Source organism: Notamacropus eugenii, chromosome 2 (assembly GCF_028372415.1).
Source record: "Notamacropus eugenii isolate mMacEug1 chromosome 2, mMacEug1.pri_v2, whole genome shotgun sequence".
Classification (NCBI taxonomy): domain Eukaryota; kingdom Metazoa; phylum Chordata; class Mammalia; order Diprotodontia; family Macropodidae; genus Notamacropus; species Notamacropus eugenii.
In genome coordinates, this window is record NC_092873.1 from 12,602,817 (window position 1) to 12,674,504 (window position 71,688).

Consider the following 71,688-nt stretch of genomic DNA (forward strand, 5'->3'; position numbering starts at 1 on the left):
GGTTGTTCAGAACAAATGAGAAAATATACATAAAATGTTTCGCAGACCTTAAAATGCTAAACCCTTTACATTTTAGATCTTTTTGATACTAACTCAATTCAACCAACAAGTGCTTCTTCCTACAGAGCACTGGGCTGGATTCTGAAGGAAATACAAAGTTTAGATAAGACTGTCCTTATCCCTGAAGAGATAAGTCTTTCATATTAATAATTCACATGTCTATACTGCTTAAAGGTTTAGGAAGCAGTTTACACTTAGGTACCTAGGAGGCAGGTAGTGCAAAGATGATTGTACCCGTCTTGCTGATGAGGAAACTGAGACCTAGACAGGTGTTTTCTGTTACCCAACCCCTGCAGGTAGGAAAAGAGAAGCTGGTCTATTTTTCTTGTTTCAGGCGTTGGGAGTCCCTGACTGGTCATTACATCGCAGCCGCAGCCCCTCGGGTAGACAGAGAACCTGACTCCTTGTCCCTCCTCCCCCTACACCCTTCAGCCTGTGTTTTGACCTTTCGTCCATTAGAGGGCAGCACGTACCAGCATCAGAGATGGGAAGCCAGCTGAGGGCTTGGTGGCTAGGGCCATGTCGGACGAATCAATAAAGCCACAAGAAGAAAGGAATGATCTTCCCGAGCCCTCGGAGCCCTTGGGAGTGGGCTGCTTCTCTATGACCTCCTTTGGTAGCCTTTGGAACGGGAGTGTTCTTGTGTCATCATGGGCGGAGGAGAGGTTGGGGGAAGCGTCTCTGAAATGCTTTGGAGACAGACAGGAGGAGATGGTTCAGAAAGCTGGACTCCCAGGCTTGAGGACCCAGAGCTCAGAGGTCAACCTGGTCCATCACCCTCATGTGAACAGATGTTTAAACCAAGACCCGGGGAGGCTGGTGTCACCCAATGTCCAATCATTGGCTGATGCAGGATTTGAATCCAAACCTTCTAGCTCACTGTGCTAAAGTGATTCACTAGTGCCTTACCTCCCTGGGTCTCAGTTTCCTTATCTGTAAAGCAAAGGGGTTGCACTAGATGACCCCAAGGTCTCTTCTAGCTCCAGATGCAGGATCTCAACAGTTATGATGGCTTGTAAGTTAAGCTGCATTTGTCCTCACTAGAGGATCTTGATGTGGGATCCCCCATCCTCCTTTGGGGCAGAGTCCCTGGGGAATCCTGGCAGGGTACCAGCTTGAGAAACACTCATTCAGAGAATTCCAAAATCCCAGAGGAGGAGGGGACCTTAGAAACGTAGTCCAACCCTCTCACGTAACAGTAGAGGAAACCAGGATGGAGAAGGGACTGGCTCAAGACTGCCCTGGAACTAAGAAACAGAGCTGAGACTTGAACCAGTGTCCCCCAAATAGAAGGTTAGGGCTTTTTAAAAAACTGAGTCCTCCTTCCCACACCCCAACACGTGTTCCCAGGGAGTCTACCCACTGGAGTTCAAGCTCAGGCCATTGCCCCAGTCTTCTGGCTTGTATGAATAAAGGAAGGGAAGACTGCTTCTTCAGGGGAGTCTGCCCAACTGGGGGATTTGACCTCTACTCAAAGCTGTGGAGACAAGTACCCCCTTCTGGTTCCCAACAGCCATTGCAGCCAGATGGACTGAACCCAAACCAAGTCTAACAGCAAGCTCAACCTTTAGTGTTCTTGGATGCTTTGAGGTAAAAGAGGCAGGAACTATGCTGCCTCCACCAAGGGAATTTTGGAATTCCCTGCCTTTCCCAGGGTCCTCTTCAACCTTCAGTCACAATGGATGTCATAGGGAGCTTGGGTCACACTCCAGTGGTCAAAAATGAGACAGAAGGGTAATCAATCTGCATTTGTTAAGCATTTATTATCAAGGCTGTGTGCAAAGACAAAAAGGAAACAATCCCTGCTGCCCTCAAGATGCATATGTTCTACCTGAGGAGACAACTTGTGTATATTTAAGTTTCTATAGAATATGTGTAAAATAAAATCAAGGAAGGTTGGGGAGTGAGGGCATTCTCCAGAAGTTGGGGGGTGGGGTAAGGAAAGGCTTCTTGTAGAAGATGGCATCTGAATTGAAGGAAGCAAGATATTCTAATAAATGGAGGAGGCATTGGGAGCAACCAGTGCAAAGATGGGAGATGGAGTGGTGTGTATGAGAAACAGCAAGAAAACCAGTTTGGCTGGACTGGAGAGTGCAGCAAGAGGAATAATGTAGGACAGAGGTAGAAAGGTAGAATGGAGGTAGTTGTAAAGGACTTTCACTTCCAAATCAAAGAGACTCTCTGGGGAATTTCTTGACTCAAGAAGTGACTGCACTCTAAGAAGATGGCTCAGCAACAGGCTGGAGGATGGATTAGAGAAGAGGGAGGCCAGGAAGGAGGGTCTTGAACTAGGATGGTGCCCCTGGGAGCAGAGAAGAGGGTTCAGATGGGAGTGATGTTGGGATCCTCCTTTGTTTTTCAGAAGTGGAACGTGAGGCCCAAAGTGAAGTCATGACTTGAGTAAAGTCACATTGAGTATACTTGGTGCTTAGTACAGTACATAGCCCATAAGAAGGATTTGACAAATGTCTGTTGACTTTCGAAAGTAAGGAGTTGAGGCAAGATCTGAACCCATCTCTCTCTGTCATCCTCTGCTCAGATATTTCCTTCTCCCCTGGGTCTCTCTTCCCGTGCACACCTCCTGGCCTCCGCCTCTTGGGGCAGCTCAAGTCACTTAGGGCTCTGGGGCAGCTGCGCAGTACTGGCTTGGGGGTTCCCGTATGTCACCAACTCAGCTTCCTGGAGACCAAAACCACAAGCCAGAAAGCGAGAGGCATGAGAAAGAGACTGAGGCAGAGAGAGTGAGAGAGCAACTATAGAAAAAGAGGAAGAGAGAGGCAGAGAGAGTGGAGGTGAGGAAGAAGGGAAAACGAGAGGAAGGAAAGAGCTTGTTGGTCTTCAGGATGGTTCGTCTTTCTGCCCGGTGTGAATGACTGAGCTGGGACTAGACATGACGCTTCTCCTCGCCGTCATTGGTTGCCTGGCAGCTGCTATCTCAGGTACCCAAATCTCCCGGGTTTTCTCTCCCTTTGCTCCCATCACCTTGGTCTCCAAAATTGTGTGCGCCCTTGCTGTACCTCTTGGCCTCTCAGAGGATAAGACCAGTGAAGTTGGTTTGTCTGGCATCCTAGGACAGGAGCCACCTTAGATAGTCACAGCACAGCCCCTGCTCTCTCTGCCTGACTCTGAGGGACCTGGGAAGAAGGGAAAATTTGAGGCTTGTATGTGACTAATTCCTCCCTTTATCCTATTTTGTATCTTCTGGGAAGTGACATTATTCTCCAGGGAGAAGGAAGGTCAGGCAAAATCTCTTTAGCAAAATCCTAACGTGAGCTGAGCAGATGGAGAGGTACCAGATCAGTCATGGGCTGGGAGACACCCTATCACCACTGCTGGTCCTCAGCAACTTGGCACCAAGGGGGTCTGCCTGCTCAGAGAAAGGGCCATGGACCACCCTAGGATGATGTGAGGCCCAAGGTGGACTTTCTTAGGGGGAGAGGAGGAGATAGAAAAAAGTGACTTTCCCTTCCCCTTCCTCTCATATGACTAGCTCTAGTCTGAACTTAACCTGGCCATCTTGGGACCTAAAATAGAATGAAAATGTATTCTTATGGGCTGGAAAGGATCTTCATTTGCCTAACCCAGGAGGGTGGCCATCTCTTGCTTTGACTCTTCTTGGGGGCCAAATGAGCTGTCCTGATAAAGAAACATTTCAGACAACACAGGTTTTCTAGGATGGGATCCACCTCAAACCCATCCAATCTCTCACCTTTGTCCTGCCCCTTCTGCCCTGGAGGAAGCTAGGCCGAGCTATATAGAAAGAGAGGGGAAGGAGATATAAGACACCCGGAAGAAGGAAAAGATTGAAAAAAGCCAAGCAAGAAGGAAACCTGGAAAGGAAATAGCAGGGTACCAAGAACTTCCGTTAGTTGGATTGTCTAGGGAAGGCTGCATGGATGCTGGGGCTCAGAACTCAGAGGGTACCTAAAAATGCTAGTCACGATAATAGTTAATAGTAGTGATAGTAAAAATTATATAATAATAACCCTCTTGAGGGTTTTCAAAATTCTTTACATCTTATTTGAGAATATTTCTATTATCTTTTTTGAATAACATTTGCTTTCTTTGTCTTTATTCTCCATATATATGTTTATGTATGTATGTATTTGTCTCCTATCTTGGAATAAAATCTTCGAGAGCACTGTTTCGGTGTTCATTATATCCTTAGCTCGTAGCTCGAGGCTGGGGCCTGGCCCTGGGTAGGTGCTTAATAATAAATACTTGGTAACTGATTGGTTGAAACTGGTGGTCATCTCTAGCCTAACGGTCCTCACCCTTTCCATGTATGAAGACCTCTTTTTAATTTCAAAAGATATCACGAGCCCCCACTAATATTAGGTGTACTTTTAGTATTTGACAATTGAGAAAATGCGAAAGGACAAAAGGTAAAGTGTCCATCTGATTACAGATAGGCTGTAGACTACAACTAGCCATGGGTTGACCATTGAAAGGTCAGGAACCCTGGTCCACTCTAAATCCATTATTTTCAGGGGCTGTTAAGGAGGTTTGGGAGACCCTGAGCCACACATGGCCTAAATTGCAAGGACGGGACCTAAAATTCTCTGGCTGTAAGATCCAAGATCCAAGAGATGCTGGAGGGCCTGGGGAAAGGGGGCCACTGAGATGGAGAGGCAGTATGGTGTGGAGACCCAGCACAAAGTCAAAAGCCTTGGGTTGGAATCCCAGCGCTGCCCCTTCTTTGGCGTATGACCTTAGGCCAGCTCCTCTATTTCTTTGCTTTAATTTCTTCCTCTATAAAATGGAGTCAGACACGAGCATAGCATGAGAGGGGACTTATTCTGCCCGAGCCCTAGGATCACAAAGTACAGAGAAGTATATTTTCTCAGAGCCAGGAGGCTAAGTGGGTAAGATCTTGGGGATCTCCAGTAACTGAGGGTCCTGCCACACCCTTCCTATTTGTTGCTTTTCCCACAGTACAACACATCAACCTTGGAAAGGTCCCTCTGGGCCCCTGCTTTAAGCGATAACCTGACCCTACTAATGGATTTAGTGACCCTTGAGGGAAGTGGGCAGAGGGAAAGAGTTTGTTCTTAGCAGGAGCCAGCATCCATAGCTGGATCTAGGCAGACATGGCAGACTCCAATTTATAGGCTTGGGGTTTGTTATTGCCAAATATTTGTCTTCACTTTGGGTGGGAATAGGGATGGAGGGCTCTGAGTAAGAAGAGAAAGTAGAAGAGGTGTCCTGTGACAGGAGCCAATTTTGTGTGTGTATGTGTGTGAATGAGTGTGGGTGTGTACGTATGTGTGAATGTATGTGCATGCCTGTGTAACCAGATTGGAGTTGAAATATTCCTAGGAGGTATCCAAAGAGAGTCGGGATGGAGAGGCATCAGCTGGGAAAGAATGGGGTATCCAGGCTTTCTATGGGAGCATGGTCTGAAACCCCTCAAACGTATGCAGGATTACAGAAAACAAAACTAAAAGAAAAACATCCCCACCATTCCATGACACATCAGTAAGAAGCAACTTTAGCCATAAAACACCCTCCAGGCTGTCTGATGCAGGTCGGCCAGTCCCTTTGCTGCATTGGGGGCATGGGCCGGCTGAGCATTTATTAGGGCGCACTGAAGCCCCAGTCCTTGGAGCTGCCATTCACACACTCTGTCTCCCACCTCCAAGCCTTTGCAGTCTGCTCCCTATGCTTGGAGAGCTTTCTCTACTTCCCCATGTCTTTTGGAATCTTTGGTTTCATCCGAGCATCTGCACCGATGCCTTTCAGATGCTCACATTTTCCAGTTGTCCCATCCCCTCTGTACTGAAATGGTTTCTATTTCAATTACACATATTTTGTATTTCTTTATCAGACACCCAACCACCCTATTGACGATAAGCCCCTTGAAGGTGGGGATTCTTCTGCTTTTCTCTTTGTGCTCCCCGGGGGCCTAGCACATAGTAGGCACTCAGTAAACACCTGTTGAATTGAGTTGGGTAGTACCAGTTGTGACCAAGCCCTCGGCTCCCAAGTTGTGACCAAGACCCTTGGTCTTTGCTCTCTTTGGGAGATTGTCTGCCTTCTGTCCCCCATTATTCCACTCTTCCTCAACCATTCCCTCCCCATCTTTTCACTCAGTAGACATTGGCCCCCAGGAGACATTTATCTTTCCTGCCTGGACTCATACAGTCTTCATTTTGAATCTGGATTTTTTACCCCTGCAGATCAAGCTTTCTTATGTATCTCTGTATCCCTAGTACCACCCACCTCTTGGCCTTGTTTAGTAGGTGCTCAAAATGAGTCAGTTGAATTTTAATTTTCAAATGGGGATGAGGCGAAAGGAGGTCATAGCTGAATAATGAGGAAACTAAAGCACACTTTAGGGGAAGAGGAAGAAAAATGACCCTCAGAGCAGGCCCACAGATGAGTCTCTGATTCTGGAACCATCCAGGACTAACTTGTCTCCTCAACTACTTATGTGACCCAAGCTAAATCACTCGTTCTACCTGACCTCAGTTTCCTCATCTGTGAAATGGGAGAGGCAGGGATAATATTTGCCCTCCTTGCCTTATAAGGGTGTTGTAAGGAAAGTGTTTTTGTAAGCCTGAAAGTGAAATAGAAATATGTGTTGTTACCATTATTTTACCTTAGTTTCCCTGACCAATGGGGAGAAAATGTAGCTCCTTTCTGGCCAGAGCCATGCTGGGGTTAACAATGGTAGACAACAGGACTGTGGAGGACTCCACAGATATGTTACTATAATAACAAAGCAACCTCAAATGATAAAAGGCAAAAATAACTATTAATGAGGATAGCGATTGGCACTTGTTCATTAGTAAGGTGTTTGGTGCTGATTTGCGCCATGGAATAAAAGCTTCTGACATTTTCTTTACAGAGTTCCTCCTACCTGCTCCTATGCAAGATTATCATCCTTCCCCCAGTTTTACATATGGAGAAACTGAGGCTCAGAGAGGTTAAGGGACTGGCCTGAGCTCACTTAGCTAGTTTACGGCTGGGTCAGGCAGAATTTGAAGTTGGGGCCTTAGCCTATTGTGTGCCAACCGCCCCAAAGAGATTTCCCCCAGGTTTGTAAGTCTCCTGATTGAATGCTGAGCCCAAAAAACTGCTGGGCCTTTTCCTGGTGGCTTGATACGTGCTCCTCACATCTGGTGGGTTTCTGAGGTGACTAGGGAGAGGGCAGTAGCTTTGTTATCTCTAAAACTCAGCCTTATGACCAGGCACTCTCCCAGCCTAATGGGCCTGAGGACCTTGTGTGAGCCAGTGGTTAAATCTAGCTTCAATTGTGGAGAGAAGGAGAGGTTGTAAGAGCATCCATCTCCATACTTGACACAAAGTTGTGCATCAAGAAATACACTATCAGACCACCATACATAGATAATAGCAATATTGTGCGACGACTGACTTTGTTAGAACTACCTCTTCTGAACAATGCCGTGATCTAAGACAACTCCAAAACACATCCAGACAAAGTACTATGGAGTCTGAATGCAGATCAAAATACACTATTTTCTCTTTCTTTTGCTGTTTTTCTGTTTTTTCTTTCTCGTGGTTTTTCCCTTTTGTTCTGATTCTTCTTTCACAAGACTGATGTGGAAATATGTTTAATGTGATTGTACGTGTATAGCCTATGCCAGATTGCACGCCACCTTGGGCAGGGGGCAGGGGAGGAAGGGGGGAAAATTTAGAACTCAATATCTTATAAAAGTGAATGTTGAAAACTAAAACCAAATAAATTAATTGTTTTTTTTTAACAAAAGAAATATCCCATCAACAAAATTAAAGTCCCACTCTGCGGGACATTTGGGCTTTCTATGAAGACTATATATTATTTATAGGGCAAAGGGACAATGTCAAAATTGTATTTTCTAGCCATCATGATCTGTAAGGATTCAGGTGAATTGCCTGGCAAGGGAGAGTAGAGTTGGCTCTGTTAGATACCTCCCCAACTCTGCGACTGTCATCCATGCTTCCTTAGAGCAAGATAAGAGAATCACTGTTTGAGCTCCAAATATTTCTTTTTGGACTAACTGTGGAATCATATTTCTTTCACTCCCACACCTCTCAGAGACTGGTTTGGGGATGGTGGGACAGTTGAAAGTGATGTCTAGGTTGGGGTCCTAGAATGTTCAAGACCTCAGTATATAGAATATTGATTTGATTTATTTAGTGATGTATACAAATTCATTTTCTTTCCCTCCTACTTCTCTACATTAAAAAAAGAAAAACCTAAAAAAAAAAAAAAAAACCTAACCCTTGTAACAAAAATGCAAGGATGTGTGACACAAGACTCTTGCATTGGTCACGTCCCGAAATGTATGCCTGCCTCATTCTGCAAGTTGAGTCTCTTTGCCTTTTTGTCGGTGGGCAGGTATCATGCTTCATAATCGATCCTTTGGACAGAACATGGAATGTCAAATGTTAGGACAAGGAGAGACCTTAGAATAGGGAGTGCTAGACTTGAGAAAGACCTTAGTACAGAAAATGCTAGAGCTGGGAGGACCTGGATTGAAGAATATCAGAGCTGAAAAGGACCTTCTAACATCCCGTCCAGTGTTTTCATTTTGTTTGGGGAAGTAGCCGCCTCAGAAAAGAGTGACTCACTCAAAGTCAACCCAGTGAGTTAATGGCGGCAAGGGAAAGCCTGTGTTCTTTTCACCACATCAGTCAACTTTATACATGATGCTGGCTGTCAGATAGGATAGGTTTATCTGGACCTTCTTTAATGAATGAGATCAATCCTCTTAAGAACAAACAGCCATTACACATTACTCAGCATACAGAAAAGATGGGGATTGTTTTGCGAGCCCCTCCGCGATGTCTCATTTCTTATTCTTGGGTTGGTTCCCATGAACTTGCCATAAGTCTGGCTTGTACTGGTACAATTGGCTGGCGGTCCCACAGCCCTCAACACATTTGAACTTGAGGCCCCATGAGAGGCCCAGGGCCAAGGACTGAGGGGGAAACCATAGGGGTAATGAAGAGGGACAGAGCTGAAAGAGAGAGAAAAAGGAGGAGAAATTAATTTTTTTTTTGAGTAGCCATGTTTTCCGTCCTCCATTTTGGAGTCTCCTATCTCCTTCTTTTCCTTTGTTTGAAAATGGAGGGCACTGGAACTACAGTCTGAGTGTTTGATAGAAAGGCATGGGTCATTAGGAGAGAAAATTAAATAATAAAGAAAATCTGGATTAAGCCAGAATGGTATTTAATTATTACTTAGAAATGGATGTTTACTTTGGTTTGGGGAGATGGATGTTCTTTAAGGTCGCTTCCAGTTCTAAATCCATGATCCTATAAAGCTAGTTCTTCCCATTTTGCAGATGAGGAAACTGAGGCATAAAGATGCTTAACAAGATGCTGGGTGTTATTGCCAAGCACAGGGAGCTATGGGCAGATGAGAACTCCTAGACTGTAAGTTTCCAGTTGCCCCATTTGGCCATGAAGCCAAGCTGAGCCCTCTCTGGGGACAACTATTGGAGTAGACTGCCAAAGGAGGAGAGAGACAAACTGGGTCACTCTTGATTTGATTGGGTGGCCTAGTCCACAGGGTAGTGTTGGAATTGAGGAAAACACCCAGGATGATGGTTAGGCAATGTAGTCAATTTGCCATCTAAGTGTGGGGTGAGAGGCCCCTGGTAGGTAACTTTTCACTTTTTAAAAAGTGTTAATTAAAGTTTTTTCAATTAGCAAGGCTTTGTTTTTTAGGTAATTGACTTTTCACATATATTTAAGAATTTCTTTGAAGCTCTCAAAGGAAAAAAATGGTAAATTCTCCTGCCTTGGTGAAGGGAGCTAAATAATTGAATTAAATCCAGTTTAGCATACAATAAATTAAAAGCTCTGCCTTTATAAAAGGTGTTGGGCACTGAGCAAAGGGAAAGTTTGGAGATGAGAAGACCCGGGTTCAAGTCATGATTCTGAACCATCCTAACTATGAACCCCTGGTTACAGGGCAGGCTTAACTTTCCAGTGCCCTGGGCATCTTTCAAAGACTAGATTAGAGAAGAATTGCCCATATGCATCAGGGGAGAAAGTTTACAGCCTCCTGGGGTGTTGAAATGGACATCTTCCTTGAAAATGGTGAAGTAGAAACTGGGGGATTACTTGAGTTCAGGCGTTCTGAGCTGTGGTGTGGCTGATGACAACTGCATTTTCTCACTATACCCAGTACCAGTATGGTGAGCCTTGAGGAGCAGAGGGCCACTAGGCTGCCAGGGGAGAAGTGAGCCAACCCACATCAGGAGAAATGGAGCTGGTTAAAGCTCTGTGATAATCAGCATTGAGGTCAGGCCCATGAGTAGTCACTACACTTTCAGTCTGAGCAAGATAGAGAGAGGGAAGGAAGGAAAGAAGGAAGGGAGAAATGAGGAAGGACAAAGAGGGAGAGAGAGATGAGGAAGGAGAAAGAAGGATGGAGGGAGAGGAGAGAAATAAGAAAGAAAGAAAGAAAGAAAGAAAGAAAGAAAGAAAGAAAGAAAGAAAGAAAGAAAGAAAGAAAGAAAGAAAGAGAAGGAAGGAAGGAAGGAAGGAAGGAAGGAAGGAAGGAAAGAAAGAAAGAAAGAAAGAAAGAAAGAAAGAAAGAAAGAAAGAAAGAAAGAAAGAAAGAAAGAAAGAAAGAAAGAAAGAAAGAAAGAAAAAGAAAGGAAGGAAGGAAGGAAGAAAGAAAGAAAGAAAGAAAGAAAGAAAGAAAGAAAGAAAGAAAGAAAGAAAGAAAGAAAAAGAAAGAAAGGAAGGAAGGAAGGAAGAAAGAAAGAAAGAAAGAAAGAAAGAAAGAAAGAAAGAAAGAAAGAAAAAGAAAGAAAGAGTTTCCATAGTGAGACTGCCCTACACTAGATCTGGAGCCCCCAGATTTTTGCAGGGTCTTATGCTCAGTACTAGGAGTATAAAGATGAAACAAGACACCGTTCCAGTAAGACAATCACACAAATAACTCTAGAATAAGCAATGATTTGATACCACCTCTCCAACTGAATTCTCTTCCAAGGAGGTTGCTTGTAGCAGGAAGTATTAGGGAAGCCTTAGGCATGTAAGCAGTGGATAAAGATGGGGCAGGGTGGGGAGCAGAGGGGAGATCATTACAGACTTGAAGAACAGGGCACAAAAGGGCTGGATGAGGACAGAAGGCCTAGCGCATCAATGGGGAGCAGTGAGTTGGCTGGAATTGTGAGCGCTGGTTTTCTCAGGAAGACTTCAGTGTCTCTCTTGTTTTAGACATTTACTAGCTGTGTGACCCCAAGCAAGCCACTCAACATCTATCTGCCTTAGTTTCCTCAACTGTGAAATGGGATAACAACAGTACCTACCTCACAGGGTTGTTTCAAGGATCAAGTAGTATTTGTAAAGTGCTTATCACAGTGCCTGACACATAGTAGGTGCTTAATAAATGCTTGTTCCTTTCACCTTCTCTGAGAAAGAAATTGAGGCCCAGAGAGGTTAAGCTACGAGAGAAAGCGGGGAGGAGAGTGAGGGAGAAAGAAAGAGGGAGAGACAGAGAGAGAGGGAGAGAGAGAAGAAGAGAGAGAAGGAGAGATAGAAGGAGAGAGAGAGAGAGAGAGAGAGAGAGAGAGAGAGAGAGAGAGAGAGAGAGAGAGAATTTGGTGGTAGAACCAGACCAACTCTCAGCCTCTACCCTCTATTCATACTCAAGATTGATTGGCCCATTGTTCATGGGAACAGCATGGCAATCCTCAGTCAAACTCCTCATAATTATTAAATGTTCCTTTAAATGTGCTGAGAAGAGCTGTCTTCTGACTCAGTTCCAAAGCATGAGCAACGCCCATTTCTCTGGGATGTTCAAAGAGGGTGCATCCAGCCCCATCAGTCGCTTCAATCTGGTACTCCCCTGTCTCCCCATCTGCTTCAGGAGCCCTGCCAGGGCCCAGCACTTGCTTTCTTGTCTGTAAAGCTCTCTTATCAAGTTTCCAAATGCTTTAGCCTTCTGCGCTACAAGGTAGGGCTGGGCTGGAACCAGGAGATGTTGGTTTGAATCTGTCTTGGCATCCACTAGTTGTGTGACCCTGGGCAAGTCACTTAACCTCTCATGGTTTCAGTTTTGTCATCTTTAAAATACCAACTTATGGGGCGGTTGTGTTAAAAGTGTTTTGTAAAGGAGATTTAGATATGACTTGTTATCGTTATTAGACTGTCAGTTCCATCAGGATAGAGATTATAAAAATAAAATATTTAAGCTTTGTCTCTCTCTCGGTGCCTAAGACTGTATACCTTCATAGTAAGTAGTTAATAAATATTGATTTGATTAAAATGAATGGAGATCTCTCTGTACCTCAGTTCCCTCATCTGTAAAATGAGGGGGTTCGACTAAATCAGGGATTCGTAACTTGGGTTCCATGAACTTTTTTTTGTTTAACATTTTGATAGTTGTATCCCACTATAAATGGTTTTGTAGTCTTGTACCTTTTATTTTAGGTATTCAAAAAATGTAATTCTGAGAAGGGGTCTAGAGGCTTCATCAGAATGGCACAAAAAAGGTTAACAACACTAGAGTAGATTATTCCTTGACTTCCTTCATGTCTCAGTTGAAATTCTACCTTCTTGTACAACAAGCCTTTCCCCCTTCTCCTTCGCCTTGGTACCTTCCCTCTGAGTCGATATCCACAGTATCTCATCTATATCTTATTTATCCATAACTAGTCCTCTCCTCCATTAGATCGTGAGCTGTGAGAGTAGGGTGTTCTTTGCCTTTCCTTGTAACCCTAGCACTTAGCACATTGCCTGACACATAGTAGGTTCTTAATAAACGTTGGTTGACTGACTAAGGTCTCTTCCAGTTCCAAGACTCTTTTATTGGTTTGAACCCAGATCAGAAGAGCCCATCACTGGGGGTGGGGAATATGCCATGGCTACTGATAGATTTGCCTTCTGGCTCTCCTGTGCTTCTCAATAAGAAAAGTACTGAATTTGATGTCAGAGGTACAAGAGTTCAAGTTCTGACTCTGTCCCTAATCAGTCACAAGTAATTAAGCTCAGGACACAGTCCTGGAGACTGGGGATACAAATTCCAAAATGAAACAGTCCATCCCCAAGGAACTTATGTTCTCTACAGGGAGACAACATGTCCATGCAGAACCTTCCAGAGCATCTCATCCATCCCCCTCATTTCAGTTAGGAAATGGAAGCCCTGAGATGTCACACAATTGAGAGAGAAGGAAGAGAAAGGAAGCAGTGCTTCCCAGTTCCTCTCAGGACTGAGTAAACTCGTCCTGCCAAAAGAGAGTGGGAAATAACCATCCCATCGGAAGGACAATATATTTTTAAACCATCGGAAGGACAATATATTTTTAAACCATCAATGGAATACGTGTATCCAAAGATTTGAGTTCAAATCCTTCCCTATGACTTATTAGCTTTGTGACTCTGCATCGGTATTTTCAGGGTCTTTCTATAACATGGGAACAATAATTCTTGCAACATCCAGCTTGCAGGGTTATTGGCTATTGGACACAAAATTCAAAATTCTGTTTTCTTAGTCTTCGCAATACTCGTTAAGAAACAACGTGGCTTCGTGAAGAGATCACTGATTCTGAAGGCAGATGAGTTGAGTTCAAATAGAGCTTCTGATGCTTAGCTACTTGAGAGACCTTGAGCAAGTCACTTCATACTCTTGTTTCCTCAGTAAAATGGCAAAGTGGGACAACATGAACTCTAAGGATGCTTCTAGCTCTCATCTAGGACCCTATGATTCTTCTGATTTTTTATTCCTTTTGGGAGTTGTATCGAGGATTTCTTTATGGTGTTTTTCACTAGACAAAAAGAAACAAAGCTTTTCTGATAAGAAAAGAGATCATGAAAAGGACTCCGTAATTAGGGTTCAAAAGACTCGTAAATTTTGCATTTGGATCTAACTTTCACAAACATACAATATTAATGAATTGTAGTAGAAAAAGAAGATGTCAACTTTAGAAAGCATCTTTTCCATAGAAAATAATTCATGAAGAGTTTTTTTTTTAATGTTACTTAAGGAACATTAAGGAAATGTTGCCTGATTCCATTCAACCAACAAACCAAAGGAAACAGTCCCTACTCCCATAAGAAGCGACTTCTACTGGGGGATACTATATATATCAATAAATAAATGTACACGTATCCAAAAAGAGAATTGTATAATAACTGGGAGTGATCAGGGAAGGTTTTCTGTAGGAGCTATCCCCTGAGTTGGCTTTGAAGGAAGAAGTAGGGGTTCCACAAGGCAGAGAGGAGGCTGGAACGGAACACATTTGGGGCACTTTTTAGGCAAAGGCGGGGTGAGACAGAATTTTGGTAAAGGCCCCTAATGTGAAAGGAGTATTATAGAGGGTGGAGTTTGCAGGTCAGCTTCGGATTCCCTCCTGCAGGAGGGCGGAAGGCAGGACATGTGGAGTGGTCCACCCTGTCCTCTGGTGAAGGTCCCTGGTGACTGTTCTACTTTCCCATGACGTTCCCAAATGCATTCCTCAGGCTGGTTCATGGCTGGCGTTCTAGGCTATCTCTGGGAGTGGGTGGAGGGAAGAGGGAGTGGGTGGTAAAGCGTGGGGAAGCAGGATGTTGACCCTGTGGGCCGTTGAGCTATTCATGGACCCGCCCTTTGCTGCCTACACCTCCTGTGAGAAAGAGGCGCCATGGCTTGAAGGGAGTTATGAAATGAAATGGCCACGTCTCCTTCGTAGGTGGATGCCTCAAAAATGGTTTTGAGGTTGGCTGTCATGGGGGAGGGGGAAGAATATACAATGGGATGAGCTATAACGGGATGAGCGTTCAATCAACCGGCATCCTTGGAGTTTGAGCCCCAACTTTGCTGCTTGTCGGTTTCTTCCCTTCTCTGGGTCTCAGTTTCCTTCACTACAAAATAAGAGGATGGAATTAGATGTCCTCCGAGACCCAGCACAACTCTGTGGTCATGATCTGTGATCTTATGACTTGAAATCGAATCCCGTATGAACTCAGGCAAGTCCTCCTCTGAGTCTTATTTTCCCCCTCTGTAAAATAAGATAGTGGGACAACAGTCCCTTCACTTCTCACAGGCTACGAATCTGCTGCTGTAACTGATTAGGCATAGCACAGATAACTGACAATTCATAGATGGTGAGTTCCTTGACTCAGGGACCATTTTTCCCTTTCTTTGTATCCTCAGAGCTTAGCATTGTGCCCAGCACACAGGAGGCACTCAATAAATGCATGTTGACTTGACTTTACTTGACTCATAGGAGGAATTGAAGAAATATTGTTGGCTTGATTTGGAGTATAGGAGATGCTTAATAAATGGCTGTTGGCTTAACTTGGCATATGGTCAGCACTTGCTATAAACAAAGATGAGAACGTAGTAGACAGGGCCTTACTAATGCTGAGCACTTACTGTTTGCTAAAATGAAGGGAATATGCCATTTCTGTCTTGAGCATCTAGCTAAATCCCTGACTCTCCCTGGGAGATTAGCAGGCATGCCAAATGCTAGTCTTACCGCTATGGGACAGGCCACTTTCTGCCTTTTATTGTAATGTCCTGATTTCTGTTCCTGGACTATCATGGTAGATGGACAAGTCACCAGTCTGGGGGCAGAGGACTCAATAGCTGTGTGATTCTGGGCAAGTCCTCTTCATATTTCTGAGCCCCATTTTCCTCATGTATATAATGAGGACAACTCAAATTGCATTGCTATCTGCAGCCACCCTCCCACCCCCACCCCCACCTTCTGGGTTGCAGTGAAGCTCAGATCATGTTTGCTCAGTGAATCTGAAAGCACTGTCTAAATAGGGACTTGACTCAGTAACCTAACTGGTTGTGATGATAAAAGTGGAGAGACTCATCCCTCTGGGCATCCTCTGGGACATACTGAGCTGGGGAAAGAGAGCTCAGGTTTAGGCAAGTCAAATGCCCAGTGGCAGGAAAATGGAAACCCAAGAACTGGAGGCAGGGGGAAGGCAAGGCCAGGCAAGGGAAGTTTCCTGGAGATCTTCCCCAAGGAATTACAAACATGCTTGCTTACCTAAAAGGGGGGAGGAATGAAACTTCTATTATTAGACTTTTAGAAACAGTGGGAAGGAGCACTGTGAGGTCAAAGAGCCTGTCTTATTGGAACTTTCACCCTCCCCCAGGATTTAGGACAGGGTCTGCTCTGCACATAGTCAGTGGCTAACATGTAGTTGTTGAAGGAATGGATGACTGAATCAGGGAATCAATGTATGAATAAAAGGATGGATGGATGGATGGATGGATGGATGGATGGTTAGCTGGAGAGAACAGATGTTTTGTCAACTTTGCCATTTTAGCGAGGCCTCACCCTGACTGTTCCCCCATTCCTTAGATTACATGAAGAGCAAAGGAGGTAAGACAGTGACTGAGGAGAAGGCATATGCATCCCATGCCAACTTGGGGCAAAGAATGGGCCCTGGCTTTGGAGTAGATGTTCTGGTTCTTAGTCTAGACCACTCCTTTCTTTTGCTGTTGGTGCCCTTGAGCAAGTCAATGGAATGTGAATTCTTGGTGGCAGACATGGTGTTTTGCCTTTCTTGGAATTCTCAGCACTTGGAACAGTGCCTGGCACAAAGGAAGCACTTCATAAATATTTCTTAACTGGCAGTAGTTGGTACACAGTAGGTGCTTAATGAATGCTTTTTGATTGAAATCTTTTCACCTTCCTGGGCATCAATTTCTTCACGTGAAAAGTGAGTGGATGAGATTCAGTGACCGCTAAATTCTCTCCCAGAAATCATGTGAGTTTTTCCATGAGTCTGTATGTATACCTTAGAGGCTTATTTTTCAGAACTAGGATAGGAGGCCTGTTGGAGTTGGCATGGGGAGGAGGCCTCAGATAAGGGGTCAATGGAATGCCATCCCTCCTCTCAGGGCAGATTCTTGGTGCCTGGTCTCCCCATCCCTGCTCAACTCTCTAGAATCACCTGTCCTTCTCCTCCGGAATTCACCAAATACCCGAAGGAGTTGTGTGACACAGTGGAAACAAGACGGGCTTTGAAGTGCCTGGGTTCAAGGCATAGTCCTGTTACTTTGGGTTAATTTCTCTGGGCCTCAGTTTCCCTATCTTTAAAATGACTAGATGACCTCTGAGGTCCCTTCCAGTTCAAAATCAATGATATTGTAAGTAACATTGTCAGTGGAGACAGGAGGAGGAACTTAAAACCAAAAACCATAGCCAGGACCTAGGGCCCAAGAGAGCTGATAAAAGTCTTGCCACAAACAAGGGTAGGGCAAACCTTCTCTAGAGCAATCAGAGAAATTCCCACGACCCCGAGCCCAGACTGAATCTTCTCTCTACAGATTTAGAGCTGAGAGGAACCTTAAAGTTATCTAGTTCTCCAACCCCTTTATCTTGGAGGGAAAAAAGTGAGGTCAGAGAGACTAAACTAAAGACCGAACGATCCCTCATAGATGGATCCATTCAAGAGTACTTAGAGGGTGGGACATGGAATGTCAGAACTAGAAGGGATTTTAATGATTCAAACCTCTCATTTTACAGAGAAGGAAATTGAGTCTCGGAGAGGGTATGTGATTTGCTTACACATGGTCAAACAGTGAATCATTGCCCAAGCTCAGATGAGAACCTAGGTTTCTTGACTCTCCTGCTCAGGATTAAGGATGCTTCTCTCTCTCTTGCTATCTCACCTGGGCCTCAGTTTACTCATCTGTAAAATGAACAGATTGGATGGACTAGCTGGCCCCTTTCAGAAAGCTCCAGATCTATGATCCTAAAACCTGAGTAATTTTCTTAGATACTTAACAAGACCCACTGCCCTAAGGCCCCAAGAAACTCTCTGTCATGATCCTTATTGACACAAAAATAACCATCTGACACTCTAGGTTTTGTGTCCCATGAGTTAGTGCCCATCCCCACTGGAAAAGAGGTGGCTCTGAAGCGATGCTCCGCAGATGACCTGTGGGGAGAAGCCAGGAAACAGCAAAGGATGAAGTAACTAAGGATCACAGAACACTGTGGAGAGACCCCTGTGCCTGAAGTCACCAAGACTCAAATCATTTCAAACCACCAGCTCAAACCATCTCAGACACTTCTTAGTTGTGTGGGCAAGTCACTCAACCTCTCTCTGTCTCAGTTTCTTCATCTGTAAATTGGGGAAAATAATAGCACCTGCCTCCCAGAGTTGTTGTGAGGACCAAATGAGATACCATATAAAGTGTTTTGCAAAGTCTTATGTAAATATTGGAATACTCACACATGTATATACATATAAAGTGATAATACATTAATGTATAATATACTATTATGTAACATATAAATGATATATAATCTACATGGAATACTCTGCTCCTCCATCCATGTAAGCCATGGACTTATCTCATGCCAGACTACCACAGGAGTTTGCCAAACATGCTCTTTGGAGGGCATCTCACATCTCCGGGGGAAGGAGCTGTGATGCTTATGGCCCAATTCAGAGGGTAATGGGGGTGTTGGCCCACACAGGGGGCTCAAGAAATATATGCCGTGTTGAATTGACTCAAGATGGTGGGTGGGGAAGAAACTGCTAGAGCGTGGAGAGGAGATCTGCTCCAGTGAGTGCTGAACAGAGGGACTGTAGTGATGATCTCAGGTATTTGTGCCACCTTGGGAGCATGGGAGTGGGTCACTTGTGGGAGGTCAGAGAGCTCAGCTGTTGCCTTTAGTTATTCACCTGAACTACCTGAAGGCTCAGATTCCCCTTCTTTGAGTGGGGAGGGGCGTGCCAGGAGTCATTGCCTATAAGGAGGGAACTTTCGCAGTATCTTATTTCTGGTATCGTACCACCTCCACAAGACATTGTTGACAACCCTAGGGGGATTTCTGAGATAGGCCCATGCTAAGAACTTATGGGAACTGTAGCCTAAATAGCACCTGGAGGGCCTGGGGCCCACAGAAATAAGCCACCCCATCTTAGCCTGTCACCCCCACCCACAATCCAGGCACGAGCCAGGATGTTTTTGTGTGTGGGTGGACCAAGGGAGGGGCAGAATTGCAAAATGGTGCCTGGCTATGCAGGTCAACTTCTTTTTCAGGCATTGGGGTGATTCCCAGCATGCCTGTTTAGGGAATTTTATTGGGTTTCATGGGCTTTAGCCTGAATTCCTAAAGATGGAGGATGTCTTTCTGAGGTGGAAGAGGGATAGGATTAGGGAGGGAGGGTAGGAGGAAGGCAGGGAGGGAGGGGAGAGAGAGAGACAGACAGACAGAGAGAGAGACAGAGAGAGAACATGAACATGAACACATTTGGATGCTCCATAGTCTCAAGTAGCTCAAGCTGGAGAAGACCTTAGAAGACTCACCTAGTTCAACTGCCCTCCCTTGGCATATGAGAAAACTAAGGCTCAGGAAGTGATTTACCCAGTCACGTGGGTGGTAAGCGCCAGCTGTGAGATTAGAATCCAGGCCCTCTGACTCTAAAACAATTCTTTTTCCAAATACATCCTGGTGCCTCCACCATGGTTAGACTTCAGGACACTCCATTTGAACGGGCAGGACCTTGTTTAGCTAGTGGGGAGCAAGATTGACTCACATTTATGTCTGGTGGCCTGCATATCTCAGAATGTCAGAATTCTTGAGCCAGAAGGAACCTCAGAGATCAGTTAGTCCCACCCACAGGTGAACTGCCATCACCTTGTCTCTTCTGTGATTTGTCCTCCATTTTGAGCATCCGTCTTCCCCAGATGCTTCGGCCCTCATTCATCTGTGAAATTCTCCTTATACAGAGTAAGCTGGTAAACACATTCCTGATAAGGGACAAGGGACTAGCTGGGAGATCAGGACCAGTCAATAGGTCACAAAACGAGATTTAATAGTAAGGCAGTGTGTGGTGTAGACTGTTAAGGGTGCCCTGTCTGAGGAACTGAGTTCATTCCATCTATGTGGAGACGGAGTCTTTGGTATGGAGCCACTCCCTCCTCACCCTCACCTCCTTGAGGTTTCTCTGGCTCCTTTCAAGACATCATCACCTTGTGTAGGATGCCTTTCCTAGTGTCCTTGGAAATGCCTCCCCTTCCGCAGGGCCTTCTGGCTGAGATTCCCCGCACCTCTGCCCCATTTACCCAGGAGATACTTTTCTACTTGCCGAGTGTTGGTGCCCTGTCTCCTGTGAGCTGCTTGAGGGCCAGCACTGTCTTGCTTCTCTGTGTATCCCTAGGGCTTAGCTCAGGGCCTGGTACATGATAGATGCTTAATAAATGTTTGCTGACTGACTGACTTAAGATTTTATGAATCACTGTTAGGGTCTACGATAATTCTGTTTCCAGTATAGATTGTTGGCTGAGTTTTCAAGGATATCTTAAGGTCTGTATTTGTAGCACAGGCGTTTGTCCTCTGACAGTCCAAGAATAATTGTGCTCGTCTGATGGATCCTGATCCCACAGTGATGTGCTGAGCTCTTTCTCCCATTGGCTCTCATCATCTGCACGTTCCCTAAGGTCAACCTTTCTGCAATTTCTTCTGGTCATGACACGAGTCTCAACTGCCCTCCACACCACTACCATTGCTGTCGTTGTTGGTTTACAGGGGAGGGAGGGAAGGGGAGAGACAGACAGACAGACAGACAGACAGACAGAGACAGAGAGACAGAAAGACAGAGACAATGAGAGAGGGAGAGGGAGAGAGAGGAGAGAGAGAGAGAGAGAGAGAGAGAGAGAGAGAGAGAGAGAGAGAGAGAGAGAGAGAGAGAGAGAGAGAGAGAGTGGGAGACTTAGAACCAGCAGGAATCAGGGACAGCAGCACTAAGCTCAATCTCCTCATTTTACAGAAAAAGAAATAGAAGCCCAAAGAGGCTGATGTAACCACAGGCATTAAGTGACAAAACCAGGAATCAAAGGCAGCTCCTCTAACTCCAGACCTTCTCCTCTTCACAGAGCTCGAGGACCCCTTGATGACCATCATCATTTTTCACATTTATTTTTCAAATTTTCTTTTTATTATGAAATAAAGAGATATAAATTAAGAGACCCAAGCATCTCAATATACAAAAAAGCAGAACAGGATTGTATATGAACTCATGGGCTTGTTACGTACTATTTGATTTTGAAGTGTATGTTAACTTTAAGAAAGCACTAGCAAAATGGCTGCTTGTGTCCCCTTCTGACATGATTTTAATTTTCTTCTGTGTATGTTTTTAAAAAATGATTTCCTTATGTGTTTTTTTATTTTTTTGTTTCTCTTTGTTTCTTCCTTTCTCTCTCCTTTTTCTTTCTCTTCCTTTCTTCCTCCCACTTTCTCTCCCCCTCTGTCTCTTGATCCCTTCTTATTATTATAGAATATATTTATATATTAATTATAATTATATATAATTTGCAATTATATAATGTATTATATGATATTATATAATAACTTATAATTAAGGAATAATTATAATCAAGCAAAACAAATTAACACATTGGCCATATCAGAAAATAGAATATCTCATGCTTTACCTGCCAAGAAGCAGGTGATATGATTCAGCATTGTGCTTTCTCTCTCTCTCTGTCTGTCTCTCTCTCTCCCTTTCTGTCTCTGTCTCTCTTATCAGATTTTTCTTTTTCTCTTAAAACAATTTTTAAATTCTAAAATTAATCCCCCCCCCCAACTCACACAAACATTTACACGGTGCAGGAGAGTGCAGAGGGCTGTGTGTGGAGCCCTGAATCTCCATCTTGTGCTGCTTGCTTTTTGGAGAATGCCCATTTCAAATTCTCTACTACTTTCAGAAATGTCCTGAACATATATCCTTCCTAAATTTCCTTCTGTTCTCTTCTCTGCCTTTCAAAGCTGTTCCAGTGGCTGCCATCATCTTCTTTGTCATGTTACAGTATAATGATAGCTCATTCTATTTGCTGATGTTTTTTTACCATGTTACTATTTACAAGAAACTTTCCTTGAAAATCCAGGGGATCTGCCCCTGGGTCCCAGGTGGGGGGGGGGGGGGGAGGAACCACAACCACATTTTCTGGCTGCCAGAAATTCCATCTGGGAATTAAAGCTATTCACCCACCCCCGGCCCAACACATGTCTACTCCCCCCTGGGTCTCCGGCTGAACCTCATCACCTCTGTGGAATGACAGCCTGGTGTTCTCATCATCAACATTTCTGGAACCTCTAGAAATAACATCTTGGTACATATCATATTGAACCCAGCAGAGGTGGGCCCTCAGCTCAATTCTTTAAAAATTAAATAAAATTTTATGGATAACTTTTGTTTTTGTAGCAACTAAATTCTCTCTTGTCTCCTTCTTCGACCCTTCTCACTGAGTCAACACTCAGAATGAAGTTTTTTAATTAAAATGAATTACTTTACTTATATATATATATATATAAAATGAAGAAATGATAAGTAAAATCATTTTCAAAATCTGACAACATATTCAATTCAGAGGTGTCTTCTCATATCTTGTTTGAGAGCCAAGCTCTTAATAAGCAATTATTAAGTGTCTACTATATACCAGGCATTGGGTTATATAAAAGTGAAAACACTTCCTGGGATCCCTCAAGGAGATAAAACTATTAAGGGATATACGGTGGGTGGGCTACAACGTGACACCGAGTCATTTCGGGAGTCTAAAGAGCCCAGGGAGGCTCAAGAAAGGCCTCGGGTAGGAAAGGGCAGCTGGAATGGGGATTCTAACAGGCCCAGGTGAGGAGGGAGAGAGAGAGCATCCAGGAGTAGAAACAGCAAAGCGAGGGGACAGAATGCTTTATTTAGAGGCAGCTGGATAGAGCCATGGACAGAGCATTGGGCCTGGAATCGAGAAGACTTGAGTTCAGACACTTACTAGCTGTGTGAACCTAAGTCAGTCACTTCACCTGTCTACCCCAATTTTCCCAGCTGTAAAATAGATGTAATGACATATATCTCTATGAGCATCAAATGAGATAACATTTAAAAAGTGCCTAGCACATAATAGGTGCTTATTTCCTTCTTCCCCTCCCCCTTTTCATTTGGGGAGAGTTGTGAAGGGGAGTTATATTAAATAAGACAGGAAAGGTAGGTGGGAGCCAGTGGGGCGGGGAGAAACTATCAGATATCAAGCCAAGGATTTTGCATTTTTTCAATACTATTTTTTCTTTTTATTAATTTATTTTTAGTTTTCAATATTTACTTCCACTAGATTTTGAGTTCCAAATTTTTCTCCCCATCTCTCCCCTCCCTCACCCCAAAACAGCATACATTCTGATTACCCCTTCCCTCAATCTGCCCTTCCTTCTATCACCTCCTCCTCTTATCCTCTTTCTCCCCTATTTTCCTGTAGGGTAAGATAGATTTCCATAAAGAATTTTGCATTTTATTGTTTACTGCTTATACGACCTTGAGTAATTCACGTCCCTATGAGCCTCAGTTTCTCTATCTGTAAAATAAGGAAGAAGGGGAGACTAGCTGCTTTCTCTGTCTCATCACCTCTAAACCTGATGGTATTATTAGGGTGACACAGCACATACACCAAAAACTATGTTGTAAAGAAGAAGAAGATCTGTGCACAGGAAAGGACCAGGCAAAGAGATGGGAGGAATCTGGGGAAGGGAGAGGTCATTGTCCTTTATGAGAAAGTGGAGACTCAGGAAAGGCTAGATTGAGGAAGTGAGTTGGACCTTGAAGGGAACTAGGGGATCATAGGCTTTGGAGGCTACCCACACCAACCCCTTCATTTTATAGATGAGGAAACAGAAACTGAGTGTCTCACCCAACTTATACAACTGCTAAGTGTCTGAGGCAGAACTGGAACTCAGGTTAAACTTCATCCAAGACCAACACTCTACCCACTTGGGCAGGTAATGGACCAGGGAGAAGAGTGCTCATTCCCAGCATGAGAGACTCCAGGAGCAAAGGAGGATTTTCAGAAAAAGGATAGATGGCCATCATCTGAGAAGATTGAAGTACTGTCCTTCCTGGGGGCTGGGGAACAGGCAAGACAACCTCTTAAGGTCCTACCTTCTCCTTACTAGACTTTCACTGCTCCAGCTGTGAGTCAAAGTAAGTAGGAGTCAACTGGGTGAGCATAAATAACAAACAGATGCTTCATGCTCTTTTCAATGGCTCTATTTCCTGAATTGCTCCCCACCCCTCTTTTTTCCTCTTGGTTATAAGGTCCTCTGAGATACATTAGGAAATGAGGGTAATATAAAAACAAATCACGTCCATTAGAAACCTATCAAAGGCAGCGCAAACTCCTAAGCCTGTCACCTAAGCCTTGCCCATTTGGGTGCCAACCTCTCTTCTAGCTTCAGTTTGCCCTCTTCTCCTTGTACCCTTCATACCAGCCAGTCTGTTCCTTTCTCATCCTGCCCTCTCCCATCACCATGTCTTTGTCCCATTGTCCCTAACGAAGGGAAGCAACTTCCTCACATCGTGAGTGAGTTCAACACTTACTAAGAACCTACTATATGTTACTACATGGTGAGTGAGTTCAGGACTTACTAAGTGCCTACTATGTGCTACTATACCAAGATGAAGTTAGGAATCACACCATGACAATAGAATAGTGAACTTGGAGTCAAGAAGACTTCAGCTCAAACCCACATCTTACACTTCTAGACTTTGAGCCAATTTCCACATCTATTAGAGCTAACACTGCCTGGAACCCCATTCTCCTAGGGTTTGGGAGCATCTCAAAGGAGATAATATATTCAAAGTTATTTGCAAATCTTAAAGCAATCTAGAAATGTTAGCTATTATTATCATAGCATTTTGCAACACAATTCTAAAAAATGTCAATGAATTCATGTCTGACTTGATTGGTTTATGGAACTGGAAGGGATGTTAGAGATTTCCCTGTTTTATCCAAAGTCCATGGCCCTGGTTTATATCTTGGTTGACAAACTGGGCACCAGGACTCAAAGGTCTCCCTCGAGCTCCCTAAGTGCCAGGAGGTGAAGTGAGAGGAAACTTATTTGCGCCTCCCTTTCCCTTTTTGAGAGCATAACAAACTCTTCTTCTTCCTTTCTACATCTAAAAATATTTTGAGCCTGAGAAATGTAGAGATCTCTTGTAGCTGTGGTATTAAAACTGGAAACAGAGAGACTCATTTGGCCACCTGTGGTAGTCACCTGAGTGGAGGAGCAGTGAAACTGGCCATCTGCTGGATCATACTCTTCTGGAGCCATCTGGCTCTTTAGGTCCAGATCGATGAAAGCAGGCATGTGACTACGCAGCCCAGCTCCACCAAAACCCTCAGGAAACGTGGGCGTTGTTAGCCATCATCATCCCCACCGTCCCCCATCATCATTAGCAGCAGGAAGGACAGAAACAGCTCTGCCTTCATGAGCCAAGATTCATCTTGGAGCAGTTGGAGAGTCAACATATCTCAGAGCTGAGGGGAGGGAATGTAAGGACCAGAACGTGGTTTGGTAAAGCTCAAGGAGAAGGGATCCTAAGAACAGAGAATGTCAGAGGTGGCAGGGAGTTTAGAATACAGAATTTAATATGCTAGAACTTGGAACACAGAATGTCAGAGTTGGGAGAACTTTAGAACAGATAATGTGAGACCTGGGAAGGATAATTAGAACACAGAAATTCAGAGCTGGAAGGATTCTTAGAACATATAATATTAGAACCAGAGGGTGGAACTATGGGCACAGAGTGTCAGCACTAAGAAGGACCTTCAAATATAGAATGTAAAAGTTGGGAGGGACTTTAGAACATGGGATGCCTGGGCAGGAAAGGACTGAAACTAGAACGCAGAGCTAGAAGGGGGCTTAGAAGGTTGAGCACAGAATGCCATACCTGATAGAAACCCTAGAACAGGGCAGCACAGTACAAGTGGGAAAGAAGGCTATACTTGGAGTCAGGAGGGCTTGAGTTCAGATTCAGCCTCTAGCACTAACTAGCTGTGTAATCACAGGCAAGCCAGTTAACCTCTTGGTGTCTCAACTTCTTCATCTGTAAAATGGGTATAAGAATAGCACCTACATTCCAGGGTTGCTATGAAGATCAAATGAAATCATGTTTGGAACACATTCTGCAAAACTTAAAGTGTTGCTGCCGCTGCTGCTTACTATTTTCTCAGAGCACAGAAAGTCAGAATTAGGAAGGACCTGAGAGATCATCCAGTCAGACTAATTCTTTTTACAGAATGAAAAACTGAGGCTCATAAAAAGGAAATGACTTGTACAGGGTCAAATGGGAATAAGTGGCATAGCCAGGACTAGTCTGAGGCTCTTTCCAGTGCCCTCCACTGTAAGTGTTTCTTGTTGTGGAGTCATCTTTCAGTCATCTCCGACTCTTTGTGAACATATTCAGGATTTTTTTGGCAAAGATACTGGAGTGGTTTGCTATTTCCTTCTCCAGTTCATTTTTACAGGTGATGAAACTGAGTCAAACAGGGTTAAGTGATTTGCCCAGGATCTCTAGAACATGGCAAAGACCAACAAGGCTTGCATTCCGAATCACTGGATCTGTAAGCAGGGCAGACTTGTCCACACTCTCTCCTAGCTCCCTGGGGGTGAGCTGCACATTTTTGCAGGCTGGTTGGGGGAAGGCAGAGAGGATGGTCATGGAGCAGAGGCTTACTCTCCAGCCTCCTCAGGGCTCCAACTCAGAGCTCAGCAGTACAGAGTTATAGCCAGTTGTTCCTTCCCATTGGACTCAATTACACACTTTAAGGACCTCCCATGGGGAAGAAATACACAGAGAAGCATGTCTGCTTGGTGCAGGTGTGTACAGCACCGTCTGTATCAAATGCCACACATCCACATCCTTCTTAACCAAACAAGACTTTTTTTTCAGGAAACCACAAATGCAAATTTGTTGTGTGGCCTTGGGCAAGTCCCTTTCCCTCTCTGGGGCTCAATTTCCTCCTTCTAAAAATGAGGACTTTGTACTGTAGGACAGTATGGTATAGTGAGTAGACCTCGAATTTTCAGTCAGAAGGTCCAGGCTCAGATACTGACTCTGCTACGTAAGATGATTCCTTATCTCTCTTGGCCTCAGTTTCTGTCACATGAGGTGCTTGGCTGAATTTATCTCAAAGTTCGCTTTGCTAATCTGTGAGTTGCTAAACTTTAGGATCATTCAGGTCCCAGTCAGCCCTGCTCTTCTCTGATTCTGTGAATGTGTATACTGCACAGTACTAGGCATGTGTTATCGAGATCAATGTCCCCAATTCAGTGGGGACCTCAGTGTGGGAAGGACATTTGACACTGTCTAGTACAAACCCTTCATTTCACAGAATAGGAAACTGAGGTCCAGACAAGGGGTAAAACTTGCTCAGAAGGATAAATTCTCAGTCAGAAAGGATCTCAAAGCTCATCTATTCTGCACCTCTCATTTTACAAAGGAGAAAACCATGGGCTCAGAGAAGGCACATAGCTTGCCTGAGGTTACATGCAAGTAATAAACGGGAGAGCCAGGATTTGGATCAAGAAGCTCCAACCCAGTCCTGTATGTCTTCCCTTGTACCATAGTGCCTTACTCTGGGTATAGAGTTAATCTTGAGGAGTTATCCAAGGTACTAAAAAAGCATTACTCAAATGATTGTTATCGACTGTACTTGGGGATTTCCTTAAGGGTAGGGAAAGTCAGAGCTCTCCCTTCTCACTGGACTGTCCAGGCAATGAGGGCAGAAAGAACGCAGGAGTTCTGATTTTCAGACAAGTGCTCTGAACACCCATCCATCTGCTTGGGCAGAAAGGACCTTCTCTCCATATTCACAGATTCCATATCCCCGAGCATAAGTGAGTCACTGAAATTTCCCCTATTGTTTGCCAAAAACATGATGCAGTATGCTCTGTGAGACACCATGGGGCTGTCTCCATGTGGTTGATATTCAGAGTCTCCACCCTGGGTCTAGAGCACCTCACTTAACCTGAACAAGAATTCCTACTACAATATCCCCAATGAGATGGCCCTCAGACTTTGCCTAATGAGTTCTAGAGAGAAGGAGCCCACCACTTCCTGGGGTAACCCATTCCACTTTGGTTGGGACCTGCTCTCATCACTGGGAAGCTTTTCCTGACATCAGATGCAAATCTGCTTCTGCATCTGCCATCATTTCTCCTAATTCTTCTCTCTAGGCTCCAAAATGAGCAAGTTGCCTCTTCCATACAGCAGTCCTTCAAATACTTGTAAATTGCTTTCCCCCATCTCACCCTTAGTCTTCTCCTAGCTAAACATGGCCAGTTCTTCCAAATGATTCTCATACAGCATGATCTCAAGGTCCTTTACCACCCCAGGTGTCCTCTTATAGACACTTCAGCTTACTAACGCTCTTCCTAAAACATAACCCCTAGAACCGAGCACAATGCCCTAGGTGAGGCCTGACCACAGTGGAGCACAGTATCATCTCTCCAGTCTTGAACAATTGGACCCCACTCTGAATGGAATCTATGATCACATTGGCCATTATTGACTGACATGTCACACGATTGAGTCATTGATCTTTCATTCCCCCAAGCCCCCCGAAACTGTTGTCTATACCTCCCCCATGTTATACTTGCAAAGTTGATTTTTCTGAACTCGTCTATGACTTTATATCTCTCCCTGTGAAATTTCACCAATTCAATTTAGTCCAACACTCTAGCCTGCCAAGACCTTTTTACATCCTGATTCTCTCATGTAATAACTTTGCCCTCCAACTTTGTGTCATCTACAAATTCAGTAAGTAGGCCATCTGGGCCAAACGCTCAATGGAACAGGATTATCACATATAGATCCCTGCGGGGTTCCAGTAGAGATGCCCTTTCAAGGTGACATCGAACCATCAATCACTATTCTTTGGCTTTAGTCATTTATTACGTTAACTATAAAGTAGTTGAACTCGCATAATTGTCCAGCCCATAAAGTTCCACTTGTCCACCAGGATAGCCAGAGAGACCCTGTCAAATAAATGCTTTACTGAAATCTCAGTGTACTGTAGCTACAGCATTCCCCTGATCTCCCATTCTACTTACTGTCAAGGCAGGATGGTCACACTAATCTTTTAATTGATCTCTGCCTTATCTCTCCCCATTCCAACCCATTCTCTATTCAGCTGCCAAGGTGATTTCTTTCAGAGGTCTGACCTTCCTCAATAAATTTCAGTGGCTCCCTATTACTTCCAGAGTAAAATAAGAAGTTCTCTTTTGGGGGCATTTAAAGCTCTTTGTAACCCTTCCTACCTTGTTTGTTTTCTTTATACTGTATCCCCTGCATTCCTTCTCCACTTCAGGGTCTATGTGCTTGTCCTCACACCTGTCATGACCTTCAGAGACTCCCTCCCTGCCTTTGCTGGCTCTCCTCCATCTCTGGGATGTTTTCCTTTCTCACATCTGCCTCAGTTTCTTTGGCTTCCCTTAAAGTCGCAGCTCAAGCACCACCTTTGGGGGTGGGCAGGAGGTGGCTTCTCTGATCTCCCTCCCACCCCCACTGGTGTCTTCCTTCTGAGGTTACTTCTGATCTGCTCTGTATGTAATGTGGACACACAGAATTCTTCGTATGTTGAATTCTTCGTATGTTGTCTTCTTCACTAGACTGGGAGCTGCTTGAAGGCAGGGGCCACATTTTTGCCTTTCTTTGTATTGCCAGCACTTTGTATGATATCTTGCACTTGTTTAGTCATTTCAGTGTTGTCTGACTCTTTGTGACCCCTTTTGGGTTTGGGGGCATTAAAATGGTTTAAAATACATATGACTACGAATATTGAAATGCTTACCAAGATTTTTAAAAACCCAAAGCACTTAATACATAGGTGTTGACTGGCTAAATTACTGATTCATACTTAGCACATTCATACATTCATAGTCACCACCAACATTCACACAAAATTTCATACACACTCACCACACATATGTACTATTATTCATATACCCCAATACACACCTACCCATATTTTCATATCTACCCATAATACACAAACACATAATACATAGACATACACATATATTAATGCTCACTGACACACATGTATACATAGACACACACAAAATCCAAACATGTACATGGGTCACACATACACACTACATACATACACACATGTATACACTGTAGTCAGGCATCCTGGTTCTTGTTAGATGAAACACCACCTGGGTGCATCGGGGCTGGTTGCTATGGGAACCAGGATTCTGAGACTCAGAAAGTGGAGCAATCGGAATTCTCCCTTTGAAAATCATATTAGCAACAGAGAGCTCTGTGCTCAGAATCCTGAGTTCATTTTGCCTTCAGGAGGTCCGCTGACTAAGTCAGGATTCTACTTGGGCCAGCAATTAGACAACAATTAGGCTTTTTCTCAGATTGATGTAGTGGCCCCCAGGTGCTCTACATGAGAGGGTTCTTTCTGTGTGTGTGTGTGTGTGTGTGTGTGTGTGTGTGTGTGCGCACACACGCCCGAGCATTAATGTGTGTTAAGTGGTGCTGTTTCTTGATGGTGTGTGTGAAGTCTTGGTAGGCCTATGTGGGTGTGTGCGATAATGTGAGTCGGTAGCGTGTGTGTGTGTGTGAAGAATTGTTGTGAGGGGGGGTGAGGTGAAGTCTTGGGGGGAGGCGCTGTGTGTATGCTCATAGATGTGCCTAAATGTTAACAAAAGTGGCATGTGGTGAGAGTGAGGGGGTGGTCTAGAAGTCCTTAGCTGTGAGAAATTCTCTCTTCTTGTTTTGGCAAACTCAAACACAAAGCCCGCCCAGCCAGGGACCAGATCATCCTTCTCTCTGCTTTCTGTAGTCTTCCAAGTATTCATGCTGGGCAGGGGGAAAGATTTGACTGGGCACTCTTAGAATCGTTGACATAGATTTAGGGTTGGAAGAAATCTGAAGAAATGATAGCTATTACAAAGGGCTTACTGAGACATAAAGAAGGCATAGACCAACAGATTTAGAGTTGGAAGAGACTATAATATAGAGGCCATGAGTCCTTTGGCAGTCTGGTGAAGATTTAAGGAGCTCTTCTCAGAAAAATGTTTTTAAAGGCTTAAAACAAAATACATAGGATTATCAATACTGAAATAATTTTTAAAAAGAAACAAATTCACAGACCTCAGGTTAAGAACTCCTGCTTCCAGGATATCAAGCACAGACCTTTCATTTTATAGATGAGAAACCCAAGGCACAAAGAGGTTGTAATATTCTAGGATTATCAAATGTGATAATATTTGTAAAGGGCTTAGCACAGTGTCTAAAAATAGTAGTGCTTAACAAATGCTTATTCCTTTCCCCTTCTTAGGATCATTGATTTAGGGCCAGAAGTGACCTCAGAAGCAATCAAATAAAACTCCTCTTTTTACAGATGAGGAAACTGAGGCATGGAGAGGTTTATTGACTTGCCTAGGGATAATAGTTTTATTAAGTATCAGAGGCCAGTTAGCCCAATGTGACCCTGAGCAAGAATATTCTTTTACAAAAGACTGGTAAGCAGTCATCCAGCCTTCCCTTGAGATCCCTGATAAGGCAGACTCCCACCTCTACCCAAGGCAGCCCAATACACTTTGAGAAAACAGGAATTAATAGCATGTTTTCCCTCATACAGAGTCTCCATCTGCCTCTGTGCCATCCCCTCAATTGGTTCTGCCCTCTGGAGCTACTGGAACAAAGCTAATCCCTTTTCCTATTCAGAGTCGTCCAGAGACTAGAGAGGCAGCTAACTCTTGTGTTTCCCCAGGGTCTTCTTTCCTCTCCATTTCTCCAACAGATGTTGATAGAGAAGGATTTCAAGGTCCTTCACTATTGTGGTTCCCCTTTCAGATGTTCTCCAGCTTCCAGAATTTAGCGCTCTGTTTAGCACATAGTAGGTGTTTAATAAATGCTTCTTGACTTCTCAGTGTCCTCCCTAGAATGTGACACTCAGAAATTAACCCAATACTGCAGATGTTTCATTGGGAGGAAAAGACAACTGGTTGGTCACCTCCTCTAGGCTCTTATGGAAAACAAAGAAACATTAGTGGTTTGGGGTTTTTTGCGGGGGGGGGGGGGGGGAGCTTGTAGTCCACTAAGATTCCCAGATCTTTTTCACTGGCAGGGCTGCCTTGCCACAGCTTTCCCATCTTGTATTTAACAACTAATCTAACTAATCTTTTGGAACTCGTGTAAGACTTTGCATTCATCCCTATTCAGTTTGGTCTTATTCGATTTAATCCAGTATTCTAGCCCATCCAGACCTTTTGGGAGCTCGGCTGTTCTCCAGAGCATTAGCTAAGTAAGATTCCCAACTTTGTGGAATCTGCAAATTCTATGAGTTTGCCATCTATGCCCTGATCCAAGTCATAGACAAAAAAGACATTAAATAGAACAAGTCTGAGAAGAAAGCCCTGAAGTACACCTCTGCAGGCTGACCCTTTTAGGTCCAGTCAAGTGTGATACTGTGGAAAGATCCCTTTTTCTGGGGACAGAGGATCAGAGTTCAAATCTCACCTTAGATATTTTCCAGCTGAATGACCTTGGGAAAGTCCCTTAACCCCTCTGTGCCTCAGTTTCCTCTTTTGAAAAATGAGAGGGTTAAATTTGATAACCTCTAAGGTCTCTTCTAGTTATAAGCCCATGCTTATGCATATGATTCTATGTCATTTCTGGGCCTCAGTTTCCTTGTCTATAAAATGAGTAGATTGGACTAGATCAAGTCCAAGGTCTCTTTCAGCTCTGGAGCTAAGAGTCTGTGAGCTAGCTGTGACATGTCCAAATTGTAATGTATAGAGGTCATATCCTTCCATCACATTCCCAAGAACTGCTTTTCCCCTTCCTCCACTGATAAAAAGAGAGGAAAAATAAAACGTTAGTAATAAATATGCAAAATATATTCCCTTATTGGCCATGTCCAAAAAATTCTATGACTCATATTGTCCTTCACCTCTCTGTCAGGAGGTGGAGAGCAAGATTGACCCTCAGTCCTGGGGGTGATCATTGTGTGGAGGAGAGTTTAGATGACCTGATATCAATCCCTCCTGATGAGTGACTCCATCTCAACTCCATGTTTTTATACCATGAAGCGTCACCACTTTGTGTGTGTGTGTGTGTGTGTGTGTGTGTGTGTGTGTGAAGACCTTCCTCCCCCATGAGCCCTTCCCTCCATACATCCCTCCTTTTCATTTTCCTTGGAGCATGAAAAATGAACTTCTTGTGAGTAAGGGGCTTACATAAGGACCCCTTCTGCATTTCCTGTGGCTTTGTCTCTGATCTATTGGTTGAGATAAAGCTAATGGATGGGGATTTGAAAGAGTCTGTATTTCTCTTTCAGTTTTTCATCTGCATCCATTCAGAGAGCTCTCTCCAGTTTCCTCTGAAACTCTCCACTTTGTCATTTCTTGGGGCACAATAGCATCCGATTACATTCACATGTCATAATTTATTATTCACTTCGCTTTCTTGGCTTCTGTGTTTGTTTCCAGGCCAGATCACCCTTCCTACTTTGTCTGAAAAACTGGACGATGTCTACAGCATGGGAAACTCGACGCCAGCTATCGGTGAGAGCCCTGGTCAATGGCGTGGGAGGAGGGCTGTGAGGCTATCCTCACACGTAGGTGAAGTAGGTGGGTGCTTATGGGATGACTTGAGGAGCACCAAGAAGGCTCCCTGCTCTCAGATGGTTTCCTCCATCAATCTGTTCCAGTGTCTGAAGAGCCACCATTAGAGATTTAATGAATACTTGAAGTCTGAGGCTTCTATCAAAGTGCTCTCTATCTGAGAGTAGGACATCAGGAGGGACTGAAAGGGAAGTTGGAGTGCTGAAGACCAGCTTTGCCTGCTTCACCAGAGCTTCAGGGTAGACAGGGAACAGAGTGTGTAGAAAGCTACCTACTAGCCAGAAAATGAAGATGTAAAAGAGAGTAGACCCAGGCCTCAGACAAGCTTGTATCCTGCCCCTCCCCAGGGCTCCCCATTGGAGATGTGGCCATTTATGGCTGGTTTGGTAGTTGCTAGAGGGCAGAAGAGTCCCATCTCGGTGACATTTTAGGTCAGGAGGCAGGAAATGATGTGGGTGGGAGATTATATATCTTTTCACCTTTCGGAGGTGGCTTGAGGGCCAAGGGGAGATCCTTAATCAGTTCATCTGGGAAGAGGCTTATACATAATGGTCTAGGGGGCATCCCAAGTGCTACTCTGTGAGGGTATCTTTGGAGAGGAAGACATCAGTCTCATCCTTTCACGTCCTTCATCCCTACCACTCCTTTCCATTCCTCCCCCAACAGGCCTCTCTAGTTCAATGTCCCCCACTTCACCCCCTCTATATATCAGTGTTTGTTTTTTTTAACAGATTTTCTATGGAATCACAAAATGTCAAAACTAGAGACCATTATAATGGGAATGTGACCAACCCTTCTATTTTACAGATGGGGAACCTGAGTCACTGATTTAAGAAAAGTGACTTGCCCACATAACGGATTCAAGAACCCCAGAATCTCCCAATTGGAAGGAACCTCCGAGGCCAGCTTGTTAACTTGCACCTGAGCAGAGGTCCCCTCTTTGGCATCCCTGATACATGGTTTTCCAGTCTCTGCTCAGAAAATTGATTTCTTTGATCAATGATTTCATTGATGGAGAACCCACCACCTACTGGGGTGTGGACAACATGTTCCGCTTTTGGACTGTTCTCATTCTTGGGAAAGGTTTTCTTATGCAGAGCCAAGATCTGTCCCTTTGTGACCTTTACCCATTCTCCAATAGTCAATAAACATTAATTCAAGCATTCAGACATCAGGCTGGGTGGGAAACAGCCACAGTTACTACTGATAATCACTCTCAAGCTAGGAGGGCCCAGAGGAGCCCTCAGGCAGGGCCCCAGTGGTGTCCCAGTTTCAGACTACAGCCTGACGTCTTTCTTTTTTCTTGACCTCATTAAAGAGGCCATGCCCTGGCTACTTCTTAAACAGGCCTTTTCAATGAATGGGCGTTGCCTCACCCTATGTGAGTGCCTGCAAAGACCTTGGCCTAAAAGGCCCAAGGTCTCTCAGTGCATCCTGGCTCGTCTCCAGTCATCCTGGGGAATATCAGGTCTCTGGATGCAGATGACTCTGGAGGAGAAGTGAGGCTGGTGACCTGCACAGCCCTCCCTCACTCAAAACAAAGTCAAGTGCAAGTCATGTCATCATTTCTCTGATGGCCTGGTCTTCTTCAACAATGAAGGACAAACACATACACAAACAAACGTTAATTATGTGCCAGGCCCCAACCTAAGCTCTAGGGGGACAAATAGGAAAAAAGAAAGACAGTTTTTGCCCTCAGGGAGTTTTCGATCTGATAAGGGAAGACAACACTCAGATAATATACTCTTTCATCTGAGGCCAAGCAGGACAAGTCGGATCCCTCTACTACACACCATCTTTTCAAAAACTTCAAAAATGCTACCATGTTCCCCTAAATCTTCTTTTCTGCAGGCTAAAGAATTGCATTTCCTTCAGTCAATCCTCCAATGGCCTGGTCTCAAGGTTTCTCCCCATCTGGGACCCCATCTGAATGTCCTTGTTTCTCAATGTCCTTCCCAAGATGTGGTGTCTAGAACTAAATACACCACCCTTCCAGACTTACTCTGAGCAGGGGGAGTCCAGCAGGACTGTTACATCACACTCTCTGGAGATAGTCATATCTCCTAAGGCAGCACTAGTTTTTTTTGTCTGCCATATTTTCAGCTTGCAATCCACTTAAACCCTCAGATCTTTTTCAGATAACCTATTTTTTAATTTATTTTTTCAATTGAACAAAAATCTGTTTTTTCTCCTTCCTCCACCGATAAAAAGAGAGAAAAACAAAACCTTAGTAACAAATACGCAAAAGATACTCCCTTATTGGCCATGTCCAAAAATTCTGTGACTCATATTGTACCCTGAGTCCTTCACTTCTCTGTCAGGAGGTGGAGAGCATGCTTGACCCTCAGTCTTGGGAGTGGTCATTGTGTTGAGGAGAGTTTAGATGACCTGATGTCAAGCCCTCCTGAGCCTCCACCCTCTTCCCAACCCCCACTGGGCACTCAGAAGTCTGCTCTTAGATGAGTCTCTACGTTCAAATGCTTCTTGTACTGCTCCTTCCAGGAAAGAAGCCTGTCCGTCTGGTGAATAGGACTGACCTTTGCAGTGGGACAGTGCAGGTCAAGATTTCACGGTTCTGGCAGCCTGTCTGTGAGGACTTCTGGAGCAACAGGGCCAGCCTCGCTGTCTGCAGGGAGCTGAACTGCACAGGGAAGGAGCCAATGGTGTCTGCTGAGACTCCAGCCCCAAAGGGGCTCCAGCCCTTCCCTGTGGGGAACAGGAGCGTGGTACTCAATGACACCTGGGACTCCCCTCTGCCTGTGCTCTGTGATCAGGAAGACTGGGAGAGCTGCCAGATACTGTCCTCTGTGTGCTCCAGCTGGAGGTCAGCCAAAGTCAACTGTGCAGGTGAGAAGACCCTCCCCACAGCACCACCTTCCTGACTGAGCATAACACCCCAGAGATGGAAGACCTTCTGGGTCTCCCATCCCATAATCAGGGCTTTACTCAGGAGGGGCTCAACAAGGGGCAGGAAGGGAAGAGGATGGGAGGGGAGGAGAGGAGGAAAGGGGAAGGGAAGGGAGGGGGAGGGGAGGAGGAAAGGGGAAGGGAAGAGATGGGAAGGGAAAGGGAGGGAGTGAGAAGGTTAGGAGAGGAGAGAAGGGGAGGAGAATTCAAAGGAGAAGAGAGAGTGGGAGATGTACTTCATTTACCAGAACTCTTTACAGATGGGAATTAACTCTAGTAAATAAATAATCAAGTGTTCTCTCTCACGAGCTCTTTCCTCTCCATCTTACTATTTCTTTCTCTTCTTTCCAACTCTCCCAATTGCTTCCATCTCCACATCTGCATCTCCCTTTCTCTGTTTACTTCTCTGCCCCAATTGCTCCAATTCCCCATGTCTTACTTGATCCTCAAACACCTTCCATTATATCTGTCTCTCTATTTCTACCTCTTCCTGCTGACCACACTCTTGGTCATCTCTCTTCTAACTTCTTCTTTTCTTTCCTTTCTTTCCTCTTTCCCGTCTCTCCTCCCTCCCTCCCTCCCTTCCTCCCTCCTTTCCTTTCTTCTTTCCCCTCCCTTCCCTTCCTTTATGCCTTTCTTTCCATTCTCTCTCTTTCCCTCGGTCTTCTTCGTCTTCCAGAAGTCCATGCTGTGAAGCTTGTGGATGGAGGTGATCGTTGTGCAGGTCGGGTAGAGCTGCACGACAAAGGTTCCTGGGGGACTGTATGTGATGATTCCTGGGACCTGGAGGATGCTAACGTTGTGTGCAAGCAGCTGAACTGTGGTTGGGCTATCTTGGCCCTGGAGGGCTCATACTTCCAGAAGGGCAAAGGACCCATCCACTTGGATGAAGTGAACTGCTCTGGGAGCGAGCTCTCCCTGTGGGGGTGCCCTGCCCAGAGAAACCATGATTGTGGTCACAAGGAGGATGCCGGAGTGGTTTGCTCAGGTCTGTCCTTTTACTGTGTGTCTGTCTGTCTGCTGTATCCTCAGGTCCCTGGGGTGCTATGATGCTATAATCTTCCTCCATTGGGAGAATTCAAATTCATCTCAACAAGCAGGGGCTGCTAGGTATAAGACACTATGCTAGGACTTGGGGATACAAAGAGAGAAAGGAAACAATATCTGCCCTCAAGAAGCTTATGTTCCATAGGGACAATCCCATGTGTGCACAGAAGTTCATACAAAATAAATCCAAGATGACTTGGTGAGGAGAAAAGCGCCAGCATCAGGAACATCAGTTGGGATCTCTGTGGCTCAAGCACTGGGGGGAGTACAGCAACATTGAAAGGTCCTAGATTCCTTGGCCAGGGTCTTCCCTCTGCTGGTGCAGACAGAGAGCCCTCAGTGACCTAGCAGAAGGCCTTGGAGTGCTGCTGGGTGCACCTGCTGAGGAATCACTTATTATTTTGGCTGGTCCTCAGGGGATGGAAAGGTCTAGTCTGTGGCCCAGTGTTCTTTTCACTGGAGTACCCAGCATCCCCTTGTACCCCAGTTTCATTCTACCCCCTCCCAGTGTCAAAGACATTGACAGCAGGTATCGGATCACTGCAGTGTCTGCCATCATCACTCAGCATCCCTTAGCAGCGGGAATGGGCAGGAAGGAGGGGGACAGCTTTTCTATGGGCCTGCTCCTACAGTCCTGATTCCTCAGACCACATATCCATCCTAGCCCTGATGGGTCCTCATTCCCTCTGCAATGTACTCTATGCCTCTGCCATATTTCCCAGCCCTTTCCTGTCTGTCTCCTCCCCCTTCAAGGGCTCCATTTTTGTCGACATGAATGTTCTCTCTTTGGTCCTCTCTACCAGATGCTCAGCATTTCAACGTGTCACTGACTCCCAATACCTCAAGACCTCAGTTACCCACAATAGGTGAGTCTTCCAAGAAGGGAGTTCCCCTCTCCCAGGGCTGGCTGGGGATCGAGGGGAGGCATGCATCCTCACTCAAGGACCCTTCTGGGTATTTCATGGCTAGTGGAGGGTAGCTCGCTGTTTCTAGACCCATGATGCATCTGCCAATTCCCAGCTCAGAGCCTTCCAAAGCAATTCTTATCTAAATGGTTCATTTCAGTTATACAAAGGAATCTCACATGGAAGGGAGTGAGCCCTTAATTTTGTACTCATCACAGGACAGAAGAAAAGACTTTTGCAATTAGAAGGATTGGGGTTAGATAAGCTGAGGAATATTCTGCCTACAAAAGCAGTAATATTCTCCCAGAACAGAGCTCCAGGAGAAGAGAGGGAATCTTGTGAAGATGTTAAAGACGAATATAATGAAAACACAATTTATATTGTACTAAGTACTTATTTTTTTTTTACCTCACAACCCTGTGGCGTAGGGACAGTTCCACCCCTCAAGGTCTCTAAACAGAGGCTTATTGAAAATATCATACAGGGGCAGCTAGGTGGCACTGGCTCTAGAATCTCAAGGACCTGAGTTCAAATTCAGATTCAGATACTTACTATGTGACTCTGGGCAAATTGTTTAACCCTGATTGCTCCTTAAAAAAATTTATATAGAAGATTTCTACTCAGATATGGGTTCAATTAGATGCAATGTGATCTAGTGAACAGAGTGCTGGAAGTGGAAATCCTGCCTTAGATACTTACTAGCTGTGTGACCTTAGAAGAGTCACTTAACCTATCTGAACCCGTTTCCTCACTTGTGAATGTGAGGGTTAGAATGAATGATCTCTAAGGTCCTTTCTAGCCCTAAATCTATGATCCTGTAGCCTCTCCAATTCTGACACCATGTGCTTATGTCACCCTCATTTTACAGATGGAGAAACCAAGGCAGAGAGCAGTACAGGGATTTGCCCAGGCCAGGGTCATCTGATAAATCAATAACTTAGAGTCAGAATTCAAATTCAGGTCTTCAGTCTATAAGACCAGTGATCCTTCGATTCAGATCAGCAAAAATGCCCACTAAGTTCCTTTGCCCACTTCCTACTACAGCGACCGAGTCTCCAGACTCCCCAGGCCACTGTTTTTGCCACAGGCAGGTACTCAAGGAAATGCTTTCCATGGGAGGTTTAGGATGGAATAGAAATCAAATACACGTTTTCAACAGCATTCAACAAATCCTGATGAAGTGTTTACTATGTGCTGGGAGCTAAAGACAGAAAGACATAGCTAAACCTAGGCCTGACCTCTGGGAACCCCTAGCCTGAGGAGGGAGCAAGCTTACCCAGGAAGGCTCCAGGAAGCCTTCATGGGGGAGGTGGCACCTGGTGGCAAATAAGGATTCTGGACGGGGGACTGACCACCCATTTCAGCCTGGGTCAGCATTCCAAGGCCTGAGCTTTTCCATGTTCATCTCTGCACTCACATGGGTCCTCTTGCTTCCAGCACCCTTAGTACCAATTGGAATGCAAAAGAAGGAGTTTCGAGAGCAGCTCCTCCTCATCTTGTGCATCATCCTAGGAATTCTTCTCTTGGGGTCACTCACTGCTCTGACTTTCATCTTTCTGAAGGCTAAAGGAAAATATGGTAAGTGTCCTGAACATTTACAATGCCTAGGGATATGCTCTCCTGGGATGGGTGTGAGATTGACCTGCTTACCCCCTGACAGCACTGGGGCAAATTGGGTAAACTGAGGCTCCGAGAGGCAAAAGTGACTTGCCCAAAGTCACAGGACTAGTGAGGGATGGAGCTTGAAACCAGAAGCCAGGTCTTCAGACTCCTAATCTCAAACTCTTTCCACTACTTATGTACCGCCCCACCCTCAGCACTTCCAACCATGGAAAATCACAATCAGCAGACATCCACGGCCACCCTTGGAGAGCACAACAGCTACCATGAGGCATCTGTCTCCATCCCCCAAAAAGAAGGTAGAATTCCATCCACTTTGAGGTTGGAGGGCTGTAGTAGATGGTGGGCTGGAGCTTAGAGATGGGAAGGGCAGGATTCATCCCTGAGGGTCAGTGTTTCCCTGGGCTCTTAAGTCAAAATGGCAGCCCCATCTGAAGCCAGGAGCTGGAAATGAGTGAATATTAATCTCATAGCATGCAAGGGCAATCTTTTGTTCCCAGAGCAACTACTGTGCTGATTGACTAATGCATTTGTGATATGACCACCATTCAAAATGGACCAACCAATCAGCTCCCCACCAACTCTCAACCCTCCTGGTTCCCACTCCCTACTCCCTCTTCCCTTCCTGGCTTTCTCTGCTTTTGCTTTCTTCATGGTACAATGGAAAAGAACTGGGTTCAAATCCCAACCGAGGTCCTTTGAGCTCAAATTCAGTGCCAGGTCCATGCCATTAACGAATGGCATGCAGGCTTCTTGGGGTACTTCCATTTCTATTTTTCATCTTGGTCTCCCCAGTGCCTAGCAGAGTGCCAGGCTCACAGTAGGCATTTATTAAATACATCTGGATGGCCTTGAATCCAACAGTCTTTCTGAGGCACTTGCCCATCTCCTTCCCCCTCTTCCTTTCCTGACTCTGTTGTTTTCTCCCCAGCACCCAAGCTCTCCCTGCAGGTGGGAGCCCCACCCTCTAAGGACTCCGACTCAGACTCTGACTCTGACTATGAACGCTACGATTTCCACACCCAGCCTCCAGTGCCCCTCTCCACCTTCTATAGTGAGTGTCTCCCTGTCTGACTGGAATGTGAGATGAATACAAAAGACACCAGGTTGGCAGATGGGACTCCTGGGCTCTACTGGCAAGTTTTAGCACTGCCTTCTAGGGAGAACTAGACACTCTCTGCTTCATTTATTCCTTCCGTGAAATGGGAGACATCTCCATTGTTTATTCACAGAAGAGGAGAGGGGATAGGTTCACAGGTGCTAAATGCTTTCAGGTCCTGGAACAGATTTGGACAGGTCTTTGTCAGGGGCATCCTCCTGCTCCTTCTTGGTGATGTCAGCATCTCTGTCCCTGCCCTCCTTTCCCTCTCACCCCCACCACTTTAACAGTCTCAGCCCACTATACAGTGACTTAAAGGGCAAGGTGGGTGAGGGGAAGGGTACCTCCTCTGGAGCTCACCGCACTGCTCCCACCTACCTCAGCCAATGCCCCTTCTACCTAATCTCCCCAAACCCTCCACCCATACACCCCTTGTGGGCCCTGAGATTGAGGTGAGGTGAGAAATAGGACACTGGGGTTTAAGGCAAGGTCCTTGATCACTTATGGAGGAGTGAACCCCAAGGGGGCCTTTGAGAGCAAACACACTTGGACTCACGCTGCCAGAGGGCCGATTCTTTTAACCCACAAGATGGAGCCGCCTTTGAGGTCACAGGTCCACTCTCTCTTTTAGTAGATGAGGAAACAGGTCCTGGGAATGGTCAAGTGACTTACCTTAGGTCCTAAGTATCAGAAGGGGAATCATAAACCAGGTCCTCTGACTCCAGGGGTGGCATTTTTTCTTTCTACCAACTTCCCAGAGTGGCATACAATGGCACATCATAAGATCGGTGATCTAGAACTTGAAATCTTAGAGGCCATTGAGACCCTCATTTTACAGATGAGGAAACTGAGGCCCAGAAAAGGAAAGTAACTTGTCCAAGGTCACTCATGGAGTAAGTGGCAAACCCAGGATTCAAACTCAGGGTTCAGACTCTAGATCCAGCTCTCCATCCTGCCTTCCCTCCAGCTGGGGATCACTGGAAGTCAAGAAGCCCATGGAGAAGCCACTCCCAGATAGGTCTTCATGCAGGACTGCGGGGATCCCCCCCAACATCTGCTTTTCATAGACCAAGCCTAATCTAAAGCTCTGACATGGAGAGGGTTTGAAGGCTTGCCAAAGTCATAAGACATAATCCTGCTTGTATTTAGTCATCCTGTGAGGCAGGTCCTGCAGAGAGTGTGGCAAAGAGGATCAGGGCACAGATCGGGAGTTCCCTCTGCCCTTGTTGAGGAACCTAGGACTCACAGGAGGAAGTGACTGACAAAGCTCAGAGGTTTCAGAGGGAGAGAAGATTCCAACTCAGGTCTCTCCTCCAGATTCCAGTTGTGTTCTGCAGCATCTCTGAAGCTCATCCCCCACCCCCACCCCTTCTAGCCTCCGTCACAGTCCCTTGAGACCCCTCTGCCCTCCACCACTCCCCAGAACAGGGCTACTTGAGGGTCCCACGTCATCACCATCATGAACTCTGCTTTCAGACTCCCAGAAGCATCGAGTGACTGAGGACATGGCCCAGCAGAGCAGGTTCAGGATGCCCCCACTGCAGGAGGGTGAGACAGGAAGCATTCAGTATGGATGAATGGATTGGGGGGGGGGTGACTCTAAGACTTCCTTGGAGACTCAACTTACCCTGAGATGCTCCAGCAGCAGCCTCCCTCACCAAACCACTGTAGTGCTTAACAAACTCTGCGAGTAGAGGTTGACTAGAGTAGTGGAAAGAACCTTGGGTTTGGGGCCAAAAGGCCTCGGTTCAAATCTCAGCTGTCCCACACATGTATGACATTTTACTAAGTACTTTGCCTCTCTGGGCCTCAGAAACAGGTGGATTGGTTCCTTCACAGGTTTGCTTTTTAAGGTGTTCTATAAACCCTAAAGCACTGTATAGGTATGAGTTATTATTGGTCTCCTCTCTTGGCCTCAGTCTCCCCAAACATTAAACAGGAAGATAGATTAGTTGATCTCCAAGGTCCCTTCTAGCACTTTGCACCTAAGAAAGATCTACTTATCTATTTTATTGTTAGATTAACCTAGTCTTCTTGATAAAATGTTTGTTGACTGACCGACTGACTGACTGACTGCAGGTTGTCTTTTCTTGTCCTCAGCAAAGTTCTGCATTTTAACCACCTGAATATTGACTTCGTATTGCAGATCCCCCTATCGCAGCTCCTCAGAATTACCCAAGACATGACAGTGAGTCCAGTACATCTTCTGGGGAAGGTTACTGTAATAATTCCACTAGCAGGCTGTCTCAATCCAACTTCCCAGGCTTTTCTTCAGAGAGAAACCACCTCCTGGAGCCCCCTAACCTGGAACTGGCTGGCTCCCGGGCCACTCTGCCTGGTAAGCTTATCCAAGGGAGGAGCCCTGCTCCATCAAATTTAGGTGAAAGGCTTTTTGGGGGAGATGGGGGGTTCTATGGGTGCAGAATGTTGGATATAGTGTTAGTGCATCAATTGCTTAGATGTTTTTCCTTGTTGGAAAGGAAAACTCACTGGAGGGTGGGAAAGGGAATGTGTCTGAAATGACGCACAAGAGGCATTAAGAAGGCTTTACTTTTTGAAAATCTGGTTGGAAAAAGCATGAACTGTCCCATCTCAGGAATCATGAACTCACAGAATTCTAGAGCTGGAAGGAACCTATGAAGCCATCTAGAATGAGCCTTCACCCCCCAACCTTAAGTGTAGTGTGGGCTTCAGAGCCAGGAGTCTAATACTGCTTCTGATGCTTACTAGCCTGGGTGATCTGGGTTATCACTTCCCCATGCTTGACTCCAGTTTCCTCCTTTGTAACATGGAGAGTTGTTCTAGGAGACAACTGAGGTCCCTTCTAGCTCAACCAGCTCACATCTGGGGCTGTGAGACATCCCTGACAAGCCTTGAAGGCCTGAGTTCAAATCTGGCCTCAGATACTTCCTGGCTATGTGACCTTGGGTAAGTCACATGATGCTAGCTAGCATTTATTTAGTGTTTCAAGGTTCACAAAACACTTTACATATGTTAACTGAGAGGTCAGTGCTATTATTTTCTCCATTTTGCAGTTGTGAAAACTGAGGCAGATAGAAATTAAGTGACTTGCCCAGATCCACACAGGTGGTAAGTGTCTGAGGCTGGATTTGAATTCAGGTCTTCCAGGCTCAAAGTCTAGCTGTCTATCCACTGCACCACCTAGTTGCTTTTGGTAGTTTAACTTAACTTCTGTATACCTCAGTTTCCTCATCTATGAAATGGGAAGCATTTATCTTCCATGGTTTGAGGATGAGATGAGATGAGATTTGTAAAGGGCTTTGCAAACCTTAAAGTGACATTTAAATATAAGCTATCATAAGTTTGCCCCCTCTTGTGGCAGCCCCCTTCCATACCCCAGCGAGACTTTCCTTCCCTTGAGCACTGGGTTCCCTTTAGTGTTCAAGCTGGAAGGGACTTGAAAGCTCATGTGATTCAACCATCTCTTTTTTATGAATGAGAAAAAAATTTCTCCAAAGGTCAAGGGTTTGGCTGAATCAAGGTCATACACAGATAAGAAATGATCAAGCTAAGTTTAGGCCCCTGAACTTCAGATTCCAAACCAGTGACTGACCCAGTTCACCGTATTTCCCCCAAGCCCATCATCCCTTCTGTGACTGCCATAACATTCCTCTTGCTCAGGGGAGATGCAAGTCCGTTGGGCTGCCCAGCTCCTTCTACGAGGCAGATGTTGGGGTTCACCTTCCCCTCCCCTCACCCAGCTCCTAGCTGGTTAGCTCACTTGCCTACCTGGAGAAGGAAAGCATTTCTTCAGGATTTCCCTCTTCCTCAGCAGCTGTCACTCCTCTAAGCTCCAACACCTGTCTTAACCTGTCTTTAGGATGGAAATCCATAGCTAGAGTGTTCAGGAGAGAGTGTTCAGGTTGGTGAAGCAATGTAACCACAGCATATAATGACCATGCACAGGCGCTGAGGATGTTTGACCTTGAAAAGAAAAGACTTAGTGGGACACAGAAAGATCACAGAATTTGGAGGCAGGACCTAGGTTCTAATTCCACCTCTTGCATTTACTACCTGTGTCACCTTGAACAAATTGCCTTTCTGGGTCTCAGTTTCCTTACCTGCGAAATAGGAATGATAGCCCCTCTGTTGCCTATCTCCTGGGGTGAGGAAAATATGGAAGTGTGAGCTATTAGTCACTTCTCTGGTCCTCAATTTCCCATCTGCAAAATGGGGGTGGGGGAGTAGACTAGATAAACTTCAAGGTCTTTGTCTAGGTGTCTCAGAAAGAAGGTCCTTTTGGGGTCTAAACTTGCCCTCCTGCTTCAGGTCATCTTTCCGGGAAAATGGCTCCCCTTCCCCTCTCAGTCTGACTCCACAAACCTTCCCCCTTGGATTGTAGATGCTCATCTCCTGGCTTCTCAGAACTGCCCGAGACACAACAGTGAATCCAGCACCTCTTCTGGGGAAGGTTACTGCAACAGCCCCACCACCAAGCTGCCTCCGTCCATCTTCCAAGGCTTTTCTTCAGAAAGGAACATCCTGGAGGCCCCTCCCAATCTGGAGCTGGCTGGGTCCCGGTCCACTATTCTTGGTAAGCTCATCCAGGGGAGGAACTCTTATTCCATCAAATCTGGGGAGAAAGGAGGAGGGCTATGGGCACAGAATGTTGCATACCTGATGTACTCAGTCAGTTGGTTTTGCTGAACTATTTGGGGGGGGGGGGAGTTGTTACAAAGGAAGGCTCACAGATGAACAGGAGGAAGAAACATGGTTCTCATATTAGAGATTTTAATTTTAAAAAACAGAAGAGAGGCATCAGTAACGTTTTAATTTTTAAAAAACCTAATTGGACTACAATCCCAAAGATCTCATGATGAAACATGCTATCCACCTCCAGATAGAGAGCTGATGGCCTCAGTGAACAGACTGAATCAGACTTTCTTCTCTTTCTTTCTTTTTTTCTTTCTTTTTCTCTCCTTTCTTTTCTTTCTTTCTTCCATCCTTTCTTTCTTGGACATGACCGAAGCAGTAATTTATTTTGCTTGATTATACATATTTGTCATGGGCCTGTTTTCCTTGCCTTCTCAATAGGTAAGGGAGGACAGGAGGGAGAAAATTTGGATCTAAAAATAAAAGAAAATTAAATTTAAAAATAAATAAAAGTATATCTATGTATGCATAAAACAATATGATTGGGAGGAAGCACAAACCTGGACTGCCCTGGGGAGCTAAAAGGGCCCTGTGACTGCAATGAGTCCAGCTCCTAAATGGAGGAAAGGTCAGGAGACCCGGATTCTAATTTTGCTCCAACCCCTGACAGTCTGGGGGACCGGGGTGAAATCTCTTCCCCACATGGGATGTCAGTTTCTTCCTCTGAAATATGAGACTCATACCTGGGTGACTTATCAGATTCCCTCTAGCTTGATCAGTACGTATTTGCATCCCTGCAGCAATGAGGGGAGAAACCAGGATGGTGAAGAGACTCTACACCATGACATCCAATAATACCTGGAGTGTATATAGTACTTTCAGATTTGCAAAGAGCTTTATAAATATTATCTCATTTGATGATGAGATATCCTGGCAGGTAGTTAATTAAATTACTCTAGTATCTCTACTTTATAGATAAGGAAACCTAGAGTTGCCTAGGTAGAAAGTATCTGAGACAGGATTCAAACTCAGGTCTTCCAGACTCCAGATAAAGCACTCTAGCCACTGTTGAAAGAGCTGGATGGGGAGAATTAGTCTGCAGAAGAAATGTCTTGGAAGAAGGACAGGACAGTGGTCTTCACAACAGACAGTGTGGTACAGTGAGCAGAGCATTGACTTTGGAGTCTAGAAGATCTAATTTCAAATCCTAACTCTTCTATTTATGATCTGTGAGACCTGGTCAAGTCATTTTACTTCCTCTGAATATCAGTTTCCTCATCTTTAAAATGAGGTTAGACTAGATGACATGTAAGGACCCGTCTAGCTATGGATTTATGATTTTGTAAGTTAATGTCCCTCTCTGAGACTTAGTTTGCCCATCTGGAAAATGAGGAGGTTGGACCAGCGGGCACTATGATTCTATGGCTCTAAGTATTTAAAAACCCATCACATGAAAGAGAGATTAGCTTTTCTTGGTTCCAGAGGAAAAACTAGGAGCAATCATTTCCAAATTGCAGAGATGTAGTTTTACACTTAATATAAGGAAAGACTTCCTAACACTGAGAACTGTCCCAAAGTGGAATCAGTGCCGCTGCATTGGGAGGGGCTAAGTTCCCTGTCTCTGGAGGTCTGCACTCAGAGGCTGAACCACCACTTTCAAAGATCCTTGTTAAGGTGCAAGTTAGACAAAATGATCTTTGAGATCCCTTCCAACTCTGCTTTGGGGATTCTGCCATAACGTTAGAAAGTGATTTCTTCTACTGAGCCTGAATCTGCCTCTGTCACTCTTCCCCACTGATTCTAGTTTTGACCCTTGAAGCCAAGCAGAATCAGATGCCCCGTGACCAAGTTCCAGTCGGAAAAAGGACTTCCCTTGTTTCTGGTTCCCTTGCAGGAAGCCACTCTAGAATTGTTTCAGCAGGACCAGCGGCTGAGGACAGCTCCAGCACCTCCTCTGGGGAGTGCTATGAGAATTTTGGCTCATCCCAGGAGCCTCCTAAAGTGTCCCTTGGGTGTCCAGGTAACAAAGGGAAGATGGGAACGTGAAGTATGCATGTGATAAATGGAGAGCAGACAGGCAGATTGGGATGTTTGGTTTGGATGGGTGAACCCAAGGCAGAGAGAGGGGTGTGTGTGTGTGTGTGTGTGTGTGTGTGTGTGTGTCTGTGTCTGTGTGTCTGTGTCTGTGTATGTATGTGGTGTGTGTGTGAGTGCATGTGCGATGTGTGTGTGAGTGTGTGTGTATGTGTGTGTGTTTGAGGCAGGGAGTCATTAGTAATAACAAGAATAACATTTTTGCAAAACACAAGTTATCTCATTTGATCCTCAACAACCCTGAGACATAGGTGCTATTATTATCATCATTTTACAGATGTATAAACTGAGGCTGAGAAAGGTTAAGTGACTTGCCCAAGGTAACATAGTAAGGTCTGGGCAGGATTTGAATTCAGGTCTATCCTGGCTCCAAATCCAGGACTCCAGGCTCTGAGTCTATCTAGCAGGTCCTTGTGATTCCTTTGTTTCTCTCTCTAAGAGATGTAGAGACAAGATCCTTTGCTTTGGAATTGATTCTCTGGTTCTGATTCTATGATTTGGGGCTCCATCTTAGAGGGATAGGGCTAGCTTAATGGGCTAGGCAATGCAGTGAAAATTTGGATTTGGAGTTGGAGAACTAGATTCAAATTCCATCTCTGCTGCTTACTTACCTGTGTGACTATTGACAAGTACCATAACTTCTCTTGGGCCTCAGTTTCCTCATTTGTAAAATGAGAGGATTGGATTAGTCTTTAATGTCACTTCTCCTTTGGGGGCTTAGTTTCCTCCTCTGTAAAATGGAAGAGTTGGACTCTATGGGCCTCTAAGGTCCTTCCTCAGTTCCAAATCTGTGCTTCTATTCTGCGTTTGGGGTACAAAGTGGAGCCTTTCCAAAGTCCTTATCAGTGACTTTGCTCCTGAGTCAGAGGAGGGCTCAAGTTCTTCCCTGAGCTCTGGAATTCACAATATTAATCATCTCATTCCAAAGAAAGATGTACTGAGCAGACGGTGGTTAGGGATTGGGGATAAAGACCCCAGGGGTTATATTATTTGGGTCTCATCTAATATATTGGAGCTCTGGGAGCCAGAGGAGGCAAGGGTCTCATGGACTGAAGTGTGTTTGGTTGAGCAGAGCCATCTACCCCAGCCGTCACGGGCAGTCATGAAGATGATTCCTCTAGTGAAGACTATGATGACATCGGAGCTTCATAGAGCAAGACCCAGAGAGAGAGAAGGATGCCTGTTGATTCCTGCACCACCTGCCTCCCATTCCTGACTCCCTGACTTTAAGCTTCCTGCATCACCCAGAGCCACAAAACCATACTGATTCAGATCTGGGAATCTACCAGTTTGGAACAAAAGTTCCATTCCCTACCTTGGACTAATCAGTCTCCAGCCTGCAGTTCTTGAACCTCAAGCCAATTAACTTCAGCTAATATGTCTTGACCCTTGTCCCCTGATGAGTTTACAAACCTCAGGCAGCTTGTACCTCAGTGGATGGTGGGAGGAGAATCCCAGATCTGGAAGAAACATCAGCAGTCTTTTGGCCAACTTGACCAAAAGTCTTTTCTATGGCATTGCCAACAAATGGTCATCCAGCCTCCACTTAAAAATCTCTGGTGAGGGGGGAGCCTGCTGCTTCCTGAGATAGCTCATTCCACTTTTGTACAGCTCAGTCTTTCTGGGAAGTTCCTCCAGACATCAAGCATTTGGCACTCTGACCCCACCACCACCACCATTGCTCCTCATTCTGTCCTCTGGAGCCAAGTAGAACAATCCTTCTATCTATATGGCATTGAAGAGTTGTCATGTCCTCTATGCCTCCTTTTGTCAAATGTAAATACCCCAAGTTCCTTCAGTTCATCCTCACAGAGGCCTCTTGCCTTTCTAACCTCCTCCCTTCATGGTGGTGAACTGCCAACATCCCCTTCATTGCTTAGGGAGGTCCTCATTCTCAGGCTGGTTGCCCTCAAATTGTTCCCATAGTATCATAGGATGAAGTCACCATTTTGATTCAGAGGATCAGGGGCTGGATCCTTGCTCTTTCACTACCTATAGATAGGCCCTTGGGCAAGTCACTTCTCTCTGGGTCTCAGTCTTCCTGTCAAAAAGGGGGGTTGAATTAGATGATCTTGAATAGCCCTTTGAACTCTAAATCCTATAATTTATCATCTGTAAGATGCTGACTGTTGTCCTCTTTCAAGGTTTCCCATACTCTCTCTATAATAATTGTAGCTGCTAATCCCAGCAGAGGCCACAGCAGGAGCCAGACATATGGGGAATCTCCTCAGGGCACCATCCCTGGGAATCCAAGGAGGCATCAATGGCTTCCCGTGGAGACCTTGTATTGTACTTGAGAGAGAGGCTGTTTCACCCCAGAATGCCGTGAGTTCCCCAGAGGTGGGGACCATGTGCCTGGGCCAGAGGATGGATCCAAGTGGATGATGATGAAGAAGGCTGAGGCAGGAATCCACAATTCCTTCCCATCCCTCTCCAGATGAGATTTACAGAGGGCAATTTTATTCTCCATTTGGTTAAAAAAAGAATGAAATTTACAGAGAAATGACCATTGTATACAATTTCTCCCACAATCCTTGGAATGAGTCCCAAAGAAGCAGGAGAAGGGACTTTGGGTCACTTGTTCCTACTATACTGAGAATAAATGGGCTTTCCAAGCAAAAAAAAAAAATGGAGTGTGAAGTCAATATGAGGGTTTAAGATAAAAAAGCTCTGCAATTCTAATGGGGTCAGACCCTGGACAGGGGCCAGGGGAACTATGAGTGGGTTTCCCAAACATGAGAGACATCGAAGATCGCTTAAGAAGCACCTCCTTTGTGTGAGAGGCACAGTGCCAAGTGCTGGGACAGATAAAAATGAACCTGTGCGTGCTCTCAGAGAATTTACATTTTGTTACACAAGGTGTGTATGTACACACACACACGTATATATACACATATACTCACACATATACATACATATTATATGTATATGAACCACTTATTTGAGAGGGAGGACAATGGTAACTGCCAGGGATAGAGAAAGGCGTTCCATAGGAATTGTCATCTTATCTTCAGAGCTAAATCTGGAAGTAAACGAGGGCTTTTAAGGTGCAGAGGAGAGTCAGTCAACAAGCATTTATTAAATGCTTAATGTGTGCAAATCAGCAGGAGGGTAAAGAAAAGCAAAAGAGACACCCATTCCTACATACAGAGTCCTTGCCTGGAGCTTACATTCTAATTGAGGGGACAATATGGAAATACTTGGTTCTAGGCAAGCTCCACACACAGTACATAAGGGTAAACTGAAAGGGGCAGGGTGGGAAAAGCCTCCTCTAAAAGGTAAGATTTGAGCTGTCTTGAAATAAGGCAAGGAATCTACAAAGTAGAGATGAAGAAGAGGGAATGCCAGGTAGGGGAGACTGCCAGTGCAAAGGCACAGAGATGAGAAATATAGTCTTATATTCAAGGAACAGATTGAACCAGAAATTGTGAAAGGAAGTAATGTATCATGAGGCGGAGAAATGAAGTTCCACACTGCTTATATTCCCCTAATGTTGCCCAATAATTAAATGAAGACTTTAACAGCTAAATTCAACAAATGTTTATGTGCAAAGTGCTATGCCAGGGCAAATGATGGCTGTTGTCTTGGATGCTCTTGAGGTCTGAGCTTTGACCTCATTTGGGGAAAAGTGACCGTGATTCCTAGGGCTCTATTCCAAGGACTGATTTTGGAAAGATCAGAATTTTAGGGGTAACATTAGTGGGTGGTTTTCTTCTTCATGCTGGGAGTTTGCAATTCAGTTCAGTAAACACTGAGTACACATGATTTGTGTGTCAAACCTCCCTAGAAATCTTTCTCCAGAACTTTGTCATAACAAGGAGGTGACTTCGAATTTTCAAAGGATAATCCATCAGAACATTAACTCCAGCCAGTGCTGCCAAACTGGCAAGGCTTTGAGTCCAAAAAGGACTAAGGAACCTAATGTCTGTTATCACAGGATCTACCCAGCTTAGTTCAGAAAGGCTAATTACTAAGTTTGCTGGGGGTGGAGTGGGGTTGGGATGGAAGGGGGATGGGTTCTCCAGACACAGCTAGTCCAAAGGAGAGGAATAGGAGAGTGGAACTCAGAGATGGTGAAAGAATGACCGCATCAGCAGAATCATTTGTAATTGTCTACAAGGCACTGTGCTTTCTAATTTCACTGGCAAAGTTAATTAAAAAGAACTATTTTCCCTTTGGAGGACAGGGAGTCTCTCAGGAATCCTTCTGCTCCAACTTGCAGTTGGGCAGATGTCTTTGATTGTGCTCTAAGCACCCATCCTGGTGCATGCTCTGCTAAGGTGAACACAATGACCTTGGTTTTCCTCTTCCCCCTTTCCCAGGAAGGGGATAACTTTGCTTCCATCTGGATTTGGAGGAAAGAAAGATCTCCATTTGGATGGTGCAGTGCAGTGCACTGTGCAGGAGTCAGGAGGACCTGAGTTCAAAACTCACCTCAGACTCTTGACACTCACTAGCTGTGTGACCTCGGGCAAGTCACTTAACCCCAACTGCCTCATCCTGGGTCCTCTCCAGTCATCCTGACGAATATCTGGTCACTGGATTCAGATGGCTCTGGAGGAGAAGTGAGGCTGGTGACCTGCACAGCCCTCCCTCATTCAAAACAAAGTGAAGTGCAAGTCATGTCATCATTTCTCTTATGGCATGGTGTTCTTTGGCAATGAAGGACGAACACACACACACACACACACACACACACACACACACACACGAGAAGCATCCATTCAAAGGCCTCTATCATTAGCCCAATCAAAATCAATGCAGAGACCTTCCTCATTTATTCAGCTTTTATTAAGTGCCTACATGTGAGGCACTGTGCCAAGCTCAGGTAACACCAGGCAAAATTGTTAACAGAGCATCCACAATGAATATGCATTCCATTGGAAGAAACAAGTACACAAATAAATATGCAAAATGTATACAAAGTAATTTCTGGGTGAGAGCTGGCAGACGTGGGAGGATCAGGAAAGGACTCTGGTAGTTCATAATGGCCCTTAGTGTCTACAATGTAGCCAACACTAAGTTAGATGCTAGGGGAGATACAAAGGTTTTTAACACATCAGAGAGGGTCCCTGCCCTCAGTGAGTTTATAACAATCTCCTGAGAGGCAGTCCCATGTCACCAACTACCTTTTCTTTCTCTTGACCCGGACAAAAAGACATTTAAAATTCAGCATGACCAGAATAATATAGAGCTCATCATTTTTCCCCCTTGCCTGCCCTCTAACACTTCCCTCTTTAAAACTCCTCTCTAATACTTCCCTCTTTAAAACTTCTCTCTCTCTCTCTCTCTCTCTCTCTCTCTCTCTCTCTCTCTCTCTCTCTCTCACTTTCTGTCTGTCTGTCTGTCCCTTTCTCTCTTTTTCTCTCTCTCCTCAGCTTTACCTCTTACATTTCCTGGATTCCTTCAAGAATGTACCTTTTGCAAGAGACCTCCCCCCTCTCCCAGCTAATGTCTTCCCTCTGAGATGGCAGTTACTCTGTAGAGAGCTTGTTTATACCCATTTTTAACATGTTGTCTCTCCCATTAGAAGGTAAGCCCTGGGAGGGTAAGCATTATTTGCACCTTTCTTATATTTTCAGCAGCTGTGCCTGGCACAAGGTAAATGCTTAATAAGTGTTTGAAGTCTAAGCCAAGTTGTATAAGCTAACATTCTGGGTGTTCTATATCCGTTCTCCAAAGGTACTTCCCAGCCCTGACATTCTATGCTCTAAAATTCCCTCCACCTCTGACATTCTATTCTACATTCTAAATTCCCTCCCAGCCCTAACATTCTATTCTGTATTCTAAAGCCTTTCCAGCTTTGACATTTTCTGTTTTATATGCTCAGATATCCTCAAGTTCTGACATTCTCTATTTGATAACCGAAAGTCCCACTCAGCCCTGATGTTCTCTGTTCTAAGGTCCTTCCTGGCTCTGACATTCTGTGTTCTCTGATTTCATATGAACCAAGTATTCCCAAGGACAGACATACAAAGAATGAACAAAGGATAAGACTATTTCCGTCCTCAGATACAGGTTGAATTGGTTGGTAGAAGAGAACGAGCCCCAGACATTGTCTCCTTGGGATTCCATTTCCTTTCCCTGCTCCACAGAGATGGCTGGAGCCTACAGTGTTGGACTTGGTCACAGAATGACACCCCCTCCCCCAGGGACCCAGCTTGGGGTTCCCATAGGAGGACAGGGTCGGTGCTGTGTTTTCCTCTCATCTGTCCACAGAAACAGAGCAGTCCCCATGTAACTGTTTCAGGATGTGGTTACTCTTGACTCCTCCCCAACACCATCCTCAGGGCTCTCTGAAGCCCTTCCCAGAGGCAGGGGCTGGGTGATTCCTGAAGAGAGGGAGAAGGAAGGAAGGAGAAGCAGCTAGTGTGCCCAGGTACAAGATTTCACACAAGATTGTGGCAGAGATAGTGTGGAGTTGAGTTAGGGCTCTTTATGAGCCTGCCTGCATTTGCAGGGATGGGAGGGGGGAGGGGGGGTCTGTGGAGGGTGTGGCTAGTGATCTGTGTATCCAGGGTAAGGGAGTGTGATTAAAGGGTTTCTTTGGGGACCCTTAATGCTTGATTTATAAATAATTTACTCAGTCTCTAGTAGAAGAGCTAGAGGTGGGGCTGGGGAGAGGGCAGAGCCTGGGGAGGGAGTTCAAGGATGCCTAGGCACTCTCCATCCAAGAAGACTCTGATCACATACATGTCCCACCTGCTGAACTTGAAAGATGAGCAAGATACCACTGGGACTGCCATCTAGTGGCCAACCAGATCCATCCTGGTCGCACCCTTGTGTACCATGGGGTTTCTCCCAGCTTCATTCCCATTGCAAGGAGGAGGGAGGGGATGGGAGGAACACATAGGGGAAGGTCCTGAGTTGAGCAGAAGCACCCAGGCTGGCTCTAACCTAGTGATCCCTAGCAATGACTTCAAAAGGAGGTTTCCTCATGGGGTTATTGAAGGACATGGGTTGGTACCCAAGAGATCCCCGCATTTGATGCTATCAAGACTTACAAATCTCTCTTTCATTATCTAGTCCCCCTTCTTGAAATGACCACCATAGCAGTTATGTCTTTTAGACCTTAATAAGGAAACAAATACATCTAACCTGGGTTAAAATATCAGGTTTTCTCGGAGAATGAACATCAACAAGCTATTCCCCTCTCTATGGACATCAGTTTCTCCACATGTAAAATGAAGGAGTTGGATTGTATGATCTCTGAGTTCCCTCTCAGGCTTCAAATTCTACGTTCTATTTTCTAAGATCCCTCCTATGCTAATAGTTTGTGTTCTAAAGTCCCTTTTAGCTCTGACATTCTCTGTTCAGAGGTGCTTCCCAGCTCAGACATTGTGTTCTAAGATCCCTTTCAGTTCTATATATTCCATGTTCTAATATCCTTTCCAGGTCTGAAATTATATTCTGTGTTCTAACGTCTCTCTCAGCTTTGACGTTCTATGCTCCCAGGTTTCTCTCTGCTCTGACTTTCTCTACGACCTAAGGGCTTGCAGCAATGACTATAGTGCTATCACTGGCCCGTTAAAATCCATCATTCCTTACAAAGGACTGACTCTAGGGAATCATTATGGCTTCTTTCCAATAGCCAGATACTAGGGCAATCACTCGGTCAAGTAATCAATTGACTAACAAGTAAGTCATTATGATTTACTTGTTATGTCAGTCAACAAGCTTTTATTAATGTTTTTAATGGGCCGAGCATGGTTCTAATGCTGGGGATACAGAGGCAAGCATGAAGCAGTCCCTGATTTCATGGAACTCCATGCTAATGGGAGACTTGTAAATAACTGGGTATATACAAGATAGAGAAGGGCCCTCAGAGGGAGGTCACCAGCATGGGGTGGGAGAGGGGCGGGGACCTGTGCTGAGGAAGGCAGAGAAGCTGGGGAGGAGAGGAGGGGACATTCAGAGGTGAGGAAAGAGTCATGTCCAGCTCCAAGGGAAACCCTCACTCTAGGAGACACAAGAGGAGACACAGTCCCTGTCTTCACAGGGCTGACACTGCTTATCCCTAAAAGACAAGGCAGGATCTAAAGGGTCCACTGTGGAGAGATAGGGCACCTTCCATAAATACTGAGGACACCAGTGAAGGAGGAGTGTGGCTGTAGGTGACAACTCAGCACAGGTCAGTCCTCAGCTTACAGACTAACAGAAGGCTATGAGGTGGGGGGAGGGGAGGAGGACCCTGGAACATGCAAAAAACAAGCCGGGCATGAGACTTGGTTTACCTCGGTCTCTCCCGGCATTGCCTCTGACTGAGTCAGGAAGCAACTGTGAAGAAAAAGTCAGAGCCTGAATGTTCTGGTTATAGAATCTACCTGCTGTGTGACATTAGGCAAGCAATTGCACTCTCTGATCCTTGGGCCCCACATCTATAATGGTGGCATGTCCAAGTTGTTTCCACCTTCCAATTCTGTTATTCAGGGAATCATATATTTAAATCTAGAAAAGAATTTAGAGGTCATCTAATTTACCCCCTTCATTTTTACAGATGAGTACCAGAGAGGTTAAGTAATTTCCTCAGAGTTGCACAAAGAAGCAAATGGCAAAGGTGGGATTTGAACCCAGGACCTTTGACTCCAAATTCAGCACTCTTCCCACTTTCATGCTGCCTTTTGTTCTAAGATTTCCAGGTTGGGCTCCGCAGTTGGTTTGTTCTGTCCAGTTCCAGACACCTAGTTCTTTGCTTGCTTACCTCCGTACTCACCAATCGGGGTGAAGCAGCAGCCTATTTAGCAAGATGAGAGCTGAGGGGGCTGTCCCAGGGCCTCCTCAGCCGGTCAACGGATGCGAATTTGACCAGCCTCCTTCATTCCAGAAGCCCCTCCCCGATGAGCCCAGAAACATCAAGTGTAACCAACTCTCCATCATTCTGGCTTCTGGAATCCTTGGGGGATGCTGGCTTTATGTTAATGCAAACAGAAAGCACTGACGCTATGTTGATATCATGTATCTGTGTGAGAGAGAGTCTTTGGAATGCAGAACAGGATTGTTTACCTATCAAACACTGGCACTTTCACAAACCAATGAGCCACAGGATTGTAGGACTTCCTTTTTGTTTGCTACAAGCCTGTTTTATATAGTAAAAACATCTGGCATTTATATGGGAGCAGTGACACAGGGTATAGGGAGGTGGGCTCTGAGTCAGAGAGCTCTAGGTTCATGTTCTGCCTCTGACACAGGCTGAATAACTTCCCAGTGTCACAGGCAGCTGTCCGATCCTATAGATCACAGATCAAGGCCGACTCACTTTGGTGGAGAACATTTCCTCATCCAGGTACCTCCCCATACCAAAGAAATCACCAGTTGGTTAAAATATATTATGACTGTTGTTGGAAGTATTATTAATCATTATTACTATCATTATTTTATCTGGGGGATAGTGGATAGAGAGCCAGCCTCAAAATGAGAAAAACTTGAGTTCAAGTCTCTGACATCTCCTGACTGCATGACCCATGGCAAGTCACAACTTCCCAGTGCTCTGGGCAGTATTCCGTAAGCTGCATAACAGATGTCTTATCATTGGGAGGGTAAGTTTCCTCATGGAAACTCCATACACCAAGGAAATCACAGGTGGGATTCACATCTATCTATCCATCCATCCATCTATCTCTGCCATCTGTCTCTGTCAATACATCTATCATCTATTTATCCATCATCTATCTCTACTATCTATCTATCTGTCTATCTGTCCGTGTGTCTGTCTATCTATCTATGTATCTATCCTCATTATCAACATCTATATCTATCATCTATTTCTATGTCTGTCTCCATTATCTATCTCTGTCATCTTTCTATCTCTATCCATCTATGTCATCATCTATCTATGTATATCTATCATTTATCTCTATCCACTATCTATCTATGATTATTATGTTCATGATCTATCTATATCTATCATCATATTTTAGGGGTTACAAAGTGCTTGGCATATATTATCTCACTTGATATGGACTTGATATATTTTACTATAGTGTGATATGACCCAGAGCTTCAAGAACAAGGGTCCTTTAACATGGCAGGCAGCAGGCAGTAGTAGTTTGGAGTGAGAGGGTTCTGAATTCAAATTCTGACGGTGGGTTCATGTGGACTAGGTCAAACTCCCTACTTGAATCTCATGTCAAATCTACTTGAATGTCTCAGAGGACAGCTCATACTTGATGCTTCTCAGAGGAAAACATAAAATCTTGTTATCATGACACAACAAGTGTCTGCTCTATGCTTCTAGTGGACTCTCTTAATTCCTCGTGGCTTAGCCCTCTTAATTCTCCCTGCCTTAGGCTGCTATCCCCACCTTGGCTGCTTCACTCTTCTCTTCATGTCTTCTTCTCAGCAGAGGATTTCATCTCATACTTACACCCCCCCCCCCCCCCCCCTCCCCCCCCCCCCCAATGAACGGAAAAAAAAATGTATTGTCTTTACTATGTGCCAAGCACTGTGTTAATTGCTGGGGATGCAAACAGATAAGAGGAGATGGTTCCTGCTCTATCTGCTTGTCAGGATCTCAGGTTATAATTGGAGAAGACATAAAAGAAAGCTCAGTGACAAGGCAGCTGAAAGGTCTGGGAGCCCTCAAAGTGCAGCTGAGGGGCAGATGGCAAGTCCTGGGGGAGGAAGGCAGGGCTTAGGTTATGTCAATGCCAGGAGCTCTGTAGGTCCAAGAGACAGGGAAGATGAGAAGACTTGGTAATTCTCCAGCTCATCAGAAGGAACAGAATTGGTGACTCTCATCTCATCCAATCTATATGAGCAGTTGAGGAGCTTTAGTGGGTCCTAAGGGTCCCTGGTCAGAAAAGGAAGGCCATGAAGGCAAAGGGGAAAGGTGCCCAAGGGCAGATCTGCCTGCCTTCTGGTCTTTCTAGGTAAGTTCTGAACCACAGGAGAGTAGATAAAGGGCAGAAGGGTGTTCTCTTACCAAACCAAGTACTCTGCTTGAGACCTAGATCTCATCCCTTTCCATCAGCTCCTTGATCTCCTTGGGTTGGGAATAAAATCTGTACTTATCCCTTAGATCATTGCCTACCACCTACAAAGATGCCCATCTCTCCCTTCCTTAAAAAGTATTTACTTGTCGCTACTAAATTATTGTCCTATATCTCGGGATTATCAGGTCAGAGATTTAGAGTTTCATGGGATGGTGGGTCTAATCAATACAACTTTCTTTTTACAGATGAAGAAACCAAGGCAGGGAGAAGTTAAGTAAGTAGCCTAAAATTATGGGTAAAAAAAGAGGAGCAAAGCTAGAAAATGAAGCCATGCTCTTTGAGTCCAGACACAGCATTTTTTCCACTGTATCAAACTGCCTCTTATCTCTCCCAGTGAAACCCCCAGGAACAGTTATTTAACAATCATAATAGTAGTTAACATTCATCTAGCTCTTACTATGTGCCAGGCACCATGCTAAGTGTGTTACAATCATTATCTCGTTGGATCCTATTTACATTCATTGCCTCCATTTTCTTGTCTTCTACTCACTTCTCAACCCCTTGGTTTGTAGTCTGGTCCTCAACATTTGACTGAAGCAGTCTTTCTTCAAGGACACAAGCGCACTCTTTTATGAAATAAATTGTTATTGATACCTTTTTCCTTTAATATCATCTGCATGGTCTATGAGAATCTTCCTCCTTCCCCCAACCCCCGTCTTCTGTGCTGAATGGAAAGGAGGGAAGGAAAGAGGCTGAGGTGACCAGAAACAAGCCAAAATGCACAAGCAGATGGCCCACAAAGGGGAGCATCTGTGAAGGAGTAAGCTCCACCCACCACCCTCCTCACAACTGGAGCTCTCTCTGAGCAGCGCTGTCAGTTGTAAATATGGGAGAAGCGTCACTCTCTCACTGGAGGGATGATCAGTTCCTTTGGGTTTAGATCCAAGTTCTACGTATTAACTTGTAATGTGTGTGTAATTTAGAAATACATATATATGTGTGTATGTATATATATATGTATATAATATGTGTATAGATAGTGTATATGTAGTATGTGTGTGTGTTCGTCCTTCATTGCCAAAGAACACCATGCCATCAGAGAAATGATGACATGACTTGCACTTGACTTTGTTTTGAGTGAGGGAGGGCTGTGTAGGTCACCAGCCTCACTTTTCCTCCAGAGCCATCTGAATCCAGTGACCAGATATTCATCAGGATGACTGAAGATGACCCAGGATGAGGCTATTGGGGTTAAGTGACTTGCGCAAGGTCACACAGCTAGTGAGTGTCAAGTGTCTGAGATGAGATTCGAAATCAGGTCCTCCTGACTCCTGCACTTGTGCTCTATCCACTGCACTACCTACCTGCCCCAAATATAGCATATATATATGTATGTATGTATGTATATGTATACATATGTAACTTGCAAGTGAAATTGTATTATGTTGGAGGAAGGAAGGAAGGAAGGAAGAGGAAGGAAGGAAGGAAGGAAGGAAGGAAGGAAGGAAGGAAGGAAGGAAGGAAGGGAGGGAGGGAGGGAGGAAAGAAGAAAGGAAAAAGAATTAAACTGCTTGACCCCAGAACTAAGAGAAAACATTGGGATATGACAGAGGCACATTAGAGTTTGAGTTAAGTAAACCTTAATTATAAGAGCTGTCCAAAAGTGAAACGGGCTATCTTAGGAGATAGGAGGCAGCTGGGTAGGTCAGTGACTAGAGCACTGCACCTGGAGTCAAGTAGAACTGTGTTCAAATGCTGCCTCAGACACTTACTATCTTGGTGACCCTGGGCAAGTTATTTAACTTGCTTTGCTTCAGTTTCCTCATCTGTAAAATCAGAATAACAAGAACAAGGGTTGTTATGGAGCTACCATATGTAAAGTGCTCAGTGTCATGCCTGGCACATAGTAAGCACTCTCTAGTAGGCCTGGCACATAGTAGGCATTCTATAGTAGACTTGTTCCCTTCCCCCAACAGGTCTCCTCTCCCCGGGGACTTTAAACAGAGGCTGGATGAGACTTGTCTGAGGCGTTGTTCTTCACAACATCTTTTATCCAGAGCTGGGCAGGAGCTTAGAGGCTCTCTAGTCCAATAAAATCCAACATTCTACAAGTGAGGAAATAGGTGAGATAAGCCCCACAGGCGCTCAGTGACATACAGACTGAGCCAGATGCCCCTGAACTCCCTTCCAGCTTTGATTATCTGTAATGAGCCCCTCAGTAAGACAGCGCAAGTATTTTTTCCCTCATTTTACAACCTGAGGCTCAGGGTGTAAGTGGTTTGTCCAGGGTCACTCAGCTAGGAAGTGGGGGGGGGGGGGGAGGGCAGATATTTCTGACTACAAGGTCAGTCCTCTGGAAACTAGGTTGCCCTGCTTCTCATAATAAGCAAGTCATGGATCAGTTTCCCAAAGGCACCTAACCCATTTTCCTTCCTATTGAAGGAGACGTTATAAGATCAGTGAAAAGCCTGTAATCACATGGCCTTTATCTATGAATCATCAGCTTCACATACCTGTCGGATTGTCTTTGTCCACAATACAGCTAAAATCAATAGTGGATTGCCTTTACTTTCAACTTTATTCACAATATTGTTCATCAGGGTCAAGTAATAAATCTCTCATGTGATTTGAAAAAAAAAAAATATGCCAACATCTATTGCTGATGAAGCAGCAACCTTCCTAGAGTCAGGAGAATGGATTGGATGACCACTTGCCCGTCTTCTAGGGTACACCAAAGAAGTTGTTCCATTTAATTATCTCTCTCTTTTATTTATTTTTATTTTTGTTTTTATTAATTGGCTCTCTTTTAAAGAAGGAAATCTGCTCAACTGAGGCCAAGGATTATAAAATCCAGAGAAAGAAGGGACCCAAAACCAATCCTTTTATTTTGCAAATAAAGAAATTCAGACCTAGTGAGAGGAAAAGTAAATCTTCCACCAAGGTGTTAATGTTTGCCTAAGGCCACACAAATCATAAGTAAAAGTTAGAATTAAGGCCTGATGCTCTGTTTTCTAATCCAAAGTGCTTCCAATTCCCCCATCCCACTCCTTAATCTTACTTTCCCTTAGGCTTTGTGTGATCCGGTTATCGCATGGTCCACAGCATTTTCCACTTTCCAGCCACGTGTGAGCTGTGAAGACCTCCAGGATGGTCCATTCTGTTAGCCTTCCATGGCCAATGGGAATAAGAGAGTGGTAGTCAATATGGGGGCAGGGTGACCACGAAGATGAAAGGTAACATGATACCAGGAGAGACCTCAGTACTTGGAGCCAAAAGTCTTGGGTCTGATGCTCTCAATCAGTAAATCAGTAAACTAGTATTTATTAAGCAATGACTACGTGCCAGGCACTGTGCCAGCCTGGAATGGCATGGTGTATGATATTCTGCCTCTGTGACCTAGGGAAGGATGCCAGTTCTCTGACCCTTCCTTTTCCCATCTATAAAACGGAGAAAATAGTCCTGCCTCATTCAGCTACTGTGAGTAAAACATTATTTAAACTCAAAGCCCAACAAATATTAGAATCATTAATCTTTTCAGTGATTATTGTGGTTACTTATCTGAGTATTTCAATGTGAAAACATATATCTTCTCTTAAAATCCCACCTTTTGGAATGGGCCAATCCCATAGGCACTTTCAACACCACTGGAACATCAGATTGTAACACAGCTTGTGTAGACAGGCATGTGACCTGTGAACCATCCAGACAATGGCCATCTCCCCCAAGACTCCACCTTCTTAGTTTAGGTAGACATCATCCCAGCCTGTGGTCCCTCCCGAGGATATGACGGCATGGCCCCACCACAAGCAAGCTGCAAAGGTGACCTTTTCCACTGGAAGCCTCAGCCCTGATGTCTATCTTGACAATGCTATCACTCAATTGCCCTATCAGCTCCATCTGTGGCTTTCCATTTCCGGCCCTTGACAGAGCCTTCCCCCTGATTCCTGGGGCCAGGCAAGAGTTGGGCTGTGGCTCCCAGCATGGCTCCCTGGCCAAAGCAGCTCAACCCTGGTCTCTTGCCTCCCAAGGAAGTGGGATCAGCCAAGAGGCCCAAGGTGCAGTGGGATGAGGGGGGGACCCAGCAGGGAAGGGACCAGTTCAAACCCACCTCAGTGGAAAATTCCTCTCCTACCACATCCTTCAGCTGTTTACCAGTTCGAAGTGATTCTGGTATCCTGAGATGAAAAGAGGCTTTACCCTCTTACCACTAGTCTAAAGGAAACACTGAAATAGAAACAAAGTGTTGAGAGACAAAGAAAAGAGAGAAGGAGAACAGAGAGAAATAGAACAATGGGGAGGGGGGTTGTGGGGAGAGAAAGGGAAAGGATAATAATAGCTCACTCTTATTCTATGACAGCTTACACTCACAGCAGCCCGGGGACGCAAACCTTGGCCAACCTCTTGAGATCACAAGGTTGAGAATTTTGGAATGGACCTCGGAGGCCACTGAGGGCAGCTTCGTCATTTTACACAAAGGGAAACTGAGGTTCAGTGAGAGGAAACAACTTGCCCCAGATCACCTAGGTAATTTGTAGAAAAGCCGAAATTAGAACTCAGATGCTATAACTTCAAATTTATCACTTCAAATCCAGCTCTTTCCATTGAACCACACTACCTTGGGAAAAACAAACAAACAAAAAACAACAAAAAAATTCTCACCAAGAAAATAACAACATAGATTCAGAACTGGAAGAAGACTCTGCTCCGGGGTAATGAAGCCCTGAGAAGTTGTGCTATTTGTCCAGACCACAGGTGAGGAGGGCCACAATTTGAACCCAGGTCTTCTGATTCCAAAGTCAGAATTTTTCTACTCTATGCCACTAACTCTTTTCCCATGATTACTACCCATGTGATCTTGAGCAAGTCACAACCTTCCTAGGCTTCAGTTTCCTCACCTGTAAGATGAAGTAAGACTCAATGGCCTCTGAGGTGTCTTCAGATCCTTCCTTCCTTCTCCCTTTGTTTTATTTCCACCATGTTTTCTTTTCCTCTCCCGAATCTCTGCTTTCTTTTTGCTTAGCCCCAGCTAATTTGCTCCTTTCACTATATTAAACATTGGTTCCACCCGACCATGGCCAATGCCCTGTCCTCGGTGCTGGGGAAGATACAAAGTTTAGAGAAGTACCCTCACTACCCTCAAGGAGTTTGCCTTCTAGCAGAGAAGGGCACTTGGACATACACAAGTACACACAGAAGATATGCAAGATGTACACACAATAGTTTGGGGAGGAAGGGTACCAGCAGCTAGGGAAATCAGGAAAGGCTTTCAGGTAGAAAGTGATGCTTGAGTTCAGTCTTGAAGGAAGCCCACGATTCCAAGAAACAAAAGTAAGGAGCAGTGTGTTCCAGGCAGAAGGGTCAGCCAGTCCAAAGGCATGGAGATGGGAGATGGAGTAACTTGTGTGTAAAATAGCAAGAAGTTCATACTAGCTGTGTGACCCCAGGCAAGTCAATTAATCCCAACTGCCTCACCCCTCCCCACCTCCCCAATATGTGCAAGCAGTTCAGTATGGTTGATTGCAAAGGGTCTTCAGGAAAATCACGAATAAGAAAACTAGAAAGGTGAGATATGAGAGGTCCAAATTTGAAGAGTTTCTATGCCAAACAGAAGGGTTTATATTTGTCTTAGTCATTGGAGTTTACTAAGCAGAGGGGAGACGTGGTCAGGGCTATGCTTTAGGAAAATCACTTTGGAAGCTAAGTGGAGGATGGGTTGGCATGGAGAGAGAAACAAAGTAGGGAGCCTTTTAGAAATGATGACATCTGACTTCCTCATTTGACAGAGGAGGAAACTAAGACCCAGGAAGATTAAATGACTTGCCCAGGGTCACCTAGTAGGAAGTGGAATAGCTGGCACTTAGACCAGAGACCTCTGATTCCAGATCAAGGATTTATTCAACGACACTGTGCCATAGACCACCATGAGAGATGCTGGACTAGTGGGTTAATGTCCCAGAGATTGTTCTCTCCTTTTACAGATGGGGATCTGGGGATGATAAGATAGTCTATAGCTCAGAACTGATGTTCTGCGTTATTCTCCACTAAGTTGTCCAAAGATAGGAACTAAAAGAAGAATTGCAAAAGTGCTCCAAACCACTACTACTACTACTAATACTACTAGTACTACTAGTACTAGTACTAGTACTAGTACTACTACTACTACTATGAGAAATGCACATCAGAATAATCCTGAGGTCTTACCTCACTAAATGTAGCAAATTGGCAAAGAGGACAAAAGATAGGAAGAGTCAACGTTGGAAGGCTTGTGGAAAGTCAGGCATAGGAATATGCTGTTGATGAAGCTGGGAATTGGTTCAACCATTCCCAACAAATTTGATCCAGCCAAAATTTGGAATTTTGTTGAGGAAATTGATGAAAATCTGCACATACTTTAACCTAGAGATCCCATTTCAATACAGAAAGGTCCCATAAGCAACAATGTAGTCATAGGTAACTAGGTGGTACAGAGGCTAAGAATGCTAGACTTGGGATCTGGAAAACCCAATTTCAAACTGAGTTTAAACTGAGTTCAAACCATCCCTCAAATATTTACTATCTATGTGATCTAGGGAAGTCACTTAACTTCCATCTACCTCAATTTCCTTACCTTAAAATGGAAATGGTAATAATGATAGTAATGCCTGCCTGCCTCCCTGGGTTGTTGTGAGGATAAAATGAGATAATATTGATAAAATGCTTTGTAAATCTTAAAATGGGGCAGCTAAATGGGGCAGTGTACCTGTCTTGGAGCCAAGAAGACTCGTATTCCTAAGTTCAAATCTGGCCTCAGACCCTTAACTAGCTGTGTGATCCTGGGCAAGTCATTTAGCCCTCTTTGCCTCAGTTTCTTCATCTATAAAATGAATTGAAGAAGAAAACAACAAAACTGCTCCAGGATCTTTGCTAAGAAAGCCCCAAAATGGAATCATAAAGAGTCAGAAAAGACTGTAAAATGATTAAACAGCAACAAATTTTAAAACACCATATAAATGCTAGCTATTATTATTACCATTATTATTATTTACAATGCTTTGCCAACCTTGTATAGCTATCATCCTTCTGGTAGCCTTTTTTGTGGTAATGAAGACCTGAAAACAAAGTAGATGCTCATTGATTGGAGACTGGCTAAAATCGTGGTGCATGAATGTAAGGAAATATGACTGTACCATGAAAGGATAAATAAGAAAAATTCAGAGAATTGTGGAAAGACAAAGGAAATGGTGCTAAGTGAAGGAGACAATCTGCACAGTGACTCCAAAGAGGTAAGTAGAAAGAAGAAACGACGAACCAAGATTCTGTGTCATTATAAGGATCAAGCTCAGTCGTGGGAAAGAACTGAGCAAAAGTCCCTCCTTTGCCTTCTTTGCCGATTCTTTTCTCTTTCTGGGAGTCTATGTATGAGAAACAGCTGATGTGTTGGTTGGTTTTACTACGTTTTCCTCCTTTTTTTTTTTTTTAATTACAAGAGGATGGCTAAAGAAGGGAAAGGAAAAGGTATATGTGCACACATATATTGAGAAGTGAATATATGAGTATTCAGAGATAGCAATAAAATATTTGTAAACGATCTGAAGCACTAGGTTTCCATGGACTAGATTTGATTGTGGGGTAAAGGATTCTTCTTGCATACTCTTTGGCTCATCTCCCTATACTTGGGAAATATCAACATTTGGTTCATGGTTCTCGCCAGCAAAAGGAAGAGAGTCCTTAGCCGTGTACAAGCACTCAAGTTAACAAAACATCACATAAAGGGACAGGTTTTATTTAACCCAACAAAGAACCTTCAACAACAGGCACCTATGCCTATAAACAGATTCTACAATTAGTTAAGCTTTACATGACCTCTTTGGTCAGCCTCATCTCCTCTAAGCACCTGGACAGTTCTCTAGATTTACATCACTAGACGATCAGTCCCTTTTCCTGGATCTCCAGCATTCACATGACTCACGATACCAATGAAGGTCAAGGTCTACAGTTGCCCCTTTACATCATGGCTCTCCACTCACTGCTCCTCAGCTCCATTTTCTGCTTGGTTCAGAGACTTCTCACTGATTTGCCATCAGCACTCCCTTGCTCCGGGCTCACATTTCTACAGCTCCCTACTTGACTCAGAATGTCCTTATCTCTCCACCACTACTTCCAACCAAAAATGCCATCTCTGGAGCCATGTGATGCCATGTTGCAGGCATCTAGTGTCCTAGATGGGCCATGGAGATATCCAGGTCTTACCCCATACAACATCATGGAACCGAGTCTGAATCCCAGTAAAGCCCCTCAGTTCGGTCCTTTTCAGCTCTGGCATTCTTTATCTTTCATGGCCCTGGCTTTCTTGCTCTGCATTTTTTAAAATATATTCATTTTATTTATTTTTAATGCTCTACATTCACTACCATAAAACTTAGATTTTTTTCCCCTACCTACCCCCCCCCAACCTTCCCTCCCCAAGACAGCATACAATTCTATATAGGATCTACACATACATTCCTATTGAATATATTTGCATTATAGTCATGCTGTGTAGAAGAACCAAAATAAATGGGAGAAATCATACAACAAACCAAAACATAATGCACACACACACACACATACACACACACACAAATGATCTGCTACATTCTGCGATTGAATTACATAGTTCTTTCTCTGAATGCGGAAGGCATTTTGCCTTAGAAGACCATTGGGAATTTTTTTTTAATGTCCTTCTTGCTCTCCATTTTAAAGCCAACTCTAAGAGTGTGGTCCAGGTACATAAAATAGCTATGAATCAATAAATCATCCTCCACAGGGAGTCAAAGTGGCAAGGGGGATGCTCAGGGTCAGACAAAGCCTTATCAAAGAGCTGAGCTTGGCAACTGGAATTTATTGAGTGGGAGTGGGGAAGAAGTGACATGGTAAGACCTACATTTTAGAAACATCATTATGGTAGCTATGAAATCTGGAGTAGGAAATGGCAAAGCACTCCGGTACTTTGTCAAGAAAACCCCACGGACAGTATTAAGATGCTAAAAAGACATGACACTGGAAGATGACCCCCTCAGATTGGAAGGACTTGGTGTGTTATGGTCTAGGCGGTTAAAAAGAGTTGGACATGACTGAATTTCTAAACAACAGCAAACTATTTCCTTAAGGAAATCATATTATCAATACCAGAATTGAGTTCTCGTCAGAGGAGGTAATGAGCATCTTGGTTACTGACAGCCTTGAATGTGTCTTTGCATATTTTGGGTGAGTTAACTAAAGCCCCTCCTATGTGTTTTGTTAGCCCTAGTGCTCTCACGGGAGCTGAAGGGCCCTTTCCTTTTGTTGTGGAGATCTAAACGCAAGCCAAATTCTGATGTTTTTTTCAGGGGAAGGCCCCTGGTTGGGACATGAGCCTGCTAATTGAGAAGTCCACACGATTTCTATAAACTCAGAGTAAATTTAGATTCTGGGTCACAGTGTTCCTCACTTTCCCTGTCTCCCAAAACTGTTTCAAGGCTTAGGTAGGATAGTACACGAAAACCACTCTGGAGCCATGAAGTGCCATAGAATTGTGATTCTCTGTGATTCATGTGTCTATCAGTGGTCCACTCTCAAACTATAGATTTTGTGGCACTGAAATAATCCCAAGAGAACTCCTGCTCTTGCCATGCAGACCACTACCCTGCCTCCATTATGCCACCTGCCAGAGTTATTTCACTATCAACCTGAGTCCAGCATAGTGAAGGAGACAAATCTGTTGGGGAAACCAAAGGGTCTCAAAGCCAAATAGAAAGGACTTGGGAAATAGCTGTTGTTTCAGATGTGTGGGGCTATCCAAGGCATCTTTTCCTCCGAGTACGAATTAGCCTTGACAACTGGGTGGGGATGAGAGAGGCAAGGGCCTGATTTTATTCTACAATAGTTCAGGGACATCAAAGTTTCCTTTGAAAGGTGGTTTTGCCCAAACGCCCACAAGAAAACCGGAAAACAATGTTGCCTGTTGGGTTGCATCCTTATCAGCTCCATCTCAACAGACACCACCCCTAGAGAGGAGCTGGCAAAAAAGGGGAGGCTGTGTTGGGGAGGGGGAGGTCGAGATGGGGAATCTCTTAGCCTTCCACGTCTGGGAGGCTTCCTCCAGTGGGAGCCATAGCTAGAACGGGAGCCTTTTGCCTGGAAGGGACAAGAGTCAGGGGGAATGGAGAACAGAGGGGACTCTAGATAAGTCAGGAGGAGGAGAGCCTGCTGTCTGTAAGGGGATGTGGCAAGAGAAGGCGCAAGGTAAAACTGTACTCCTAGTCACTCAAATCAATAAGAAAGCAATTATGAAGTGTCAGGCACTGTGCTAAGCACTGGGGATACAAAGATAGGCAAAAGACAGTCCATGCCCTCCAGGAGCTCCCAGTCTAATACACCTGCTCTTTACTTGTCCAGGACATGGCCATGGAAGGATCATCAGATCACATTTTTAGAGTTGAAAGGGACATAGTTCGTGATGCTTAATTTAGAGAGGATTTCCTTTCGTTCTTTTTCTACAATGCCCGGCTGAAACCATTGTATTGACAAAGAGACAGATGCCCATTTGGACTCAATAAGAATTTATAATAATATTAGTAAATAGCTATAATTTATATAATATCTTAAGGTTTTGAAGGCTTCATAAATATTATCTCCTTTGGTCCTCACAACAAGCCTGGGAAGTAGGTGCTATGATTATCCCCACTTTACAGATGAGGAAAATGAGGTACAGATAGATTCAGTGATCTGTCTACTGCTAGTGAGCATCTGAAGTTTGATCTGAATTCAGGTCTTCCTGTCTCCAAGTCCAGAGCTCTATCCAGGGCCCACTGAACTTCCTCCTTATTAAATAGTACCATGTCCAGGGCATTCTGATATGTGCTAGGAGAGATACCAAAATGTTTGTGTAAGACATGGTCCTTGCCCTCACAGAGCCTGTGGTGTAATAGGGAAGCACTGGACCAGAATCTAGTCACTAAACGACATGTACAAACTTTTCAAGCACAAAATCCTAAGGTTCTATAATCATACCCAGATGTTAAGACAATACAGAATCACAGCAGAAAAGATGTTAAAGGACTCAAACTCCAGCCTCCTCATTTTCCAGATGAGGAAACTGATTCATGCCCAGGTTCACATAGTTAGTAAGTGACTGCAGTCAGATTTGAACTCTAGTCTTCTTGACCCCAAGTCCATGACCCTATTCCTTACTCCACCATGCCTCAAATGCTGTATGGCAGCTTGATGAGATAAGAAGAGCACTAGACAAAGTCAGGAGAGATTCAAGTCCTAGGTCCAGCTATTAGTAACTAAATAACATTACTTAATCACTTTGAGACTAAGTTTTCCTATCTGTGAAATGGGGTTAACATTATACTTTTTTAATACCTGCCTCATAGGTGTCATATGAGAAAAGCTCCTTGTAAATCTTGAAATGCTACAAAGATGGGAACTTAATATAAGGTAGAACAAGCTAGAATCAAGCCTGGAAGGAAACTAGGAAGGATTATATGGAAGGCATTATGGAAGGGTCACATGGAATAGGCATGGAAAGATGGGTGGGCATATTGTCTGGAAGAAACAGACCTAAAACTTAGCTCAGACACCAGCTATGTGACAGGGGCAAGTCACTCTGTGCCTCAGTTTCCTCATGTGTAAAATAGGAATAATGATATTTGCAGTACTCAACTGAACCTATTATCTTTCCTCTGAAACCCTCCCCTCTTCTGAATGTCTCTTTAACTGTTGATTGCAGTCACCACCATCTCCCCAGATGTTCAAGTACTTGGACCATTACATGGAGGAGAGAGTAGGCATGTCCCATTTGGCCCTAGGGGGCAAAACCAGGAGCCATAGGTGGAAATTGCAAAAGGGGTAAACTGAGGCTTGATGTCAGAAAAAAACTTGCTAACAATTAGAGCCCTCTAATAGTAGAATGGGCTGCTTGAGGGATGAAACCCACACTAAACCATAGGACTGCTTAGTAGATTGGGAGACAGCTGACTTTGGAGATGAGGGACCTGGTCATCCTTGAGTACCAACTTTCTCAGTTTTAAATGAGGAGCAATGTGAGCAGATGAACGTTAACTTACATCTTTAGATCCTATCAATCCTCTGTACCATTTGACCTCATGCTATCCAGACAAAGAAATAGTACTCTAACGGTGGAATTTCTAGTATCTATCTATCTAGATAGACTGGGGAAGGAGATGGGTACCCTCAAATGGTACCAGAGGATTGATAGGATTTCAGCCATCCCAGGTAGAAGGGATACACATCCTCCTAGTGGAAAGATTCCCTGGCCTTCCTCCATCAGTCGGTGCCACATCCCACAACATTATGTAGAATGGTGATCTTTTCTTTCTACCTGACAAAAATCTGTCACATTGCCGTTTGATTGATCCACCCCAGTGGGCTATGGAAGGTGGCTGCGATAGACCTACAAGCTCACTCTGGGGGCGGTGGGCTGGCTAAAGGCCTGTTTGCCACATAGCTTTATATGGTAATCAAAAGACATGAGACTTCCCTTCTCTTGGTTGTTGCAGCCATGTAGAACAAGTTCTTACTGAAAATTCAGAGCTTCTTAGGAACTTCATCAATCTCCCACCTCAAGGAGTTGATGATTTCTTATCAATCTCCTCTTTTTCAATTTCCAATTTTCCTTGGTTTCCAAGCTTGAAATAAATGTTTCGATCTAAAAAAAAAAAGGCATAGGATCCTTTCCTTCTGTAAATGTCTCCCTCAGTTTCCAGTGACTTCCCTGTGGAAAATACCTTGTATTTATTTTGCACATATTCAGGACACACAGATGTACCCACAAGTGTTTCCTATGATAAGTTCCTTGGTACAGAGGCTGCCTCATTTTTGTCTTTTTATCACCAGGACCCAGCACAGAGTGATTAATGCACATTTGTTGGAGAAGGAAATGGCACACCATTCCGATATCTTTGCCAAGAAAACCCTGAATGGGATCACAAAGAGTTGGACACAACTGAAAAATGACTAAACAGCACCATTTGGTGATTAATCTGTTGATAATTTTGGAGTAAATAGCCAAGTCCACCATACTTCAGGTGTATACACAGTAAATCTAC

At 44.6% G+C, this 71,688-nt stretch overlaps 1 protein-coding gene across 3 annotated transcripts; it reads left to right on the forward strand.

The window, feature by feature from the left end:
- The first annotated feature begins 2,728 nt into the window (after positions 1 to 2,728).
- CD6 (CD6 molecule) lies at positions 2,729 to 50,572 on the forward strand. 3 transcript variants are annotated; one of them, XM_072638791.1, is made up of 13 exons: positions 2,729 to 2,999; positions 33,264 to 33,338; positions 35,901 to 36,245; positions 36,985 to 37,293; positions 38,156 to 38,218; positions 39,695 to 39,835; positions 40,075 to 40,176; positions 40,809 to 40,931; positions 42,453 to 42,524; positions 43,123 to 43,314; positions 45,340 to 45,531; positions 47,485 to 47,610; positions 48,757 to 50,572. In XM_072638791.1, the coding sequence occupies exons 1-13, from the start codon at positions 2,930 to 2,932 to the stop codon at positions 48,834 to 48,836; spliced, it is 1,890 nt and encodes a 629-aa protein (XP_072494892.1). In that variant the 5' UTR covers positions 2,729 to 2,929; the 3' UTR covers positions 48,837 to 50,572. The 3 variants fall into 3 exon arrangements, with proteins under 3 accessions (XP_072494892.1, XP_072494893.1, XP_072494894.1); XM_072638792.1 differs by lacking the exon at positions 42,453 to 42,524 and having other exon boundaries at positions 48,757 to 50,571; XM_072638793.1 differs by lacking the exons at positions 40,075 to 40,176; positions 40,809 to 40,931; positions 42,453 to 42,524 and having other exon boundaries at positions 48,757 to 50,571.
- The last annotated feature ends 21,116 nt before the right edge of the window (positions 50,573 to 71,688 follow it).

Excerpts from the sequence above, each read along its gene's own strand:
- CD6 (XM_072638791.1), top strand. The coding sequence starts at position 2,930 with ATGACTGAGCTGGGACTAGACATGACGCTTCTCCTCGCCGTCATTGGT. Across the intron at positions 33,339-35,900 it reads AAACTCGACGCCAGCTATCG|GAAAGAAGCCTGTCCGTCTG; the intron begins GTGAGAGCCCTG and ends TGCTCCTTCCAG. Across the intron at positions 40,932-42,452 it reads GCCCCTCTCCACCTTCTATA|ACTCCCAGAAGCATCGAGTG; the intron begins GTGAGTGTCTCC and ends CTCTGCTTTCAG.